The 71344-nt window shown below is 36.9% G+C and overlaps 4 protein-coding genes, 1 long non-coding RNA gene and 1 pseudogene across 14 annotated transcripts; 3 read left to right on the forward strand and 3 right to left on the reverse strand.

Moving 5' to 3' along the window:
* Positions 1-8551: 8551 nt before the first annotated feature.
* LOC103438627 (SUPPRESSOR OF ABI3-5-like) lies at positions 8552-18510 on the forward strand. 3 transcript variants are annotated; one of them, XM_008377157.4, is made up of 16 exons: positions 8552-8716; positions 9410-9529; positions 9742-9782; positions 10014-10791; positions 10882-10953; positions 11039-11131; positions 11214-11293; positions 12237-12390; positions 12829-12916; positions 12997-13088; positions 13204-13272; positions 13729-13893; positions 15529-15721; positions 16294-17253; positions 17614-17798; positions 18118-18510. In XM_008377157.4, exons 2-16 carry the CDS (start codon positions 9482-9484, stop codon positions 18295-18297), a joined length of 3198 nt encoding a protein of 1065 aa, XP_008375379.2. In that variant the 5' UTR covers positions 8552-8716; positions 9410-9481; the 3' UTR covers positions 18298-18510. The 3 variants fall into 3 exon arrangements, with proteins under 3 accessions (XP_008375379.2, XP_008375380.2, XP_008375382.2); XM_008377158.4 differs by having other exon boundaries at positions 8553-8716; positions 12240-12390; XM_008377160.4 differs by having other exon boundaries at positions 8570-8716; positions 10020-10791.
* Positions 18511-24697: 6187 nt separating this feature from the next.
* Positions 24698-30123, forward strand: LOC103420522 (uncharacterized). 7 transcript variants are annotated; one of them, XM_017328132.3, is made up of 12 exons: positions 24698-24835; positions 25302-25361; positions 25718-25770; positions 25882-25934; positions 26556-26834; positions 26942-27038; positions 27141-27265; positions 27635-27716; positions 27830-27962; positions 28089-28246; positions 28937-29028; positions 29122-29501. In XM_017328132.3, exons 5-12 carry the CDS (start codon positions 26681-26683, stop codon positions 29196-29198), a joined length of 918 nt encoding a protein of 305 aa, XP_017183621.2. In that variant the 5' UTR covers positions 24698-24835; positions 25302-25361; positions 25718-25770; positions 25882-25934; positions 26556-26680; the 3' UTR covers positions 29199-29501. The 7 variants fall into 7 exon arrangements, 6 of the variants coding, with proteins under 6 accessions (XP_017183621.2, XP_028961316.1, XP_028961315.1 ...); XR_003774753.2 differs by lacking the exons at positions 28937-29028; positions 29122-29501 and adding an exon at positions 29728-30123 and having other exon boundaries at positions 28089-28418; XM_029105483.2 differs by lacking the exons at positions 28937-29028; positions 29122-29501 and adding an exon at positions 29728-30123.
* A 4576-nt stretch (positions 30124-34699) lies between these two features.
* Positions 34700-40036, forward strand: LOC108173674 (probable serine/threonine-protein kinase PBL21). The gene is made up of 8 exons (XM_070824481.1): positions 34700-35385; positions 35562-35659; positions 36177-36388; positions 36556-37266; positions 37389-37537; positions 37759-37983; positions 38167-38316; positions 39409-40036. Exons 1-8 carry the CDS (start codon positions 35356-35358, stop codon positions 39664-39666), a joined length of 1833 nt encoding a protein of 610 aa, XP_070680582.1. The 5' UTR covers positions 34700-35355; the 3' UTR covers positions 39667-40036.
* Positions 35491-39703, reverse strand: LOC139197315 (uncharacterized). Its single transcript, XR_011582598.1, has 2 exons — positions 36144-39703; positions 35491-35740 (listed from the first exon to the last, which is right to left on the reverse strand). It is a non-coding gene; the product is annotated as an uncharacterized lncRNA (long non-coding RNA).
* A 1082-nt stretch (positions 40037-41118) lies between the features above and the next one.
* On the reverse strand, positions 41119-45939 carry LOC103438628 (transcription factor GAMYB-like). 2 transcript variants are annotated; one of them, XM_008377162.4, is made up of 5 exons: positions 45670-45939; positions 45235-45439; positions 44115-44537; positions 41936-42947; positions 41119-41753 (listed from the first exon to the last, which is right to left on the reverse strand). In XM_008377162.4, exons 3-5 carry the CDS (start codon positions 44472-44474, stop codon positions 41470-41472), a joined length of 1656 nt encoding a protein of 551 aa, XP_008375384.2. In that variant the 5' UTR covers positions 44475-44537; positions 45235-45439; positions 45670-45939; the 3' UTR covers positions 41119-41469. The 2 variants fall into 2 exon arrangements, with proteins under 2 accessions (XP_008375384.2, XP_070680583.1); XM_070824482.1 differs by having other exon boundaries at positions 45235-45383; positions 45602-45933.
* Positions 45940-65250: 19311 nt separating this feature from the next.
* On the reverse strand, positions 65251-66075 carry LOC103438736 (protein CDI-like; annotated as a pseudogene).
* Between the last annotated feature and the right edge of the window lie 5269 nt (positions 66076-71344).

Here is a 71344-nt window from a genome sequence, read left to right on the forward strand (position 1 = left end):
TTGTTTGTGTTGGTACCATATATTGGGCCTCGTCTTTGGGCCTCATGTTGGTACCATATATTGGGCCTCGTCTTTGGGCCTCATCCCTAAGCCCATGATTTATGTAAGAAGGGAGGGAACCCTTACTTTATAAAAGGGGAGCCTCACCTTCACTAAGGGGGAGAGCCTTACATCCAGAGAAACAGAGTCTCATCCCTCACAACATTAGAGGGCAATACCCTCTCAGTAAATAGAGAGCAAAATGGCAAGGGCTACATCCACAGAGAGCTCCCTTGCCGATCCATTGTAATTCATACATTCATACAGTGAAATGGAATCAACATCAGTGTTGACGTAGCCCAAACATTAGGGTGAACCATGATACATCTTTGTGTTCTTGAGCGTTTGTGTGATTCACGGTCGGATTTACGTTGGTCCAAGATCCTCCGGATTTTGTGCATCAACATTTGGCGCCGTGTGTGGGAATCGATACGAAAAGCTATGTCGGTCCTCTTTCATTTTTTCATCTCACCACCGTGAATCTACAAAAACCCAAGAAACCAAAACTCAAACCCTTCCAACCCTTCTCTCTCACGCATAAACACTCTAAGAGTCACGATGAGTAAAAAACTCACAGTGCTGCTGGTTCTGCCATGTAACATCACATCCACATGAAAATTGTAACCTTATCCAACCCACCAATCGCCATCACCCGCCTCAAACCGACCTAAAATACATCACACAATCTCACCCAGTCCTTAATTTAGTTCCTACACAGTTCCAAAACTAACCCAAAATGCCATGCTTCAACATCACACAGTCCAAAAACTCATGCCACTGGTACACATTTGCCCCAGCCGGCCTTCGGTCTGCAATCACCGACCTCAAAGACGGCGACACCACCATGTACTGCTGGGTCCTGCGATCGCCAAACCCTTCCAAGCCCAACCTCCTCCTCATCCACGGCTTCGGCGTCAACGCAATGTTGTAGCTCGTTGACCTCCTCCGCCATGTCACCCTTCACTATAATGTCTACGTGCTGGATCTCGTCTTTTTCGGAGACTCCTACACGACCAGGCCCGACCGGTCCGAGTGGTTCCAGGCCGAGTGTGCGATGCAGGCGCACTTGGTGAGGAGGCTGAACCTGGTGGGGCTGAGCTACGGCGGGTTTGCGGGCTACAGCTTAGCTGCCATGTACAATGAGACGGTGGAGAGGGTTGTGATATGCGGCGCTGCCGTGTGCCTAGAGGAGAAAGACCTCTAGGAATGTGCATTTCGGATCTCAGATTTGGATGAGGCGGCCGGGATTTTAACGCCGCAGATGCCTGAGAAGCTGAAAGAGTTGGTCAGATGATTGAGGCTAAGAGCCAGGCCTAGTCGGATACCTGACGGCCTTCGACGACGACGGTGGCAGAGCAGTCAGCGTCAGTTCCTACTCCATATCACAGATGAGAAGAGCCTCAATGGGCAGAGGCGCCGAGCTGGAAGATGACTGAGCGGGCGCCGGTCCGGGAGAAACTAGTGTTTGAGCCATTGCGTCTCTGCGCTCTGGGGTTTAAAGTGAGGTTTTCAGAGAGAGGGAGGGAGAAGCGTCGTTGTTTCGAAGGAATGACAGATCAGTACTTGCTCGAATAGATTTTCACCACCGTGCCGGGCGTCTTGTTTCTTTACAGAGCGCTGGCGAAGAGGAGTGACGAAAAAGGGAGAGGTTTGGAAAGGACACAAGTAATGATTTCGAAGATGTTGTCCACAGTTCCACTGCTATAACAATGATGGACGAACAGAGAAGATAAGAATTTTATTATCGCAACCTGCAACTGTCGACCATCAACTTCTGAAAAAATGATGAAACTTTCATCATGAAGGGACAAATACAACCCACTATCCCAGAACAGCCCCACGCAGGAAAATATAATATATATATATATATATATATATATAAAGGGCTAAGCAGAGCTTGGCATCTGAGGATGGCTTTTGTCGACAACCCGTATGCGAAAGATAAGAACTTTATTTTTTTTTATTTAATATGTTATTGATATATGTTATGATGAAAGTAACCTTTATTATTTAAACGTTATGATAAAACCTTCATCATAAAGGGACAAATACAACCCACTATCCAGAACAGCCACACGAAGGAAAATATATATATATATATTATTCATCACCTAGTGACATATATTTAACCCAAGTAAATGTGCAATATTTATTCGGCCTAGAATATTGTGACTGCCTTTAAACTATGTCACTTATACAACATGTGATTTACCACACGACTGAATAAATTATTTACTTATAGAAGGCACATAGTACAATATTTTGCATTGACAAACTTTGTCAATTTGATTTATTCATTATACGGTCATACTTATGCGGTCATTTATTGTCAGGAATTATTGAGCAACTAGATCCATTGATCAACATTGTTGCTGATTAAAGAAGTCTACCAACTTATAGACTGATGAGCCACGTGCTCATGGTGACAAAGATTCAGTCCGAACGGTGATCTCTTGTCTGACCGAACACCCACTTGCTCAAACATTCGCTTATTGGGACACCTATGTGCCTGGACCCAACTCGATGACCCTACAGATAGCCCCGACTCGATGACCCTATGTATGGCCCCGACTCAAAGACCCGACTTGCGGACCCGATCCGTAAATCTGACACATAGATCCAATATGCAAATCCGACAAGCGGACCCGAATCATGTCGAGAATCAACTCATATTGAGTGCATGTCGACATAAAGTAGATATTTGCAATGAGGAACACCACGAACCAAGCTGCCTCGCAGCGAGCATAGCCTCTAGCCGAGCAGCCTCGCAACGAGCATCGCCTCCAACCGAGCAGTCTCGTAACGTGTGATACCTCTAGCCGAGTATTGTTTTATGTTGAGCATTGCCTTGTGTTGAGTACCAGTTCTGGACGACATCTAGTCACTTCAGCCTATACATGAATTGGATTTGAAGTCTCCAGCCAAAAGACTCTCTTGACTGAATACTTGGGGGACTTATGTTGGTACCATATATTGGGCCTCGTATTTGGGCATCCTGTTGGTACCATATATTGGGCCTCGTCTTTGGGCCTTATCCCTAAGCCCATGATTTATGTAAGAAGGGAGGGAACCCTTACTCTATAAAATGGGAGCCTCACCTTCACTAAGGGGGATAGTCTTACATCCAAAGAAACAGAGTCTCATCCCTCATAACATTAGATGGCAATACCCTCTCAGCCAAACAGAGAGCAAAATGGCAAGGGCTGCATCCACAGAGAGCTCCCTTGCCGATCTATTGTAATCTATACATTCATACAGTGAAATGAAATCAACATCAGTGTGGACGTAGCCCAAACATTGGGGTGAACCACAATACATCTTTGTGTTCTTGAGAGTTTGTGTGATTCACGGCCGGATTTACGTTGGTCCAAGATCTTCCGGATTTTGTGCATCAACAGTTTGAATCATCGCCTGATTTCCGCACATTAGGACTTTTAAAAGGTTAGATCTTCCTTACTTTGAACTTTTATACCAAATTATCATACACTCTATTGATCATATGTTTTGTTGGTTGACAGTGATATAAGGCTTGAAGTTGAGGTTATATCTGAGAAAAATGTTGTACAATTGTATTTGTAGGTCTTCGATGACTTAACCATTGAAAACATCAAGTCAGCATTGATCTTTTATAAGCTAGAAGTTGATGAAAATCAACTAAGGAATTGGATTGGTTATGTAACATTTATACACTTCTTTTAGTTCATGTGTCTCTGTTATTTTGGTTGTTACTGTGGCTTTTGTTTTGTGTTTCTTTTCCTGCCTGTGAGTCTGCATGGGTTCGGTACATTCATACACTTATTTGGCATATACACTTGTTATTAATTTTACTTTACGAGGGTAGGAGATTTACATAAACATGGACACCCCTTAACAAAACTGGCAAGGACAATTATGCTCAATGTGTGAAGTGCATGGAAGATTCATGTGTCCATAGACTGCTTGGTAAGGCAGATGATATACCCGATCCACAATGCTTCCTTTTACCAATTCTCGATTTGAATTGAAATATTTTGATGTGAAAAACAGTTTAACGAACCCAATTTACATTGTGAAGGTTAATGAAGAAGTCTTAAGGGGTTTGGTAGCTTCATGAACCCGAATGCTCTTTCGTATATATGATTACAGAGAGCTGATAAATAATTAATAATTTCAAATTCAAACTTTTCATATAACTAATGTACTAGTAAAGTGCATCAAAGATGTCCCTTTCCCTCTATTAACTTTCGTCTAGTGAATTACTCCACATCAGCTATATTAATTAATTTTATTAATAGAACACAACAAGGGTAAACCCAGTCCAGGTTTATATTTTTTTTTCATGAAAGTCCATCTCAGCCCAACATATATATATATATTTTTTCCATTTCAATTGCCTGGTCTGGACTAAACCCAAAAAATAGGTCGAGCTAACCCAGCCTGACCCATTGTTGACCCTTAATTGTACCTACTTCTTCATCATAAGTCATGTGATCCTCTAACTAGTGTTTTTTAATTTTAATGGTTGAATTGTTGTATCTTTGGTTTGCAAAACTGACAAATTTTTTTGTGAAATTTAAGCAACAGCACATTTCCTATGCACTATACAAAGCAAACAAAATTTAAGTAGTCAAATTTATTTGAACAACTTTTTTCTGTTGGATAACACATGGGCGAAAATTTCAAAAGAAGAATTTGATACTTATAGTGTTATTAAAGAGGCAGCTAATATACATGTGTCCCAAAGTGACGTCCATTTTTTGGTAATGGGTATACTCGAGAGATCAGTTTGAAATTCGACCACTCATTATACGCGGGTCATGGACTCCTTTTTAATCATTTATTTAGCCCGAGGTGGAATTACCATCATTAAACATTCATTGTTGGTCTAGCGATCCCTCATAGGTGTAGGTTCAAAAAACTGGAAAAAAAAAAAAAAAAAAAAAAAAACAGAATTGAACACCGAACCGAAACCGAAAAAACCAACCGAACTAAAAAACCGAACCAAATTGAAAAAACTGAACTGAACCAAATTCTTTTGGTTCGGTTTCGATTTTAGTGGTCTAGAAACAGAACCGAACAGAACTAAACCGAATTAATTAAATTAAAAGTTTTTTATATTTTATTTATTTAATTATTTGTTTTGGGTATTAATTAATTAATTAATTAAATTAATAGTTGTGAACATGAACAAGATTTGAAATCAAAGTGCCAATTCTCTTTTACTTTTTGAAAATTTTCAAACTCTTAAGTAACAATGAAAACATATATATAGTGTTACGACATATTTGCTAAACTCATCAGTAGCTGGTCTTGAAAGGCTTGTAGATCTTGAGATCACTAATCACACCACCAACTGATCCAGCAACAGCTGCTATGGTCATTATAAGGGCCCATAGCTAAAAAAACCTATTTTCTTACGATTACGAGGTTCATCCGCATATGAAATCCAATCCTGGAAATACAGCATCCCACTTTTTTTTTAACTACCTAGGGCTTCGATACATTTTGAAATAGAGAAATTTCTACTGGAGCAGGTGCTATCCGAGAACAATTAGCCAATTTGGATTTGCAAATTATTATAGATTATTCGTTGGTAGAATGGAAAGAATTAGGGGAAGAGGGGCCCACGGGTAATGAATGGGTAGATCGAAAAGTTGGAAGAATAAAGGATTGCACCACTCAAGATTTGGAGGCAAAGCCATCTTGTGCTTCACTTTGGTATCCTCTTTTGAGCAATATACATCTCCATAGGGAAGTAAACTGTGAGCGGCCAAAATCCCAAAGCCCCTAAAAGTCCAACAACATCATTGAAAATGGCAGGATCATGGAGATCACAGTGGTGACAATCACAAAAGATGTTCTCCAAACCAATCTGAAGAGGTTGAGATTGTAAGAACCAAAAATCAGGAGTCGGAATTTGATGTCTTTGGTGATGAACTAGCTATGCAAGTACTAATATCCAGATTTAAAAAAAAAATTCATGGAAAAAACCGAACCGAAAAAATCGAATCGAAGAAAAATCGAACCGAACAGTAACTTCGGTTTGGTTTCCGGTTTAGGCCAAAAACCAAACCGAACCGAACCCACCCCTAATCCCTCATAGCCGCCGTCGAGAGTGCAGCCTAGATATTGATTAACACATGGAAAACATATCGTGTAATTTTGTTACAAATTAGACAATCAAATTATAAATTTAAAAAATTTATGGAGAAAAAATAGTAAGAGTCCACTATTTTTTAGAATAATGAATTGTTTTTGTAAGGTGCAAATTGATTAAAGCACATGTCCCTCTGCACCAAATAGAGACGTGAGTTAATGTAAACAAAAATTGATGTGTGAAGCTTCTTAACTTACAACATGTATAATTGTATAGTCTCATACAAGTTTTGTTTTCCTAATATATTTCTAATCACTTACAAAATAAATATTTTTTCGTTAACTTAAAACATAGGGGTTAACACGGATGGTCCATGGCTTAAGATATGATACTTGAAAACACAGCTGAACCTGAGAAACACCAAGCCGCTACGATGCTCTTTGGTGCCAACCACTCGGTTTTTTTACCGTTGTAGGTTCAAAGGCTACCAAGATGCGTTATGTGTGTATGCCTAACTATCTTTATAATAAATGTGTTTTTTTTTTTGTTACAACTAATAATAATGAATAATTCAAATACAAACCTTTTCATATCACTAGCTATTAGTACTTGTTAGAACGTAAACTGCATCAAATATTAAAGTGCATCAAAGATGTCCCTTTCCCTTTATTAACTTCCCCATAGTGAATTACACCACATCAGCTATATTAATTAGTTTTATTAATGGAACACAATAAGGGTAAGCCCAATCCATGTTTATATTTTCTTCATGAAAGCCCATTCCAAGCTAGCCTATTCTTTTTTCCATTTTAATTGCCTTGTCCGGTCCAAGCACAAAAAATGGGTTGGGCTAGCCCAACCTGGCCCATTGTCGACCCCTAATTGCACACATTGAATTGGACACATTACTTCATCAGAAGTCATATGATACTTTAAGTAGTGTTTCTTGAGTTTAATGGTTGAATTGTGGTCTCTTTGATTTGCAAAAATAATGATCTTTTTATTTTTATTTTTAACATGTCATGTGAAATTTAAGCAATGTGACATTTCCTATACATCCTATACACTGTACAAAGCATGAAGTCTAGTTCATTTGAACAACTCTTTCTAGAGTTTGGTACTTATGGTGTTATTATGATTTTGATTAACACATGGAAAATAGATCTTATACTTTTGTTACAAATTAGACAATCAAACTATGAATTTTGAAAACTTATGGAGAAAAACAGTACGAGTCTCTTGTTTTTTAGGATAATAAATTGTTTTTGTAAGATGAAAGTTGATAAAAACACATGTCATTCTGCACCCATTAGAGACATGAGTTAATATAAACAAAAATTGACGTGTGACATTTCTTAACTTGCAACATGTATAGTCCCATATAAGTATTTTTTTCTAATATATGTCTAATCGCTTACAAAATAATACTTTTTTTCCACTTAAAACACATGGGTTAACATGGTCAGTTCCTTGGCTTAAGACATGATATTTGAAAACACAGCCGGACCTGAGAAATACCAAGCCGCTGCGGTGCGCTTTGGCGCCAATCACTCGATTTTTTTAATGTTGTAGCTTCAAAGGCTACCAAACTACCAAGCTACTGGTACGTTTATATTATCATAATTTTAGTTTGTAAAATGCTAACGGTAAGTTATGTGTAACCGTAAAACCTATCGGTATATTTCAAGCCACTAAGGGTACATTACAAATCGGCATGTGTACATTTCAATTTAGTAAGTATACACTTTAAATCAGTATGAATACATTTTAATTTAGCATAAGTATGTTTCAATTTGAGAATAAATTGTGTTGGTACATGTCAATATTTATTTTTAAAGAAAGATGGTGCAAACAATTTTTTGTATAAAACAAAGTCACAAATAATTTAGATATATTGAAATTTCTTAAATACTTTGAATATATAATTGAATCCTTAAATTGAGGAAGGGATGATATTCCATAAAATCAACAATAAATTAATTAATATTATTCAGTGCATTTTGACATAAAAATGAATTTAAAATGAATTTGAAAAACAGTTAAATTAATAATATACCTGGAATATAGGGTTTAATCAAAAGTGAAAGTAGTTTAATCGAAATTTAAAAAGTAGCTAATGTTTAATATAAAAAGGTCTAAAATAAGACATTTGATTCTAATTTATATTATTTCATATTATATTTTGCACGGGGTAAAACATAATAATGTTTTGATTTTTGGTGTTGTGATTAATAACTGGGTACATAGCTATAGAGTGCGTGGATGAATACACATGGTCTGTTGGGCCTCCGATTTTTAGATTTGGGCTTAATCGAAATATAAATGGTTGAAAGAAATCCAATATATATATTTGGGCCTAAAGGGTGTTTTTCATTCAAATAGCCCAATCCATGTGCGTGCGTGGCACAAGAGTCGCGGTAGCGAAAAGTTTAATAGTGCACGAGTAAATTCTTTTGGTCGACACGAGCAACAACCGGAAGGCAGGAGAGGAGACTAAAGAGAGAGAGAAAGAGAGATACAGAGAGAGCAGGAGAGAGAGAGAGAGAGAGAGAGAGAGCGAAAGGTGGCCTGTGATCTGAAGCAGCTTAAGGATCTGCAGGGGTAAGCCTTTTTCTTTTCTTCTTCTTCTTCTTCTTCTTCTTCCTTTTGGATTTTTATGGTGCCTGCTGGGAAATCCTAAATGATGGAATTCCCAATTTTGTGAAACTCCTTTTTATATAAAATTCAAAACGAAAATTCGAACTTGTGCTAACCCATGTTCTCAACTTTCAATCCAGTTTCCTTGGAATTGAAATCCAACCCATTGATTTTGTGCCCTGATGCTTATTATTTCTCCGTATGTGTGATTGACTATGGGAGATTTAGGATTATGTGACTATTTTCTTTAATTCCGTATTAAAAATTTCGGGTATGATTTTGTTCAGGTCTGCATTGTGTTATTTTGAAGTGATTTTTGAGGGTTTAGTGGGTTCAATTAGAATTTGGATTAGTTTTAGGTAATTTGTATTTTCAATTATGATTTTTATGAAGCCTGTTTAAAGGGGTAAGTCGTGCTTCGGTCAACGTTTTGATTGCTCAAGATTTGGTTGAATGGTATTTTGTATGTACATAAGCTGATGGTGTTTTCTGTCGAGGGTGTTGTGTGTTGAGAGAAGTTGGGACTTTATGGAGAGGATTTTGGTTATTCCGGTTGTGACTTGTGAAAGGGAGGCCAACAAGGTCAAAGTCATGGGAATTGTAGGTTATTGGTTCATCATGGGTATAACTGTGTGTCTGTTTGTGCATTATATACAGGAAAGATATTCAAATTCTGCACGATATCTGCATCAAGAGCTTTCTCGGGTTTCACTTGCATGCAAGAAAGAAATGGATCCCGGTCGCTATGGTCATCAGCAAGGATGGGATAATAACAGCGTAATTGTGGTTTCCTCCTTAATAAATCACCTATATGGGATGAATGATGATAAATACAAGAATTTATTAGGGCCCAATCTGAATGTCCATTTTTTTGGGAGAAAAATGAGAGAAAGTCGTGGGGCAATGTGGATATGGACTGACTGGATTTGCCTAACCTCATGTCATCATTGATCTCTTGCTGACATTACCTTATTCTCTTGAATCCACAGGCTCTGGAGGGGTATGGTGCAGTCCACGAGCCAAACTTTCGGTGAGTGCTACTAAATGTTGCTGTTCATCATCACTTTGGTGGCTACTTAAGTTTGTTTCTGTTGCGGATTGAGACTTACTTTAGTGTTTTACTTTAAACTTCATGATGATTGTGGAACTATATCTATCATTGGCACTGTTGGCATATATTCTTTAATTTTGTCATATATCTTTTGTATTGTATTACATTTTGTCTTTTCCTTTCATCCCATTATATTTTCTTTTTTGGTAGGGTCAGTGGTTCATATGATGAGAGGAGATTTATAGATGAAAGATACTCAAGGGACAATGTCTATCCAAGAAATGCTTTTCACCGTGATGTTCTGGATAGGGATAACTATCCACCGCCACCTCCTCATGCTGTTGGTGTCTGGCCACACTCAAGAAGAAGTTATGAGGAGGATATTCCAATCGAGAGGGAACCTAGGCGACATGAGAAACAATACATGGATTCGTATCACGAGATGGATAACTTTCTTGATCATGAGATCGATACATTTCAGGATTTTGATAAATTTCGGGATAGCTATCGTAGTGTTGACAACTATCGTGATCCTAGGTTTGACAAGATTGCTCGGTTTGGTGGACGTGATCGTGATGATTATGCATATGATGATTTTGACTCCAGGCCTCGTGCAACCCATCAGAACAGGGAGGATAGTCGTGGAAGGGATTATGACTATGGTCGATATAGTTATGATTCTGATTACGACAGAAGTAGTAGGAGAGATGGCAATTGGAGGCGTCGGGGATCTCGTGAATCTCGTGACCGTGAGCGTGACAAGAAATGTATGAGTAGGGAGAGAGAACAGAGTCCACATAGAAGGCATGAGCGTTCCCGTTCTCGGTCAATTTCTCGTGGGCATGATGATCGCCCTAGATCAAGGTCCCCTAGAGGTCGAAGCCATGGGCGAAGTCATCGAGAGGACAGCTATGATGATGAACAGTATGAGAGTACTGATAAGCGAAGGGACCGTGATGAGAAACGCCATAGAGAACATTATTCTGTGGTATATTTTTATGTCCATCTTTTGTGTTCTATCTGATTTCCTTTGGGTTTACATGCCTGATTATTTCATAAGTATGATATTCTTTTGTAGGCCCCATCTGCAACTATTGTAGTGAAGGGTCTTTCCCAGAAGACGAATGAGGAAGATTTATACCAGATACTTGTAATATTCATTTTGTTGTTTGTGAATGCTATTCTTTTACTTTTATCTCCTTTTTTTTTTTGATAAGCAATTTGATATCTACCAGGCTGAATGGGGACCTCTTCGACATGTCCGTGTGATCAAAGAACGTAATTCTGGCACTTCTCGTGGTTTTGCATTTATTGATTTTCCTTCTGTGGTATGTATCATTCTTTATCTTTAAATATTTTACATTTGATTTAAAAGAATAATTCACAATAGAGTTTATGTTTGTTAAATAGGGAGCAGCTTGCACTATGATGGACAAGATTGGGGATGAAGGGCTTGTGGTCGATGACAGGAAGCTGTTTTTTGAGTATAGGTGTTTTTTCTCCCATGCTCCTGATTCATATCTTGCTGATATACTTTTTTGTAATAAGTATTATAGTAATGGTGGACAGTGCTGTGTTAATATCTTTACCTTCTGAACATTGAGGAAGTAACATGGAGCAGAAAATGGTCAGATCTGGATAAATTTTAATATAACCTTCAACAAACAAAACCCACATTTTAGCCAGTGCCGTGTTAATATCTCTACCTCCTGCCAATGTTTTGTATATAGTATATCCTTATGTATACTTTGTGTTAATATCTTCTCCCTGTTCCTTAAGTTCTCTTTCTTCCTCAAGTAGGAATCCACCAGAAAATGCGTAACAATTTTAAACAGCCACATCTCTTGATATACTCACCAACCAGCTACTTGAAATTCATGTTGCAGTTATAGCAGTTTATGAAATGCTACATGTCTTATTCTTTACGTGACACATACTGTAATGAAGGGTGTCTTCTTTTGTTCTTGTTCTTTTTTGGCTGTTTGGGTTCTAAATGAAAGATGCATTTTTTATGTTCCTCTGCAGTTCATTTCGGATGAAAATGAAAATATAATTTAACAGAGGACAGGATAGAGACAATAAGAAAATAGAATTTGAATCCAAAAGAGCTTCAATAAATAGGGTAGGGATCACCAGAGCAGTAGTTGAGGAAAAAGCAGTGAGAGGAGGTATTTATAGTAGTAAGATGGAAATATAGTAAAGGTGAAGAGGATTGCTTAATTAATGTAGAGGAAAACGGACATCTCATACGATGTGCAGATACTTAATGTGTAAAAAAATGAAGGGTTTATTCTTTGTGTCAGATGTATCCTAAGCTGTCAGATGATAGAAAAACATCTAAAGGATGAAATTGTGTCTTTTTATTTGTGTCCTAGGAACCCATTTATTTTACTGGAAGTATACTTATTTGGACTTTCAATTGTGTTGTTGCAGTAGTAAGCCAACTGGGGGTGCAGGTGGATCTTTTGGTCAGGATAATGCCGTTAAATTAGGCCATAATAGCCATAAAAGCATCACAGTGCCATCTGATTGGATGTGCATAAGTTGTGAATATGTTAATTTTGCACGGCGCACTTCCTGTTTTCAGGTATGCCTTTTTTGTTATTAGAACACATGCATTCCCATGGTTATGATATGTTTTGATCGAATTCTTAAACCTTTCGAACTCTTCATTGTGTTATAAATAAATTTATAATGGCACTCTGACAATGATTGTGGTAATGCTAAATGCGTACCATCAAGCAATTTACCTGGTGTTGGAGTTAGATTTTCAGTTATTCTAGGCTTGAGTACAGTGCTTTGAGAATGAAATCTTATTGTGTCCAAGAAAATATAAAATTACAGTATAGTGGAAACTTTTTTTTATTATCTTTTTTTCTGTTTATTATTTCAGAAAAGAAAATTTTCAACATGCAGAAACGTGTAGCGTATGACTTTTCTTATGTTAATTTAATAATAGTTCATGTAAGTTTTTTCTCAAAAAGAAGTTCATGTTAGTATATGTCATTTTTGCCCTCTGTTGCAGTGCAATAAGGCACGAACTGAGGATGCTCCTGCAGCAGATATTTCTTTTTCCAATCAAACGACTTCAGCTAAGAAGGGTTCTGAAGCTGGTTGGTCTACTTTGTTGCTTTTGGTTGGCCGTAGCTGAGTATTATTTGTTATGACCTTCACTGAGTATATATGTAATTAGGTCCTACTCATGTCTTGGTTGTTCGTGGACTGGATGAAAATGCTGATGAGGAAATGCTGCGCTATGAGTTTTCCAAACATGCTGCAATTAAGGTGCAAATGCTGAACAAATCAGTGGATGCTGTAGATACTCATTTACTTTCATCTTAAAGTTAAAAGACAGAATCTATTTTCTATGTTGGAAGGTTTATTGACGTAATATTTGCAGGATCTTCGTCTTGTTAGAGACAAATTTACTCATGTTTCAAGAGGATTTGCTTTTGTACATTTCCATTCGGTATGTCCCTTTTGTCTTTGGCTATTGAGTTGGTTAATTAATTATTGTAATTGGATTGTCTTCCTCCATTCTTTTGGTATCTATTTATCAATCATGGTTTAATGTTATGGTACTAGAATTCAGAGACACTGAAGTTAACTGATGTGGGGACGGGGAATTGATGCCAGCAATTAAAAGTACAGAACTTAGAAATATTACAAAAAATGCTACCAACTTATATTTACAGAACTTGTACAAAATTTACTTTCCAAATGCACATGTCAGAACTTATGAATTTAATTCTTCAGAACTTTTATATAGTCATTATATGCTAAACTTTTATAGTTGTAGGTTTATTGTATTACTACTAGTAAATAAGCTCCATAATATGATGTTTTATAACTTTTATTATACATAGATATGAACATAGTTCTAGTCAAAATTATTTTGGTTTAAACTACAACGTATGATTTTTAGGTAGGAGATGCTACAAAAGCTCTTGAAGCAACAAACGGAACAACACTTGAGAGGAATGGGCAAATTTTGAGAGTAGCATATGCAAAGAGCGTTCTTGGTCCAGGATCTTCACAGTCAAGCAGCCTGGCAGCTGCTGCAATTGAGGCAGCCACATTTGCTCAACAGGTGATTTGAGATTTAAAGTATCAAGCTTGCACTGGTATTGTTTGTGATTAAACTTCCTTATAGGCAACATGAGCTACTGCATTCTTTGACTCTTTTACTACTATGGGTCAGTTTAGGAGTGCTTTAGATAGTGCCAAAAGCGGTTCATAAACTAAATGCAAGTTTTATAGTTTGGTATAACCATAGACAAAATTACTTGCCGGAGAAGGACCTTGTAGTTGCTTTTCATGTAGCTCTTTCAAGTGAATATGTAGAAGCGCTTCTTTTAATGAAAACTAATAAAAGCGCTTCTGAGCTTAAGCACCTCTCAAGAATGCCGCCTATCAAGTTTGGTTGTGTCACCTTTACCCATTAGGTTAATCCTTTATTCACTATCTTAAAATTTCAAAAGCGTCCTGGATTAGGCTGTTGAAACTTGAAGTATGATGGTGTCATCGCAACGATAGGATAACAACCCCAACCCTAGTTGTAACTACAACCTTGACTCTCGATACTAATTGTTGATTTTAATCCTCCTTAGTTTATCTTGTTTATTGATATTTTATAGGCTCCGGCGTTGTACAAACTTATAAGATGATGCTATGCGAATATATGAACAGTAAACACACCACACACAAACACGAAGAATTTAGCGAGGTTTGGCGAACTTTGCCTACTCCTCGTGGGATCTCTCTTGAGAAATCACCTCCATCATGGAGAATAAAACTTGGTTACAAGAACTTATTGAAAACCCTTATGCTAAACACCAAAATCTTGCTTTAGATCTCTCTCACTCTTGGCTCTCTACCCTTGTATTCTCTCTGCTGTTCGTGAGAATAAACAGTCTCCAACAAGCCTATTTATAGTACATAGGCCGATGGTTACATGCCTTACAAGTATAGGATTCCTAAATCTTTTTAGAAAACGGAAAACTAACTTTTTCCTAATCCTAAACTGATTGGGATTACAAAGAAAAACCCATTTCCCAATTCTTATGGGAAATAACCTGTACACATTCCTTTTCTCCTTTCCCAACACCAATTGGAAAACCTAAACCTGTTAGGCCTTGGTATTTTGGCGATCCAAATTGCAACTTGACGACCATAGGCAACAGTGTTAACACCCAACCCATTTGATAACTTGATTCGGGAAAACAACGACCATAGTCTAAATTACCATTGAGATTTTGGTACTGTATCATACTTGCCAGTTGCAGCCTGAATTTCATTGTTTTAGTTTTGATCTTTGAGCCACCAACGAACACACCACCTCTATCACCTACTGGGAATACATTTTATTTTCTGAATTTTAGGTGTGTTTGGAACCTTTTGGGTTATGAACTTATGATTAACCTTAAATTTCTCTCATTTGTTTAAAGATAGTTCATAGTTTTAAGCTGGGAGCATGCAAAACCTGAAGGGTTGTTTTACAAAATCTTAAAAAAGGAAAACCTAAGATAAGAAAGGATCCTTAAGTAAGTCAAGTGAGCATGAATTGTGTAAAGAGAAAGTAACTCAAATTGCTGATAATCACCCTTAGTCATTGAATATGTCCATGGCGCTGATAGTATGCTGTTTGCTTTCTTATGTATGTGTTACTGTAACTGTATATTTTATTAAACCTTATGCAAGTTTTTGGTTTTTGTTTTTGTTTTAGTACGACGCTGTTGGATGGGCTCCAAAGGAATATAATCCAGATGATAAACAATCCGCTACTGGGAACGAGCAAAATGGTGGGGAGATGGCAGTACAACAAGATGGTTTGGTTCCACAATCTGGTTTTGTGTGGGATGAGGCATCTGGTTATTACTATGATGCTGCTTCTGGGTTCTACTATGACCCAAATACAGGTTATTTTTATTTGTGTTTCATTTTGCCTCATACAGTTCATGTTGTCAAACTCGTTGCAAACTAATAGTTCTGTACTTGGTTTTTTATTTTTATTTTTTATTTTTATTTGTGCATTTGAGTTAATGAAGTGAATTTTTTATTTTATTATTTGTTTGCTTTTGAAAGCAAATGGCTCTGACTAATTTATTTCACATCTTGGAAATGCTGTTTGAACTTGTAAAACTAAGGACTCTTTTTCTCAATTGAGTACATTTCTGTCTAAATTAAATATGAATGATTGTTAGGATTCCATGGGTGGTTTCTGTCAAAGATTCCTGACTTAAATATGAATGTTTGTTGTATTCCCTGTTTTTGATCTGGAGTAGTTGGCTGGTTCTTTGAGGTAGTGGATAATTTTGTTTTAGATCATAAGGTTCTGTTGACTAATATACTAAGTTAATGTCAATTGTCTGGACTAGTTTTTCTGCCTAAGTTGTCCCCTTCCCCTTACCCCTCTTTCACACACACAGACAAAGATTGCGCCTGTCTTGATTCGTGGTTTGTTGTATCTTATGTACATTTTTCAACGCAGGCCTTTACTACGATGGCAACAATGGCATTTGGTATACATATGACCAACAAACTCAGCAGTACATCCCTTGTACTGATCAAAATGATAACAAAACATCTGCTGATCAATCTGAGCTTTCCAAGGCATCGGATGGTTCAAGTAACAGAAAAGCAGTAATTTCTGCACCAGCTACAACGTCAACATCTGAGAAGGCTGCGTCGTTACCAGATGCAGTCCAGGCTGCTGCAGCAGCAGCAATAGCTGCAGAGAAAAAGGAAAAGGAAAAGGCAAAAGAGATCAAACTGGCTTCAAAGAGCAGTATTTTGGCAAACAAGAAAAAAATGAGTAATGTGTTGACAATGTGGAAGCAAAGGAATCATGAAGGGCAAGCAACCCGTGTAGCTCTGGATGACAACCAGCCAAGTGGTTCGGCTGATGATAGACCAGTTTCCTCTGTGCAGTCTGCAAAGAGCAAGTTTAAAACTGATGTGACAAAGGAGACTACTACATCCAATTCAGGGGTTACTGCAACTGTTTCTGCTGCAGAGACTGTTGGTTTGGAGTGCCCAGTTATGCCAAGGCCTGTGAGTAACAGTATAGGAGGGACGGTGATGGGAGTCATAAGGGGATCTGGAAGAGGTGTGCTGAAATCAGATGCCTCGTTTTCAGGATCAAGTGTTGGAGTTTCCACACCTTCAACTTCTGCTCCAGGCATGGCAGGTTCATCTGCATCAACAAATGCAGTTACCCCCACAGCTTTGACACCCTTTAGAACAGATGCATCTGCATTGGGTTCTTATACGCCACCTGTTGCTGCTGGGAGTGGAAAGAGGAGATTTTCTGAAATGCCACTAACTCCTGCTTCTGCTCCTAAAGAACCTCATACTGCATACAGGGATCGTGCTGCCGAGAGAAGGAACCTGTATGGTTCGTCAGCGTCTTTTGGTGATAATGCATCTGACCTTAGTTTTGCGGAGTCAAGTAAGCTTTATTAAGAAATTGTTTTTGATTGGTTTGCCCCTCTATTTCTATACTACATGGTCAATACATGAATGCACATCAGTCCAAAGTTTTCTCGAATATGGTTTTCGATTGGAATGGCCCTTCTTTCTGTCGTACAAGCTCAATTGAATCTAGTATTAGTTTCAAATTTCATTTATTAGAACCATCACTCTTGCAACCTTTTTCATACTGGTCTGCATAATTGATGTGAAGATGTCAGTTCAATTTTGATATTCGATACCCCAATAGGATTATCCAAGTTGGATGAGTCATTTTGTACTTTCACAATTGTGAATTGACTTGTAAAAATCTTGTGTGATTACTATTGTTACTGTCAAGATCGAGATTCTGCATCAAGAAAGGGTTCTTATGATTCAATGCCTTTTCCCCCTGGTGTTGGTGGAGGACGTGGGGTTGGAGATGCCAACAATGACAGTTATGAGGTGATTACGGCTGAAAAAGCAATTGATGAGAGCAATGTGGGCAACAAGATGCTTCGCAACATGGGCTGGCATGAAGGCTCGGTAGCATATCCTTCTTTTGCACTTCATAATTTGTTCTGAACTTTTTATTAATTACTCGGTTGAACCAGATAGCAACCCCAAAAAAATACCCCTTATTGAACTCGAATTACATGATTCAGGCAGAGCTCTATTTTCTGTATAGGTCAAAAGTGAATTTGGTAGTGCTATTCTTATAAATACAGCAGCTTATGGTGCCAATAATCTGACGCCCATACATTACCTGTCGTATGGCCCTGGCTAGACGGTGCATGTGTGCAAGGTTTCTAACTAAATATTTTGGGTATTGTTTGTTCTTCTTTTGCTGTTGATCGGATCACAGGGGTTAGGAAGAGATGGAAGCGGAATGGTAGAGCCAGTCCAGGCTCAGTCCGTGGAACGGAGAGCAGGACTTGGGAGTCAGCAGAAGAAGTTAGATCCAACCCTCGAGGTGCAGGCTGGAGATAGTTACAGAACTCTCATTCACAAGAAGGCACTGGCCAGGTTCCGGGAGATGTCTTAAGGCACTGTTAATCGTTATTTTGATTGTCTTTTTAGGGTTTAGGAAGTAGATATAGTCGATATTTGTCTCCTTAAGGAAGATTATTCGAACAAAGCGATGGAAACAGTCGTAGAGCAAGTGGTCGTCGTAGTTATGTGTTATTGTGCATGCTTCGCTCTTTGTAAAAACTTGCTTTCTAGCACTCATTAAAATGTTCAGTTTTAAAGTGGTCTACCCAGATTTGCGTCCATGGTGGGGATTTCATGGGTTTAGAGGAGTTAACGAGCTAAGGAGGTCGAGGTGTTCTCGTGTAGTACATGTTCTAATGGTGGAGGGATACTTTGTGTATTTTGGGTAAGTTCGGCCGATGATTTTAGTTAATACATGAATTTAAAAGTACGTAAGAAGAAGCAAAGGAAGTGCAAATGGAACGACTCATTGCGCTTTCTAACTTGATGCAAAATATTTTCAACTCGAAAATGAGAAGGAAAAAAAAAGTAACAAGGATTCTAAAACCAATAACTATGCTAAATTGGAATATTAGATTTGATTCATTTGACTAATAAAACATGCAAGGTTTTTATCGAGATCCATGTTAGCACCATATTCTTACCTTTGTATGTTTTTAATTTTTCATCTCAAAAAAAAAAAAAAAAAAAACATAAACGGCAGCTCGAAGTATAAATATGCAGAAGTGTAAAACTGAAATGCAATGGAGTGTCTGGTCTTGGTTGAAAATTACATTGATCTCTTGTTAATTAGGATAAATATGATTGATTTACTCCTGTTGATGTAACTTTTGATTGACCCAAAACCAAAGCTCCCAATTGAAAAATGAAAAATCCTTATCTATCCCTTGAAATTATCGAAATCATTCGTATTACAACTTCGATCTTTTTTGTAAAAAATTAATAAAATATGAGATTATTTAGTCATAGAAATGTATAAAAATAGATGGTCGGAACATTTCATATTATATATAAAACACATTATAAAGATTATCTCTATGAAAAAATTGTTTAGTCAATCAACTGTAGCAAATATATAAACGATTCAGCAAAGGGCATAGCGGTTCTAAAAGAAGCTACTGAGTTGGCTTCTTGATTGAGTTGGCTTCTACCGGGTCATCCCACCATGAGTGAAGTCTCTCTCTTTCTTTTCTTGCAATGCGGTGATCCTAGCTATGGCTAGGGTTGGTGGTAGCCCCTTGCTCCTCTTGTTTTCCTTTTCTTTCCTTTTGTCCCTGCTGGGTTTTTACTTTACTGCTGCCTCTAGTTTCCCTTCCTCAACTCCCCTTTCTTCCTTTCCTTTCCCCACCACCTACTTCGTTTTCATCACTCCACACCCTACCCTCTCCACTTGGCTCACTCCTCCAGTGCTCTCATCCTCTAGATCAGCTTCCACTAATCCACATCGTGAACGCAAATCTTCGCGATTCCCGTTTAGGAGGGACATGTGTAGAGCTTCAGATTTTTTTTATGCTCGGGTGTTCTCACCACCTTCTTGCCTCGACTTAGCCTTGTTGCCTCTGTTGCTCGTGGGTTGTTTCCTGCAAGCTTCCTTCGATTTGTGGTGCTGATCTTTGATGTGCTCTTTGGCGGTTGTTGAAGCCTTCTTTTTAGCCATTTTGAGGGCTCGATTTGGCTTGCTTTTTGGCAATTGGTTCGAGTATGGAGGTCATTCGGATAGCAGCAGAGGCAAAGGAAGTTGTGGCAGAGGATGTAAGTTGTTCGGTTTTTTTTCTGTTGGGCTTGGTTTTGTTGTACTTTGGTCCATACTTTTGTTGTTGTGTTTGTGTTGTATGTGAAAAAAAAAAAGATCCATGACATTAGTAATATTAGAATGTGACACTTGTACATAAACAATTTTATGATTTTCATATGAACGATGAGTTTTAAGTTAAATTTAACTAAAAAAACTTACAAAAGTTATTCTCTACTCCAATCATACTTTCTAGTTAGAAAATCCTCACTATGTGCCCAGCCCAGATAGGAATAGGGACCAAGGTGGTCTCAAGACCATCTGAGTATGGAAAATATATATGTGAAGGTATTTCGAGAACCATTCGAATGTTTGGTACGAGTCTCTTTTGTGCAACTACATGTTTGATGTAATGTATGCTAGGCATATCTTGATATGTTAAGTCGACAACACTTGACAAGTTCTCTATATATCACTCATCAGATTGCTTCGGCAAATGCTGATATCTATTGACATATGCACAATAAGCCCACAAAGTGAATAAACTGATTTTTTTCTTTTGCGCGCTTCACATTCTATTCCTATTAAAAAAAAAAACTTGTATTTAACACTGGACCTCCAAAAGTTCAAATCCTAGATCCGCCACTGTATGTGCCTTTTTTTTTTTTTTGAGAAAGATTTGACGAGATTAGTTTTTCTCTAATGATCGCGTGCGTAAGTGCCCTCAAAGGGGTGAAGACCATTACACCCAAAAACCCCCCGCCCGTCCATTAGAATGAAGTTTTTTTAGGCAATGTTAAAACAATAATCTTTAATATTAAGAACCGCCAAGCGTCCAGTTGTGTAAAGACTAATCCATTGCACTGACGTGACTTTGTTATGTCACTCTTGACCTATTGTAAAGGATAAGACGCATGATTATCAATGTCGATCATCAAAATATTGAAAAGACCTACTAAAAAAAAAACATTTTCATTATATAGGGAATGACTTTTTAGACAACAAATTAGTAAAGTTGGTCGTGCAATCACAAAACATGATTTACAATTAAATTGGGTTACTCCATTAAATACATCTATAACGTTATGTTTAGAAGTACAGATCTTCTCTGGACTTAAAAAAATTGAGCATAAGAATCAAATGATCCGGATCGTTGAAATTTGATTCAACGGCTACAATTATTATAACTTTTAGAGGAATTTTTTATTTGTAGCCGTTGGATCAAATTTCAATGATCCAAATCATTTAATCTTTAGGTTCAATTTTTTTAAATCCGAAAAAGATATATACTCTATGTTTAGTTCGTCTTATGCGAAAACATTGTAGGCATGATGGTTCGATCACCAAAGACAGCTTAAAGAACACAATGTCAAACTCGTGTTCAATAAAGATTGCTGAATAAATAGAATTAAATAACTAAACGGTTTCGATTTTTTCAATCCAACATCGAAATTATCTAAAATTAATTAAATGATTAAACAATTTTAAATTTAGTTAATCATATACAAGTCTAAGGATGACGAAAAATCAGATGATTTTGCTTTTGGTACCATGCAGATTCTTGAATAAAAAATGTTTTAGCAGAAGGACAATCCTTTCATTTTCCAGTTCATCTTTTGGCAGTAATTGACACGAATGGTCGGCACGATTTTTGCTTCGTTTATAGTGCCAAGGAAATGGACCTTTTATCTAAATTAAGGCATTGGAGAGATAATCTTAGTTGAATTCTCTTTGTGAGGATTCTGATGATCTTCAAATTACATTCGTTAATCGTATATCATGTGATAAAAATTATTATAATTTTTTTATTTAAAATTAAATATAAAAAGTACCTGATGAAAATTAAACACAATGATTCACGGATGTGATAGGACGAGATCCTCACAAAGAGGATCCGGCCAGAATCCTCTCTCAAGGCATTGTATGTGGAAATTCGTCGGCTACAAATATTCGAAGTCTTGTCCAAGAAAATTGTCTTTCCAAAAGTTTAAGAATTAATATTATGATTGTGATTGTACTTTTGATTTGTAGAGATACTTATTTGTATGTTTGGAATACACAATTGGATATAAATGTCTTTGTGGAATCTGGGTCCTCATTGTGAGGATCTCGGTAATTTGTAAATCGTGTCCGTTCTTTGTACATCGTACGGTCATAAATTATTTTAATTTTTTTTATTCAAAATTGAACACAAGCAGTACTTGACAAAAACTAACCGCACGATGTAAGATGAACAGACACACAAATCTTTGTGATCCTCACAAAGAGAATCCGAAGAGGATCCTGTTGGTGCATTTGTACTATGAGTAATATTATAAGATTATAATTTCAAGATATAATTTCTTTATGGTATCAGCCAGTTAAGGTTGCAAAAACCGGAAAGAGATCATCTTCGAATCTCTCCCTCCAAAGCCCAAAGATCAAGTAATATGAGCCTTTAAAATTTGATCAAACGGCTAAAAATAGAGAAGTGAGTAAAAACTTTGAAAAACTATAATAATTTTTACCCGTTGGATCAAAATTTTCAAGGTCCGAATCACTTGATCCTTGTGTTTTGGAGGCAGAGATCCGAAGAGGATCTCTTTCCGCAAAAACCCTAATGTGCTGCACCCTCTCCCTTGACCCAAAGTTCTTTTGGCATCTCCTTCTCCCATGCTTCCTCTTCCGCCCCCTCTCTTCCTTCCTGACCTAATGTGGTTCACTTCTTCAAGCTTACGGAGACCAATTTTCTCAACTGGATGTGTCAGATGCGTTCCTTCTCAATTGGTCATGATCTTAATTTTCTCTTATGTTGATGGCTTCTCCTCTGCTCCTAACACTGATCTTCCTACTGTTGATGTTTCTGCCAAGCCTAATCCTGAATATGTTTCGTGGTATAAAACTAATTAACTGGTGTGCAGCTATCTTGTTTCTATTCTCTCTCCGATTTTGTTCTCTCGTTCTCAAGTCTACGTGGCTTACGCTGCTAATTTACGTTTCCGCTTCCTTGATTTGCAAAAAGAGACTCGCTCCATTCATGACTATCTTCAAGAAGCCAAGAGTATTGCAGATAATTTGACTTCTACCAACCAAAAGGTCTCTGATATCACCAATAGTTCTTGAATTTGATCCAACGCATCATTTTAGTCATGTAATTTGAAAATTGGTCGATTTCGTCTCTGAAATTGAACACATCAATCTTCTCCATGCCATCTACTGTCGTTAAATTTTCTGCTAGTTTGTTAACGTGACACAATATGAGGACCACCCAACTACTCATATATTGCCACATGGTTTAAACAAACAAAAATAATTTTTAACCAATTTTAAAATTTCAAATACCATGAATATTAAGAAGGAAAGTAACAAAAAGAAAAAGAACAAAAAAAAAAAAAAAAAAAACAACCCTCAGCCCCCTCTCCCCTTGTCCCCTTCTCCACTGATTAGGTAATTTGTCTTGGGTATTGTTTTTGGTCTCAATGCCACAAAATGGAGAAAAAGAGAATAGACGTCCCACTATTGGAGGCTGTCAACTTAAGAGTGTGTTTAGATTTGTGTGTAGATTTGACTTCTTAACTAAATGATTGTACACCGAATGGGATGCTGGTTTGGTTATGTTCATTTTTATGCCTCGAGAAAACGATGAAATCAACATTACAAGTGTTTACAATGGAGATTCGAGGCTGATGAGCTGATCTACATAACTGGAAAGTAAATAAATTTGAAAATGTAACTAAAACAGTAAACACTAGCAACATTCAGGCAATACAAGGCAAAATAATGCTAGAGGGGTCCCGTGATATCACTAATGTATGATTGAACTAAAAATAAAACATTGTCTCATAGAGGCCTAGGTTGGTTGGAATGGTTGTCAACCGAATCATACTATACGTGATTGCAGAGCTATAAAAAATTTAGATAGCAAGGATTGTAATATGGGTTTGCTTTGAAGAAAGCATGGGTTTATAGCTGAACAGCTAAAATTATACCTATACTAAAACCCAAACTCGGGTGCACTGTTTTTCACTGTTCGTGAACAGTAAAATGGCTGAAATGCCCTCGGTTTCTTCTTTGTTCTGCTTACTGTTCACAATTTGATACAGTGGAAAGTCTATTTTGTCCTTCACGGCCTCTTATTAGCTTTGGTAGTTGTTGGACAAAAAAATAAGATTAAAAAATGTCAGTGGTTCCCATCTGTCCCCCTCTCTCTCATCCCTCACGTCTCTCTCTCTCTCCTCATTTTCATTCTTTTCCGCCTGCATTTCTTTCTTTCTCAATTATTATCTATATACTAAAACCCGGTGGAAAACACTGTTCACGAGCAGTGTAATGTCTTAAATGCCCCTTTGTTTCTTCTTTGTTTTCCATTGTCTTATCTGCTTGGTACAGTTAACTGACTGAAATGCCCCTCATGTTAGTCTTTGCAGTGTGATTCTTTCCATTTTGTAGTGATTCATCGGGTCTGCCGTTTTTATCCACCTGTCCATCATCTGTGGTTCCTTCTCCATGCCGTTTCAGTGATATTTTTACCTAGCCCACGTGGTGATGTTAGTCTTTGCAGTGTGCTTCTTTCCATTTTGTACAGTGATTCATCGGGTCTGCCGTTTTTATCCACCTGTCCATCATCTGTGGTTCCTTCTCCATGCCGTGTCAGTGATTTTTTTACCTAGCCCACGTGTCGGTCATCGTGAGGTTTGGTTTTTAGTTTATACCCACTTTGCTTTTTGTTCAGTTTCCCATACCAAATTATGCATTTCTATCGTTTTGCAAGCTGTGCGTTTTCCTCTTCCTCTTTCCATTCTCGCCTTCGGTCGTCCCTTTCAAATCTCGGTCTGTGTCCTTTTCAGCTCTTCGTTTCTTCACTCAACACCGTATCAGTGTAAGGGTTTTCAACTTTTGATTTTTCTTTTGTTTGAAACTGGAAAGTTTGATTTTGATAGATTCGAAAGAATACAAAAGTTAAATCTTTATTTGGGTGAATTTTTAAACCCAGTTTCTCTTATGGATTTTCATGGGTGGTTAAATTGAATATGGAGGTTTTTATGTGGTCTCAGATGGAAACAATTATAGAAGGGATGCAAGATATAAACGGCGTCGAATGTTTTCTATTAATTTTTTTCTTTTTTTTTGAAATCAATTTGGGGTTTTGTTTGGTTTTGTTAATTACGGGCTGTTGAACCCAGCAATTTGTCTACACAATATGTTGTTTTTTTTTTGGTTTAAAATTGAAGAGTCTTTGCCTTCCATCTGTTTTCTCTTTCTGGAATTTCCTTTCTCAGCGTTTTTCAAGCTTATGGTATATAATTTGTTTGTTTTTTTTTTTTGGTTCATGATTGGTTTTGCAGGTTTTGTTTGTACAGAGAAGACGGTAACTTGGCTGGTGCACTGTCTGTTTTCAGTCGAGGGTGAGGTTTACTTTGTTACGTAGTTAATCTTAAAGTTGTCATCAGTTGTTTGGTCCATTTGTGATCGAAAAATTTGGGAGCATCTTTATCTGTTCATTTGTCATGTTTAAATTGGATTAAATTTTATGTTGTCCAAATTATAAGTTATGTTTTATTCTCATATATCAATTTGGTTGGCTCTTATGTTTATGATGGTTCTGATTCTGATATAGCAGTTCGATTAAATTTTAGGTTCTCCAAATTATAAGCTGCGTTTTATTTTGATATACCAATGTGGTTGCCTCTTATGTTTATATCAATTTGGTTGCCTCTTATGTTTATGATGGTTCTGATATAGCAATTTGATTAAATTTTAGGTGGCTGAGAAGTGTTGCACTGCTCCAGATTCCTTTTGTTTAAAACCTCTCAGGTCTTACAAGTTCTTATTGGTTATTTTTCCCTTCTTTTTTAGCGTGCGTTTTTAACTTTTAATTTTTTTTGTTGGGTTGTGTCATTTGATTTAGTTCTTTTTTATTTTCAGAAAGCGATGATTGTCGTCCCGCGCTCTAGCAACTATAAAGAACACAGCTTTAGGTACACTTACTCTCTGATGAAAATCTCAAGTTTAAGTCTTAATTGATTTTTGAGTGAAGTGTTTTATGGTTTTTGTTGATTTGGCTGGTATGTTTTCATTTGTTTGATTAAAATTTAATTTGGGTTATTAGGTATTTCTTGATTTGAATGATTTCTAAATGTTGTTTCTCCCCCAGTTTATGATATGGATAACTGTAGTTGGATAATAGTATGAGCTCAGTTATATTCTTTGAACCAATGACGGCTATTCAATTTTTTTTTTCTGTGTCTTTTTGAACTTTCATAAGTCATTGAATTTTTCTTAATCAATATTTTGTTTAAGTCTTTACTCCTGCATAGTTATCAAATTTTGATTTAAGTTAGCTTATCTTTCCTTATTTATCTACATTACTTGCACAAGATAGTATTGTTATATAACTGATGTCTGAGAAATTAATATTTTTACTTATTTAATCATTTCTTTTAAGACTTAGCGATGAATAATCTCTCCATGTTAACAATTTAATATATGCATACTGATGAATAATATCTATTTTTTTCCGTTTATTAATCTCCTTTTTAACTTTGTTCGTTTTTTTCCCCCTTTTTTTTTTGGATTCACTTTATATGCATAACCAATAGTAAAGAAACATGCGGTTCAAGGCTCCACATCGGACATTGACTACGAGACTACAGCTTAAAAATTGAACCTGGTGGTAGCTATGAAATCACAAATTTTCGGACCACTAGAATGAAGGGCCAGTACAATGTGGTGCCGCATGAGACTCAGCTTATATTCAGTGGTAAAACAAATTTCAAAAAGCTCTCAAAATGTGTTTCCACCTATTCCTCGACACCGGTTTTTCCTACAGGATTACAACATTCTTTATCCCCACTTGAACAAAGTTGACATTCTTACAGGTAATAATATTATATATGTATCTATATATAGAGATTAAAAACACTAAAGTTTATTTTTGCCAAATTATTTTTCACAACATGCTTATATTTACCTTTTAAATTGGAAGATGTCATTAGTCATCTCACTGCAATACAACATTTAGAGCCAAAACAGATTAATCAAAGGGTAGCATACAAGTGTGATATACACATTCAAAATGTCAGGTTATTCCTTTTTTCTTATCACTCTCATTATAGATTATCTTCATAATTTGCTTTATATTGAAAAACATGTATATATTTGTTTCTGATTTAATATATCTACAGAAGGGAACAACTCACTGTTACACTATGGGGAGACGTCGCTGAAGAATTTTGTTCTTCATCTGTCCAAGCACTGCCTCTCCCAATAGTTGTCATTTTTACAAGCTTAAAAGTGAAGCTTTATCTAGGTACTTAACTTAATTAGAAGCAATCTTTCGTATCTTTATTTATTATTATTTTTTAACACAGCTTTGTGTAAATTGTTCAAATCTTTTCTGATGACATAATTTTATCATATTCACTTCGTGTGACTTATCATATATCTTTGTTTTATACTTGATTAATTAATTTTTAAATATCTTAATAAATTGATTGTCAATCACTGTTATTAATTAACTTTCTCTTTTATTTTCAGCTTTTTAAAACTTTGTCCATTTAAATTAAAGTCATGGTGCAGTAAGTGATTGTATCATATCATTCTGATACTTGGCCTGTGTCAGTAAAACCATTTATCAATATTTTCTTTCAACTTTCTTATCATTATTTTCAATGCACAGATAAAATTGTGACGAACAGTACAGATTGCTCACTTCTCCTTTTTGATCCAAACATCCCAGAAGTTAATGCATACAAGTCGGTGTAAGTATTTCTATAGCTTTTAACACAATTAAACTCTTTTCACTGTTGTAAAAGCAAAAGAAATATTAGTTTCATAAAATTATTCAAACAGTTTTACATTTTCAATCATACAGGTTTGCAAATTGTAACGAGCCTGTGAAAATATTGGCCCCCTTCTCCAGACAAGTAAATGAGGCTGAAATTTTACGTACAACCAAGATGTTCACAATTGATGAAGTCGCTTTTCTAGATCTTGATTTACACAAGGTATAAAATCTAATTACATGTTTTTAACTCATCTTAAAAACATATGATTGCACTTTTACATTTTTAATAAACATTGTCTACATAATTAGTATTCCTTATACAAAACTATTACAAACTGTTTTGCAGAATGATACGTTTTTCTGTAAAGCGTGTGTCAAGTATTTTGACACACGTTATCAATGGTGGTATAGTGCGTATGCCAACTGTGTAAAACAAATGCATAAAGACTTGACAACTGGACAGCTGATCTGCCAAAAGCATCCAAACCAAATTCCAACTCCTTGGTAATGTTTAACATGCATTCCTCAAACTTTGTCTTAAATATTTGTTATCCTTATCTTTTATTCTTTCTTTATATAATCTAACATTTACCAAATCTGTTTTTTCACATTTTTCACATTTTTTCTCATATTTGTATGCACATGGTTTGAATACATTTATCAAGAATGAAATCAGGTCAGATATCCTCACCCTCCTTGATTAGTTTTCTCGCTGTTTTTCTGCAGCTGTTATCCAAAACTTTGTTAGAGTGATACTTAGCTTAAATTTTGTGATGTTAAACAAAAAAATTCCAACCTTTCCTGCTTTCACGTTATTTAAACAACTTTCAAATACTATGTGGTCAACAATTAAATCATTGTTCAAAACATACTCATTGCAGCACATATTTACCCTTTTTGTACAAAATTGGTATAGCTTTTGCACTTTTGACCATGTTATCTTCATTACTTAGTGACTACAGTCTGCTTCTTTTTGTTTACACTTGAGTATATGTGAAGACCATAACCAATATGGCTATCATAAATCCAAACTATTAATTAACTTAATAACCATGAATTTCGTTGTAGATTTAAGTTTAAAAACAAACATTGATTTTTGTGGTTTTATCAATGCTTTCTTCTGTTTTATATTTATTTGTATAAGTTGAATTCAAGATTATTTTCCCTCAAGCAGTTTTGTTTTTTTTAATCTAGGTATAAAGTCAATTTGGTTCTTGAGGATCACACTAATGAAATCAATGCTCTCATAATTGGAAAATCTGGTGAAAAGCTTTTTGGTGTGCCATGTAAAGATTTAGTACTGAATCAAAGATTAGTTGGCCAACAACAGTTACCAAACAAGTTATTTAAATATAGTTTGTTTTATTTTCTGCAACTAGGTTGTTTTGACAGTGGAGAACCAAAACTTCATCTGGTGCCCTCAAAAATATACAGTATGGTTCATCAGCATATGTAAAAAACTCTTCCGGATGTTTTATGGCATGCAAATAACTCTTTTTACTCAAAACTTATCAATATTTTTGCATGTTCGTACACCAGCACTTATTAATATTTTGTATATCATTGCTGGTTCTGGTTAAAAACAACTACAACTACCAGACTGTTAGATGAATGTAATATTTTTTGCATGTACATGGACCAGCATTTTGTAATTTTTTGTATCCAAGTGCTGGTTTCAGTAGAATGATAGCTATAACTACTAAACTATGACAAATGGATGTAATATTTACCAATGAAGTTGTGCATATTTAACTGTTTATCTCTATAGTGTTTCTAATGTTTCTGTTATCAATGGTATTAATATTCTGTTACACTGTTTTTAAACCCGCGGCAACGCGCGGGCATTATACCTAGTATTTGCTAAAGACTAATTTGTTTGTGATGAAAAGCAATTGGGTTGATTGAAAAATCACTTGCGTTTGTATAACCATAGAGATTGAATGTGACAAAGGTCTTTTGCTTGAAGCCTTTAGCTTTATTGATAGGTAGTTGGAGAGGAGCATCCTCGATCATATCTCTGAGTTGGAGCAAGAGTACATTGGTCTTTTGACGCTGACAATAAGTGCAATTTTTGGTTGGTGACACATTCCTTGTCATTTAAGGAAGCGAGATATTCTTGGGTTTGGTCGTTCACATGGCAAACTCGCTCTGGGAAGGGTCGAGTCTGAGTTCCAGTGGTGAGGTCTAAGGGGAAGAGGTCATCCTGAGCCCTGGGGAGTTAGCTTGAGTTCGATTTTGAAATTGGTGGGCCGGTATGGCATGCCTTTGTGTAAATAAAAATAGATTGGCCCTATAGCATACCTTGTTTTTATTTATAGCCCAAACAACAGCGCTCAGCTCTCAATGAATAATATATACATGTGACAAGATTTTTTTATAGAGTTCCGAAGAATTAGATACTCAAACTTTTAAATAGGTAATTTTTTTTTATAGAAAAACACAAAAATCGAGATCTAATAGTTGGAGTATAGAGAGAAATGCTAAGGAGATTATCTCAAAGTGAGACTCTTCATAGACTCTTCGTCATCTCACGTTTTTGACACAATATTTTATAATGTAAGCATAAGAATTGTGCAAAAAACATGAGGTGACGGAGAGTTCATAGAAATTCCCACATTTGAGAGAATCTCCTTAACATTTCTCAGAATATAGAATACTCTAGAGCACGAATTTTTTACATGTGAGATCTGAACTAGAAACAAGCCCATATGACTCAATGTCGATTCTATACTTTGGTTAACTAACATTGGTTCCAATATGGTCCCATCTTCCAGCCACTACATGAGTGCAATATATGAAGTTTTATCATTCTGATAGAATGTGCTATTAAACACATTTAGGGGTTTTTTGATTAACCGCATTAAGACTGGATATGACTATCATTAATCTGATATCTCAGTTTGGATCGAACATGTAGTTAATACTGTTAATTAACAGTTGATTAAGTTGAGATTATACGTTCTCTATGTGTGCTTATTTTAAACCATTTAAAATGATGAGCCTAAATGGAACCAACTCAAGCCAATTCTTATAATTTGTTCAAGTCAAAACAGTCCTTGTATAAAATGTGAATATCTTATTTACTGAGAATATTATACCTTCTTTTTTTTTTTTTTTGTCGAACTTGAGAATATTATACAAGAAGCATAGAAAGACAATATTTCCGAGTGTACCATGTGTCATAAATCGTACGCATAACAAGTGCCTCATCAAAACCAAATGAGTCACCAAGGATGTCACGCGTCGACAAAAAGTAGTTAAAGAATTATCTTTATTAATTCTTTAAATAATTTTAATTCAAATCAAACAAATAAATTGATTTAAATTTAAAACAAATTAATTGATAGAGTCAAGTCACGAACCTAGCCACAAATCAAGTCTTGGTTCTTTCGTCAATTAATTAAGTCCACAATCAAGGCCAAATCAAGCCCCAATCAAAACTTGGAGAGCCTATAAATACGACGCTCTAAGACAACGAAAGTGGCTCATAAATTCATTCTCTCACCCAGACGTTCAAGCTCTCAAGCCCCAAACATTCCCAAATGCTCAAAAGACTCAGAGAGCTCTCTGCATTCTTTGTCACAATTGTAAAGAATCTCAAGCACCACTACACGTGACAGTTCTTCAAACGCCACAAGCCAAAACCTTGCAACATCCGTTCATTTGAGATTAAGTCACTACGAGCCTCGTATCAACAACCCCTACACACACACACCCTTTGCATCCCTAATATCGGACTTGATGATCAAATTTGTAGTCAGAGATTGTAACCCTAAACATTCATCAATACAAATATTATTTTGTACACATGTTCCTGTTTGATTTGTCACAAGAATCTCGCACTTACAGTTGTAAACTATTCTAACTTACAAGAGGGGCCTCGAAGTCAAGCATAAAAGGCAGGTGCACTACCTCTGACACAATATGAGGTGTTTTTGCTGTATTGTTTATATAATGATATATTTACACTAACTGTTGGAAAATAAATTAATATCGAACTCGTCATTTATAAGATTCTAATTGGTGTTTTAATGTTTTAAAAAGTGATCAAACCACAACATTTAAAAAAACTCGCCTCAGGACGTGCCTAGGCGGCATTGGAGGCGGGGCTTCACTAGTTTCGCCTCTGTTTTATGGGAGTGGGCGAAATACTCGCCTAGACTCGTCGGGGCATGCCTGAGGCATCAACTAGGCGTCATTTTTGCATTTTTATGTTGCAGAAATCTGGATTTCTTTTAGTTGCAAGGCTGTTTTTGAGTTGCAGACCAAGAAACTAGCGAAGAAGATGAAGACGACGGCTAGGATTTTTTAGGCTGAGTATTTTTTTTTAATTTTTAATTTTTGTCCTTAATGCTTTAACTGCCCCACTTTGTTAATATTTATTCCCCACTATCTTCACTTATTGACATTTATTACCTGCCATCTCCTTACTCTTCACTTTTTGATTTTAATACGTATTTCCTCATATACAAGATACATATTAGATAACTGTTTTTTATTTTAGGGTAAAAGACTGTTTACTACCCTCATGTTTTGTGGTTTTCAACATTTAGTACATCAAGTTTTTTTTGTCTCAGATTCATACCTAAAGTGTAAATTTTGGGACAGTATTATACATCCGTTAGTCAAACTGTTAAGTTTTCTGTTAACTGTGATGTGGCGCACTGACTGGGCGTCACGTGTCATCCACTTTTTTTTTTCTTTCTTTCTTTTCTTTTCTTCTTCTTCTTCTTCTTCTTCTTCCTCCGACTGCAACTTTTTTTTTTCTTTCTTCTTCTTTCTCCTTCTTCCTTCCCCTTCTTCCTTCTTCTTCCTTCTCCTTCTTCTTCTTCTTCCTCCGAAATCTGGGGAAGTTTTTTTTTTTTTCTTCTTCTTCCTCCTTCTTCCTTCCCCTTCTTCCTCCTCCTTCCTTCCTCCTTCTTCTTCTTCTTCTTCCTCAAAAAAAAAAAATTCATCTTCCCCCAGATTCGGAGGAAGAAGAAGAAGAACAAAGAAGGGGAAGGAAGAAGGAGGAAGGAAGAAGGAGAAGAAGGAGGAAGAAAAAAAAAAAAAACTGAATGAAGAAGGAGGAAAGAGAAGGAAGAAGAAGAAGAAGAAGAAGAAAAAAAAAAAAAAAGCTTCCCCAGATTCGGAGGAAGAAGAAGGAGAATGAGAAGGAAGAAGAAGGAAGAAGGGGAAGAAAGGGAAGGAAGAAGGAGAAGGAGGATGAAAAAAAAAAAAGCAAGTTGCAGTCGGAGGAAGAAGAAGAAGGAAGAAGAAAAGAAAAGAAAAAAAAAAACGTGGATGACACGTGGCGCCCAGTCGGTGCATCACGTCACAGTTAACGGAAAACTTAACAATTTGACTAACGGATGTATGAGACTGTCCCAAAATTTACACTTTAGGTATGAATCTGAGACGAAAAAAACTTGATGTACTAAATGTTGAAAACCACGAAACATGAGGGTAGTAAACAGTCTTTTACCCTTTATTTTATTTATTATTTTCCTAAATATGCTTATGATTGGCCGGTAGAAAAAACATCTTTTTTTATATTTATTATTTTCCTAAATATGCTTATGATTGGCCGGTAGAAAAAACATCTTTTATTATATTTTTAATGTTATATTATTCTTTTTTTTAAGTCTTTTCCTTATATTTTCCTAAATATGCTCGTAGAAAAAACATCTTTTATTATATTTTTAATGTTATATTATTCTTTTTTTTAAGTCTTTTCCTTATATTTTCCTAAATATGCTTATGATTGGCCGGTAGAAAAAACATCTTTTATTATATTTTTTAATGTTATATTATTCTTTTTTTAAGTCTTTATATTTATCCTTATATCTCTTTTTCTCCTTAATATATATATATATATATATATATATATATAGGCATTTACTTAAGTAGATGCTTGAATATTGATTAATTTGATTGCTTGATTAAACTTGGTCATGTGAGTTATACTTGTTTATAATTTGTGCACTTTTGACTGACAATGAATATTTATTTTACAAAGTATTATAATATATACATATATATAATATATAGTATAAAAATTAAGTCTCATGAGAGTTCGTCTCACGCCTTAAGGTTTTCGCCTAGACAGGATTATCCATCAAACGCCTCGCTCGCGTTCTCCTTTTCAAACATTGCAAAACCATAACAAAAGTAATAATGGGCTGTGACAAAACAGTCAACTACCCCCTAACAAATGTCGAGTACAGTGTGCAGTCTTACGTTCTTGGTGATAAAACCCACCCAGGTTGCTGTTAAGATCAAACAGAAGAAAATCCTAATAAAAAATTTGACTATTTTGACAAACTAGTGCTAGATATTAGTAAACAATCACCCATTTTAATCTATCTCCTAAAACACTTTAAATATCCTGCAAAAACAGCTAAAAATAAGCAGCTGTTTTAAGTATTTTATTACCAAATAAACAGAGTTTAAATTTATATAAACAAATGAGTTACCTACAGGAACAAACTTCATAGACTTCCTAGTTATTATCAATGATTCCCAACTGTTCTGGTTTGAGGACAGCAATTAAATTACTGTTCATGCATCATAATCAAGCTTAGCATTGGTATTAACAACGTAGTAAACAAATGCTAATTAAATACTCTCCCTAGTCTCCACAACTTGAAGAACAAACACCCCCTGCAGGTCCCATCTTCGGATATCCGAATATGCTCGAACTAACTCTCCGAGGCCGCTGATTGGATTCACCACTACTATATTTTCTTCTCGAATTCATTTCCGACGTTCTGGTTCTATTGAATCATCAGCAAAATGTCACTGATAAAAGAATCCTCTTTCATCATATTCTCTCAGTAAATTACTCTCATTTTCCTAGCAACTGCTATGTTACAGTTGCAACATTTAATCATCAAGCAAACATATTTGTGTTAGTTTCTTTCCCGCTATAAATATATTTACACACACACACACACACACACACACATATATATACATATTACACATAATGTACATAGGAGAAGTCTACATGCAACATGAAACTAAGCATTAATTTGGGAACCAGTTCAGCATACGTATATTACTTTCACTTTGTCAATCTTCTCTTCTGTACTGCATCGTTGTTTTGAAAATTTAGGAGAACTACTTCGAGTTTCAGAAAAAAATTTATGGCAGCGGAAGTTCAGAAAGTAGTGGTGATCCAGGATGCATCCAAAGACATTGTTAGTTCGAGCTCAATCAAACGGGTCCTGCAAAGCTTATCCCTTAAGCCTGGGGATGAACTTATACTTCTTTCGGTTCTTCACCAGGTTAATAATCCTAGTACGTTTGCTGGGAGACTGTGTAAGAATTTTTTCTTTTGTTTTCCTAATAGAACGAAGAAAATAAAGTCCGAAAGTATGACAAAAAAAATCACCAATTAATATGATGAAAAAAAAAAGTTAGTTCTACTCTATGATTCTATCACACAGAACAGGTTTTGCTAACTTTTTTATTTCCCCCAATACCCCATTTTCCCACCTTCTCTGTCCTCTTTCTCAGTGGGATACAGAACCAAGATAGACTCGAGTTCATTTATTGGAACCAACCAGAAAGTCATAGAAGAAGAGCTTGTGAGGAAAACTGAGGAGTATCGTAGCAAAGAGGAGATCACTATGATTTCTACGATGTGTAAAAAAGTGAAGGTCAGATAAGACTTCCGGCCACTATTTCTTACAACGTGGAGATCACCTGCTGTTTGTTAAAGATTTATCGATCACCTATACTATCTATCAGACCAATATTGCATCTTTCCACTCGGAAATTTTTTTCAACCTCATTTTTTAATCAAATGGATCACTGTTTGGATGACATTTCTCAGGTTGAGTTCAACACGAAGGTGGTTGCTGGTCCCTCTCAGAAGATGGTTGCTGCAGAGGCCGCGATAAGATTGGGAGCAACATGGGTGATTCTCGATAGGTCAGTCATTAATAGACTTGGAGAATTTGAAATTGTTCTGCTTCATGCCATACTCATCCAACCTTGTTTCACAAGTGCACCCTTCATTTTGCATAATAAATAAAAACAGACAATAAATTGTTAATAAGCTAAGTATCCGAAATATCAAAAGCTTATATATCGAATTGAATTGATGAATTCGTGTTGTCAAATAGTCAATCATTCGACGAATGATTGAAGCTTTGTTAATAGTTATGGTTTCAAATTCAAGAGAACATAGTTATGGTGCAGTCTGAAATCTGAATTTTGAAGCCATAATATTGTTAATTAAATTGTGTATTTTCAAGCTAAATGGTGTGAAAAATCATTATACTACCGATGAAGCTTCGTACTTCCTGCTTAAAACTATTAAATTTCCGAAACATGTTAAGTTAAATTATATTTGTAATTGAAACAAACTGCGATTTGGAAACAATAAAATGTAAGAGGACATAGAGACACCAACCTTTGAAAGCTTGTTTCTGATCTGATGATGCAGGCAGATGAAGAAAGACAAGCAATTCTTCATGGAGAAGTTGCCATGTGGCATATCGAGGATGAAACGTAACAATTCTGTTGAACAATTGCGAGGGCCAAAAGAAATTGGGGGGATCATCAACAAACCAGTCACCAAAAAACGCAGTAAAAGCTCCCATGTAAGATATGATGAAATGATACCAGGAAGCCCAGAGGAAGAACCTTCTCCTAAAAGTAAGAAATCTAATCACAGCTCGTATGATCTGGGACTCGGAGTTCCAAGTTCATGGATTAAATTTACAATCAAAAGGGATTTTTCACTATATTATCACACATAACTCCACATTTCTTATGGTCGGTACCAAATGCAAGAACTTGACTAAGAGTACATTTTGTTTCAGAATCTCCAAGTCCTCGTACGAGCAGTTTTGGAAAAGAACAAGATGGTCGTGGACACTCAAGGTCTAGCTATAGAAAATCTACATCCTCAAGTGATCTGCAGCTAGCAAGTAGAGTGTCAAGTTCAACTCTGGGGAATACTGACCTATTTAATCCTGGCTTTGCCTGTAATTATGGGGAGGAAGAAAGCACGACCAATGCCGAAAGAGGGAAAGCAGGAGAGCAGTCCTCATTTCCAATTCCAGAGATTCAAGCAAGGGATCAAAAGGAAACACATAATGGTGGGAGTCCCAATGAACAGAAACAGCGTAGCTACAAGGACGATTGGATAGGAGAATGTCGAACAGATGAAGAATTCAAAAATTCAGTATGCACAGATTGCAAGAATAAACGGCCAATGATTGGATGGAAGAGAGACTTTACGTATGCAGATCTCGTAGCTGCTACGGATGGATTTTCCGACAAGAACTACTTGTCTGAAGGCGGATTTGGTTCCGTCTACAGAGGAGAACTTAATGGGCTGAAGATTGCTGTTAAGCAACATAAGAATGCAAGCTGCCAAGGAGAAAAAGAATTTGAGTCTGAAGTTCATGTACTCAGCAAGGCAAGACATGAGAATTTGGTAATGCTGTTAGGATCATGCTCAGAAGGAAGCAAGAGGCTGCTTGTTTACGAATATGTTTGCAATGGTTCATTGGATAAACATCTGTCGAGTAAGTTGTGAACAAGCCTAGAAGAACCCGTAATTTGGAAAAATCAAGTGTTTTCCTTAATATTTCAGGATCGAGAGGTCCAACCCTAAACGCTGCATAACATTTTTTCTAAATTCATGCAGAACACAGAAAAAGACCTCTCAGTTGGGATAAGAAGATAAAAATTGCTACTGGAGCTGCAAAAGGCCTACTATACCTGCATCAAAACAACATCATCCATAGAGATGTGAGACCAAACAACATCCTCGTGACACACGATTATGAATCACTGGTAAGTTTACTAAACCCAATATGTCTGCTATTAATATCAGCTTTATGATCCTATAACATCACTGTTATTATGTGACTCGAATCCAATAAATGAAACATCAAGCGTTCTTCTTGCCGCAATTACTAGACTGGATAACCAATTTTCCAATACTCTTAAGTTAAACCTCATGGTTTAACCATAGTACCACATTCATGCTTCATCTAACATGTTCTATGCATCAGCTAGGAGATTTTGGTCTTGCGAGAACTCAACACGAAGACTCAGATCGATCATCAGATACAACGAGAGTTGTCGGAACTCTGGGATATTTGGCCCCAGAATATGCGGAAAATGGGAAAGTGTCAACTAAGACAGATGTTTATGCTTTCGGGGTCATTCTATTACAGCTTATCACAGGACTGAGGCCTACTGACAAGAAGCTTGAAGGAAAAAGTCTTGTGGGATGGGTAAGAGCTTCCATACCATAAATAATTCTAAAAATATATTCCCCACTGTTCATGAATTGTTGCACCAGGAAACATTAATTACTAATGACAAACTGATTACTAAGAAAAGGAGCAGCCTTCTAGTATGTCACTTCACATTCCATTCATTATTTTGAACTAACAAGTCTATAACTTTCTTGCCAGGCAAGACCACTGCTAAAAGAAAGGAACTACCCAGATTTAATCGATCCGAGGAATGTGGATTGCCATGATGTTCACCAGCTCTATTGGATGGTTCGGGTAGCCGAAAAATGTCTCAGCAGGGATCCACACAAGAGATTACCTATGGATAGTGTAAGTCCACCTGATACTAGACTCTGATATTCTATATGTCTGCATAATCTAGTCCTTCAACACAACAACTGCAACATAAAGCTTCAAACTTGGACACACGTTGGATGCATATAGATGAATATGGAACAAGAATGAAGATAAGTATCAAATAATAGATACCAACTGCAACATGACGCATAAAAAATAAGTGAGACCAAATATGAAAAAAAGAGAGGTAATGTTAGACATGCAAAACTGTTTACATTGATGATTGCATGTCTTCCCACATACAATGCAGGACCCACCCCAATTAAAAGGTGGTAAGAGTATAGTTAATTTGTGTATCTAAGTAACATTTTATACAAGAAAATACTAACCCATCAATTGATATTCAAACTCTGGAGCATTTCTCTTTGTGACTATGATCTCGTTTGGTATCCAGGATTGAATTTGAATGAATATATCACGAAAGTAAGGTATGTGTAGAAATAGTATTCCTTAAACAAGGGGATGACTTAACCCACGTGTGGTAGGAATTTAAAATATAATTATGAATGAGTTGACCTATAATGCAAGGAAACATAAATTAAGGAGAAGAATCTAGAGATGATGATTCTTCTCTAACAATACATTTCAAGGAAGAAGTGAAGCAGATGATGCTTTATCACAGTAACGAAAAACAATAATGCCTATGCACCTTGGACGGGTTAGACCCCCCTCCCCCTAACATTTAATAATTTAACACACAAACACTATTGATTGTCGAAAAAGAAAAAGAAGTGAAAAATTATGTCCAACTAAAAAGTATAAGATGGATTACTTGTGAATAAAACTATAGCAGTACTATCCATCCCAAAATGGTAGGATTAGAAGAGATGACTTCCTTCATGTCTAATCCTCTTCTAATCTCGTCCAAATGAAAAAAAATAATAATTCACTTCTACATTCAATATGCTTTGAAATTTGACACCGAACAGACCAGTAGTACTCTAATTTGCTCATCAATCATATCAATTCTGCGCATTATTTATGTAACTTTTAAAGTTAATAAGAAGCTACGTGGAGCAAACGTAATCTGATGGTTTTTGGTTTGTGTTTCTGATACAATGGCAGGTGGTGAATGCTTTGACTTACTTGAACGATGCCAACCCAGTTTGTAGCATTGGAGACTTTTCACCAGCACAATCTGAGTCAGCGGGAAGCATTCCGGGATCTTCTGAATCGCATGCTACTGATTATATTAGCATAGAAATTACTCCCACCATAGACTACATGCAACATCCCACCTCTACTATTTCTTCAGAAACAGAAGGGTCTAGCTCTTTCACTGTCTCTGTGAATTCCCCCTCGGGTACTAGTTCTGAGTACTGAAGACGAGAGATACAATGTCAGAATAATAAGAATGGTGAGTACTTCTTTACGGGGGATGATTTCCACACACGTCTTTTCTCGTTGTGCGCACTTCTATCTCATAATTATCTTTTATATAATTGAGAGATTTCTGCGTGCACGTGGAGAAAACGAGTGTGCGGAAACGTCCCACGCACATCTTTTTGAACTTTTTATTTTATAACAAGAGTGGTGGAGTACTTTTAAGGATGAGATTACCAATCTTCAGATGATGAAAGTTAATCGAGCATTTTGGGTTGTACTAGGACCTCTCCACTGCAAAGGCTGGAACGTTCTAATTTTGTATGATTATTTTAAGTTTGACATTTGATATGCATATTTATTTTGCCATGACATTTGATCTTTTTAATTCAAACCGTATATAACTTTTTATCCAAAATAATCTCTGAAATTGGTCTAACTATTTACCTTGATCTCTGAGATTTGAAATTGGTAGAAGTAGTCTTGAGTTTGTCTACCATTTATCATTTTGGTCATTCCATGAAAAACTCTGTTAAATAAGACCAAAATAATAAAAATACACTCAATTTAGTAAACAATTGGCCAAAATGATATGACAAAAAATTGAGTGTTTTTGTCATGTTATCCTTATTTAACGGAGTTTTTTCATAGAATGACTAAAATAATTGATGATTGATATATTCAAGGACCATTTCTATCGATTTTAAATATCAGGGGACAGAGTGAAGAGTTACACTAATCTCATGGACTATTTTGACTAAAAACCATTTTCTTTTGATAGGGTTACGGTCATAGAAACAAAATGGAGAATTAATTTTGGGGAGTGATTACACCTCTATCCTCTTTTTACACATCTTTATTTTATTTTTATCATCAAACTAGGTTTCGTCCACACGATATTTTTTTTTTTGAACAAATGATCTTATTTACATTAAGGGTGAGGGGGTGGGCTTAGCCTCACAATGGGCTAATAATAATGTAGTTTAAATTCATTTTTTGCGAGAATCGAACCTAAGACCTCTCAAGTAAAGGGAAATACCACTCACTTTTTACTTTTTGTATTAGAGATAAGATGACATTATATGAAGGAATGAGCGATGAAGAAGGGTTATGGGAGGGGAGAAAATAAGGATAAATGATGAAAGCAAAATTTTGAAAATGAAACCAACCTAAATTTTTTATTTTTTTTGAGGGAGAAACCAACCAACCTAAATTAGTTTTTGGGTTTTTATTTGTCGTTGTACATTTTTTGTACCTCTCTCCCACCATCTTTCATCGACTATTTTTCAAACCTCCTTTCCCCTTATAGTTTTAACTTGCTTCACATCAAAGCTCTCGACCCTCCCCCCAGTACAACTAACAATTTACCCCAATAAATTTATCGTTTCAAATTTATCAATGAGGGGGAAAACGAAAAAGAGCAAGGGAAGAAGGGAAAGCGTAGACAGAATATACCAATTCAAACGCAAATAAATTAAAACAACTAAGCAGGTTCCATCGTATGAGAACGGTTCCATGTTCGAAAATGCATAGTTATTCTGCAATCATAGCGAAAGCCTGCAAGCAAATTGTACCTCATATGGTTCTGTTTAGGCATACATGCTTTGCATTGCAAGGTTTGAAAAGAAACCGAATGAAAACCACAAACAAAAACATAACCACGACTCATGAAAAGCACATCCCGCAAGTCTCAATTGCAAGTGACCTTTTCTCAGACGGGGACTCACTTCCCCCACGGTTAACAAGTCATCAGCATGAATTCGGTGACAAGTTTCAGGTTCATACAATTGACAGAGCGGTTTCTTAAGGATGCTGAGCCGACATTTCACAGAAGGGAAGCATGGTGTTCCATGGACATGAACTAAAACCCAACCCTTGATTTGAAGTAGGACTACCAGAAGCCAGGTGCTTGCATTCCGCCGCTAAATCATCACCCAGCAGTGATGCAATACTTTCATGCATGCTGTTACCAAACCATTCTGAAGCAAGTATAGCATCAGGACGAGTATAATCCAACTGAAGTGCGGTTTCTCTTTCTGTATCTGGGGTCCAAGCTTGGTCTACCAGTTCTGATTCCACATTGCACCCTGGCAGAATAGTCAAACAACATAAGTCATAAGAACAGGCAGGACAGGACATATTCTGCACATAGATATGGACTTATCCAACTGCTAATACAAAAAATGTTGCTATAGGAATATCAAGAATCAATTTACAATGTTACTGTCAACCTCGTTCGTCTCCGGGTCTCATAGATTAAGATACTCACCGGTAAAGGTCTCAGCAGGCGGCGGTTCATCTAATGAACTTCCACTGGCACTGATAGGCGTACACTCATTGAACAGCGAAGTAGCAGAATGACCCAGTGGAGAAATCGGATCTCGATATTCTTCCCATTCTGTCTCGCAAATGTTCAAATTGGAACTTTCAGCCACATCGCCAGGAGTAACACTGGATGAATTTGAACTCTTCTCAGATGAATGATTATTCGCACTACTGAGAGTCTTTGCCTCATGGAGTAAAGCATCTAGCAGGCCGCTATTACGTGGTGAAGTGCAATCAGACTCAAACGTACCAACCAGTGGGGGCGATTGGATAAAAGCATCAACTGATTCAAGTAAGGGGGGCGGAGGAGAAGTGCTCCAGCTACCTAAATCAGTTTCTGGATATTGGAGTGAAGGGAGCTCCGGCTTCACAGCCCCGGTTGTGGGCTTAGAAGCAGAAGAATTGCCATTTGAAAGGGAATGGCTACCCTGAATTACACCAAAAGACAGTGGAATGGTAGGATCAGGATCATGAGGAAAAGGAAACCCGACTGTTCGAGCAATTTTATCACAAGTATCATTTTGGAATTGATCAAACTGGGGGAAACCATTTTTGAAACTGCCACCAGAAGTAGAGAATAAAGCTGTTGATTCTCGAAGACGCTTTTGGCGATGCATTGTTGGTGACATAAAACCACAATATGGAGAAGAACCAAGGCCTTTCATCAGCATTCCACCAGGAGAAATATCAGGAAGTTCAGGAACATAAGGTAAGACACAGTTGTTTCCTTTTAAACTGTCAAATACAACATCAGGTATCTCAAAACTGTTAGCTTGCATAGAATCATTATGTGCTCCATCCGCACCATTAATTCCACCACTGGACTGGCCTTGTTGACTCTCCTGCAATGCTTGCAAACACACCTCAGGAGGATAAAGTGGTAAGCCAGCCCTCTGGCGCCGTTTAATTCTGGTATTCCAGTAGTTTTTTATCTCATTATCCGTACGTCCAGGCAACTAAGGAGTGCAGAAAAGACAGTTAATCATATCCAATAAACAAAGGAAAACACTTTGAGACGAATACTACGAAAATTACGATTCTAATCAAGCTGACAATAAATGATAATTTATTTTATTTTCAATTTGAAACTAATAAGAGAAAAAACCATTGAAGGAACCCAATATAAAAATAAAAAAAATAGTAAAAAGTAGTACCAGTCTGTGAAGAACATTTAGGTGAGATATGTTAATATGGTGCATCTGCTACAACATGCATTTTGTGCAACAATGAACTTTATCTTGTTATAATAATCTCCTAACATACACACTTTAATGATCTCCATTTTTTATCTAAAAAACAATACCATATGTTATGAAATTATATTTGACCCTCTTAGGGATGCAAAATATCTTAGGATTAATATGGGTCTTCATCTAGCCAAAGTATTGTGCAAGATTGTACATTTCTGTTACTGCATTCAGTCAAGATTTTAGTTTCCATAAAATTTGCAAAACATAGACTATAAAATCTAGGAAGGATATTTAACATATGTATCACCCTAAAAACTTTTCTCTGATCTCTCAAATGCTCAACACACAATAAATCTGATATCACATCCAAGTTCTCATTCACATCCATCTAAGAAGTTGTGGAGGAACAAAAGCTACAAGATTTCAATACGGTTTTAACCAATTGAGAATCAATGTTACTTAGAAGCTGTATCAAACTAGGGTACTGTTACTGTTATCTTTTATGATTTTACTATCTTTTAAATTAAGGGAAGACTTTGGATCACCGTGTAGCGTTATCTTTTAGGATTTTATTAATTTGATCTTAATAGATAAATCATAATAGGCACAAGTTCTTTAATTGTGGTAGTGCAAAATATGTGCAGCAGTCAATGAGTTTTAATTTTGTGTTCTAGAAGCTGAACATATATAATGACAACATTGGCACGTAATTAGGAAGTCTGAAGGAAAGAATAAAGAATAATTGGAGAAACTATCAATGTTTGTTCCATGCAAAAGAAGCATCCTACCACACAAAACCAAAAGTTGCAGCTAAAGCTTTGAAAGAAAATCCCAAAAGAATGAACCATATAAAATTGAAGTTTGAGGCAATACAAGGAAATAGAGCTTGGTATGAACCATATAGAAACAGACAAAAATAAACCATGTACTTACGTGTGCTGCCATGCGTGCCCATTTGTTCCCCATCTTGGCATGGAGTTCAACAATCAGACGTTCTTCATCAGGGGTAAATGCCCCTTTCTTCAGGTTCGGCCTTAGGTGATTTGCCCATCGCAGTCTGCAGCTTTTGCCACAACGGAACAGGCCTGAGTGCTTCTGAACAGCATTCCAGTTTCCTTCCCCATGCCTATTAACATACTCCACCAAAATTGTGTCTTCAGCCGAGGTCCATGGCCCTTTCTTTAGAACAATTCCACCATTTCCACTCCCTCCATTACTCTCATCCATCAACGGAGAATCAATCTGATCCTTGTACAGCATTCCATCTTCACTCTCATTTGTTGTCCGACTCATCTCTTGATTTGTGATCAAAACTCCTACCAAGAGCCAAGACCATGCAAAGAGTAGGCTGACAACCTGGAATAAGTAGAGAGACAAATACAATATTAAACACAACCGCAGCGCCAATTGTTATACATGCACTCCAGCTTCGTGCACAAAGTATTTATTTATGGAACAAAACAAAGAAAAAAAAACAAATAGCCAATGGTTTAAACGAAAATTTGATCCATGTCATAAATACAAACGACCCCCGAAACTCAACAGCACACAAATATAAAATAAATAAATAAACTTTAATCCATAAACAGAAAGAAAACAATAAGGAAAATCATAAAAGCAGTTCCTGATAGGCAATATGGGACAAAGGAGTAAAGATGGGCATAACATATACATGTAGCATTATTTCAACACTACTTATGAGTAATTAACACCAAGATGCAAATTAATGATATGTTCTAAAATGCAGATCTTCAAAACCCACAAAAGGATAAGCAGTGAGTTATATTCAAAGGTCGAATTAAATCCTTTTTACCCCATTCAGAAGCAAAAAAAATAAAAAACAAGGAAAGTGGAGACAAACCCATATCCAAATCATAATGACTTTGTTGATTAGAACCACCCATATCCAAATCATAATGACTTTGTTGATTAGAACCAAGACTATATATGGCAACCACATTTATTATCATATGGATGGTAAATACTGAAACCCTCAGCTGAATTAATTGGAATTTATACACAAACCCAATCACGCCGAAAACTCGTCGCATACCTGAATTAGAGGGAAGGTAGAGCCAGATGCAAATTTATCCAACAATTGAAGCTGCGAAATCAACCAAAATCCAAAGACAAGTCCTTTTGCGCGCAATTGAAATCCCCGGAATCGGAAACGGAAATTGAAAAAGAAATCGAAATCGGGAACTCAAAAGTAGTGACGAAATGAGCTAAGAGCTGAGAAAATCGTGCCAACGGAGCACCTGAAATCGACGAAAAAGGTCAGAATTCAGACGAAATAAGCTCAGAAAGTGAGAAATTGAAGAAATGGAAGGCTAATTTGCGCTGGAATCGCAATTCCAAGAGCTCCGGCGTCTACCCAAATGCGAATTGCATGGAATCGAATTGTGGGTTTGTAAATTTACAGATCCGGAAAACGGAAACCCTAGGTGAAGAAAACGAAAGCAGAGATTGAGACGAGTGGGATTCTAACCGCAGTTTTTGAAAGAGGAGAGAGAGGATTCGAGCGTAGAGAGAGCAACACATCTGCGAACTGAGACGGAGATCCGAACACAGACATTTACACACACCCACACCCAATACACAGAAGAGAGAGAGAGAGAGAGGGATGAAGAGAGAGGAATGAAAGCGGAGTAATGTGAAATTGCGTATATAAAATTGGGGATTTGAGAAGCGAAATGGCAGGAGCAGAGCGATGTTAGGCTGGCTCTGGACTCCCTACCACCTCACTCTCTCTCTCTCACCCTTTTTCTTTTCCTTTACTTTTTCTATTTTTCTTCCTCAAATTTTATTTTATTTTAAATAAAATAATAATTAAAATATGTTTTTTGGGTAACGAATAATAATAAGGAAAACTAATGAAAATGGTTTGAAAACTTTGAGTTTTAATGATAAGGACAAAATAAAGGGTAAAGTGAATAGTATCAGAATTGACTTTTTAGTGTAAAAATGTGGTTTTTAGTTAAAGTGAACAGTACCGGGAACTTTTCGTTAAAGTTCCCATAATAATATCTATGTTTAATTAATTCCTCTCTCTTTTTGGTCGAGGCTAGAGCATTGACTAATTAAGATGACAAGAGTGATGCTATTTTCAATCACTATCTTATCCCTCGATCCATTTTTTTATTTTTTATTTTTGGTCATGGGATAAAATTTTATTAAAGTATAATGAAATCGTTCACACCTCAGTAAGAATATTAAACAAAAACTCAAGACTCAAAACATCTCAACGGAAAACATCCCCACACAAGGTAAATATGAAGCAACAACATGAGCAGCGGAATTTCCACTTCGTTTGGAGAAATTTTTAATTGTGACGGAAACACAAGTGATACACCATATGTTTTAATAGAAGTAGTGGGAGATTATATTTTTTAAGTTATTAACTTTTTAGCACATATATTCCACCATTTGTATAATGACACGTGGTGTACCACCTCGTGTACCGATCATACTGAAAAATCTCTCCTCTATTTGACACACATAAACTTCACCTCTCCTAATTGGGATACCAAACATCTAATACCAAAAATGAAACACTCTAAACTAGCATCCGTAGAATATTCCTATTGAGCATTCGAATTAGCGATTGAGCATCGGATACGATCGATCTCCACCCTTGCACAGCCACCTTCTGTACAAACGAAAAACGCTGCATGAACTGCCGCGGCTTCCTATATATCAGCACAATTAAAGAAGATATCTAATAATTGATAAGACATTAAAAGATACATAACAATAATATGTTTAGCATGAAAAGGAAACAAGAGTCCCAGACTAACATTGGGTTGTGAAAGAGGTACAATATGCAAAGGAAGAGAATGGACGAAAAACTGGAACGAGAAAGTGCGGATGCCCTTTCCAATTATAGGGTAAGAAGCTTGCAACTTAAGATTATTAGATATTGATGGTAGTTTTGTCAAATGAAATAAAATTTTAAACAATTTGTTTTATTAACTTCTCGAATTCATTAATTTGTCATCTCTTCCGGCCGGATCTCCTTCTCCAAAGCCCAAGGATCAAGTGATTTGGAGCTTTGAAATTTGATCTAACGGCTAAAAACAAAGAAGTTAGTATAAACTTTTAAAAGTTATAATAATTCTTTGTTGTTGGATCAAATTTCAAAGACCCGGATTACTTAATCCTTGACTTTAGAGGGAGAGATCCTAAGAGGATCTCTTTCCATCTCACCCCATTCTGTTAAATTTTCTATCCAAGCTAAGTTGGGTGCCTCGCACATGGCTTATGTTCAGAGTTCTTTTAGGCATTTCAACACCTTAATGGCCTTACAATAAATTGCCTTAAAAAAAATCTTAAAAAGCACAGAAAGGGCTAATCTAGAATACGATAATCTGAGGATTTTTCGTTCCAAAAAGAGGAAAGACGGACACTCTCTTCTCTATGTGTCAAATTGAACTTTAAGCAATTTTTTCTCACTATCTAGTGCCAATGCCATTGATTTGGACCATGATCAGACAATGGACTACATTTTTTATATAGTAGCAATAAAATGAAAGAAATTGCCATAATTGAACATTTTTTTATGGACATGATTGGTCACGTTAAATTCTCAAAGCTTGCAATTTATCACAACTCCATGTTAGTGAGTTTAGTGTAATTATTAGTAGTTCACCATAAGCTATTCAAACGAAGATGACATGTTTTTTAAATAGCCAAAATTTAAGAATTTGTACTAAAAAGAAGCAAAAGCCTTATAAAAAAGAGGTCAAAAGTCGTAAATAACTTTGGACATAAGTCATGTGCAAGTTGGATGCAAAATTTAACGAAGTTATAATGAGATTACAGATCAATGATTTCGAAAAATTGATATGACAAATCGTTTAAAATTTTAATTCATATGACGACAATTGAAAAATAAAATGTATAACTTCGTAAGACATTTCAAAATATTTCCCTTTTGAAAACTTTGAAACCTAATTTCATCCATTTGTGTCAGCAATTATGTGCATGGAACCAAAAAGCCAAAGAAAAAGAAGGAAACATAACCTAGCATGCATGAATAATTGCTACCCTTGGATTTTTCCAACTGTTTTAATAACTCAGAAAAATAGATGGATGAGATCAACTAGTTCTTTGTATCATGGTATGCGTCCACACGTAGGACGAGAATGTCTCAGGATTTCCCAAACTGAAGCCATATATAAAGTTTGACTTGTAAGGAATATTGATTTTAAACTTGATATAAATCTAATTTTATTAGCCAGCCAATGTTAGAAATAGTTCATTTTATTAAAAAACCCAATCCCTTGAGTTTAAGATTATTTTATTATTAATAATTATCTATTCAATGAAAATTTTAAATCTTTTCATAGTTATCTCTTTAATAATTATTTTCTTATTTTAGTTTCACCCCTTTTGTTATTTCTTTTTCTTCTTCATGCTCTAAACCCAATTTATATATTTTATTTTTTAATTTTTATAATCAACCTATATCACAGATTAATTATATTATTTACCTATATGACATATCTTTTTATAACTAATATGTGTCAAAGATTAATGTGTCTTGCTCGTAAGTAGATTATGATTTTTCACCTTTTAGTTAGGTTTCATATCTTGCATATAGGTATTATTACCCATTCATGTATATTTGTTCCTTGAGGTAGGTCGTATGTTCATATTAGTGTATTAGCTTTTTGTGAGAAGATAAGTAGATTGAAAACAAACCAATTTTGAAGTATTCAAAATTCAAAAAATGCATGAAATTAGAAGATTTTAATTATCTTTAATATTTTAAAAAATATTAAAAATATAAAAAAAAACTGAGAAAAAGATAAAACTGAGCTTAACCTGATAGCTGCCTTAATTTTTCGAACAAAAATGTTACTCTTACAACTAGTTGTATCATCTCTCTAATAGAGATGAGACTCACATGCATTGACGAGCTCTATCTCTGTTAGAGAGATGATATAAATAATGTCACAAGACTCATAACTAGGTGATAGGTATAACATTACTCTTTTTCGAATCCAGATGTTAATGCCCTCATTAATTTAATCCAACACGTCTCAACTTTTGTTTTTGTTTTTTTTTGTTTTTGCTTTCTGAAAGTGGATTGTGTGAGTCTCTACTCAAGCCCAAGTTGCAAGCAAATGATGCCATATTTGGCAGAATGCATACCTTTCTCATCCATTCCTCTCCTTAATAAAAGATTTTTAGATGAGAAAGCCATATTTCATTCATGATCTATGGCGTATGCATGAATTTAATTATATTTGGCTTTCCACTCAATCTCTACTGTGTTTTTAGTAGTATGTAATGTTTGTGTATCACAACCGGATATATGCTATCTTCAAATATATCTTTTTTCGAGAGTATGTTTGATCTAGGCTATAACCACTAGCCTCTAGATGGGGTCAGACCCTCGGAAGCCACGTCAGCAACTTCGACGGAAAATTTGACAAACTTGACAGCAGGGGTAATGTAAGAGTTCATGGTCTAAAATATCCATAATATTTCGATATTTCTATTGAAATTTTCGTGTTTTTGGACTACCGATATTTCCGATATTATCGATATTTTAGACCTTCCTAAGTCACTCATATATCTTACCATGCAATGTATAAAGTGTAAAATATTGTACTAATTCATTATATATAAATGATTATGGTGTGTTTAAACTTCTTTCATTAATTACTACATATTTTCTATACTCACAATGCTTGCCAGCTCGCTATATAATCAACTTAAATCAGTTATATCTATCATGCAATGCATTTCCTTCCAATTTTTTGTGATAAACTAATAGATAATTGACTAAATAAACATCTTGCAAAGTTTCAATAAAAATTTCCAAGTTTTTTTTACAATTTCCGTGGTTTTTATTCAATTTTTATCGATATCGATAATATCTCGATATTTCCATCGAAATTTCCGTGTTTTTAGACTACCGATATTTCCGATATCATTGATATTTAATACCTTATGTAGGGCAAAAATTTAATTTAATGGGTAAATTGGGACCAAAATGAATTTTATCAGATAAAGTGAGATTTCGAAGATACAATACAATTACTAAGGCCTTAAAAGCAAACCCCAAGTAAATACAATATAGGAACAATAAATCGTTTGATATGCATACGGGACGGGACGAAACGGAATTGGACGGGACAAAACGGAGAGGGAGCAAAGATGCCCTCGGATGGAAACAAGGAGGAAGAAGAAGGAGACGAAGAGGTTATAATTTTGTGTTCCACATATGTGGAACGAGTCGTTCTAAGAGAATGAGGCGGAACAAAAATTCACCAAAAATTCATCCACTGGAACAATGCGTTCCACCCGTTTTAGGCGCACCAAACGTGGGATGAAACTTCTCGTCCCACTTACCTAAAGGGGAATTACTTGTGCACAATTTTTTCTTTCTGCACTCTTCCGTTTATTTATGTGCTGCTTCTTTTAATTTATTCAAATTAATGATAAGAATTAAATGAGGGTGTGTGGAATGAGAAAAAAAAGCGGGTGAAAATCATTTCTGATCAATAGTATTAGTACTAGAAATTGGTGCCCGCACGTTGCTGCGGGATTGAAATATGTATGAAAAATTATGTTGAAAGATATAAGAGAACTATTTACATTGAAAATGTTAGATGAATTGTCATGTACAAAAAAATTTGATCCACACAGTCCACATGGGTAGTTCATGTTGCCTTGGATTGATAGTATTACATGCTCAAAAGATCATAGAACTTTGTCCTACCTACATGCCAAAAAGATTAGATTGACACATTCTACCTGGGTAGTTTTTGTGGCTTTGGATCGATAGTAATATTTACATACAAAAGATTACGAAACATTATCTTATTTACATGCAAAAAGGATGACAAACTATTTGTTCTATTTACATTAAAAAAGATCATAAAAGTTGTTGACTGGAAGATGGTTTCCGTTGTGAATGCAGGTTTATTGGCTTCATTGAAACTGTGAATCAAGAGACTGAATTTATATTGTATATGAGATCCATGACATCAGATTTATAATGTAAAGAGAATAAGTGTATTATTTACACATGACAATAGCGTAAAGCCAATAAATTGATTTAAGTTTCGAAGCAGCATAATGAGCATTGTTATCTTTAAAATCAACTTGCCGAGAGGTAAGCCATTAAAATCAAGTGTGTTGAGGAATTCAGCAGGATACATTATATTAAGATTCTCAAAATTTCCAGAAAATGGGCATAAAGAATCTGAACTTAATTTGACCAGATAACAAATTTATTGCATAATTATTTATCTCCGTTACAATAATATTTTTTTGATGTAACTATAGCTCGCTCTCTCGTAAATATTCAACATTGGCAAAATGGTTTCCAAAATTTGGAGATGAATAAGATGAGTTTGTAAATGAATGAGTACGCCATACTGGTTCTTAGAGAGATGCCAGACTCAAATGTAATATCAATGAGAATAAAGGAACTAAAGGAATACCTACTAAGTTCTATATGCAGGCAAGCTTAACCATATCTAAGCTACTTGGCCATAATTTGTAGTGCCCCACAGGAGACCAAGTGGCATACTCTTTAATTGTGAAATCATGACCTTTAGTATGATTATTTCAGCAACAGCACCTCCATATGTGCCACGATATATATAAACCATACTGCAAAAGTTATTTCAAACACACTACTGTGTATATCTGCACAACTAATAGAGCCATTAAAAGATAAAAGCAACTATCTTATTGGATGCTGATTACAAAACCTTGGCATATGTGGCTTTGATTAAAAGGTTAAGTACTTACCAAATGATTCCAGTTGCAAAAATGCATGGAATATCTACAATGTTCCCGATAAATTCAGAATTTTATTCTCTCTCTTCCTCCGTTTTCCCTGCACCCCAAGAATAGAAAAGCGATTTAGTGCCTCGTCATACCCACTAACCTAGCATGCCAAGTACATTTTAGACCATAGAACATAGAAGCAGTAGTCATATAGCATGAAATATAGATATTTTCGGACTAATATCTAAGTTCTTTTTTTTTTTAATCAAATACAATTTCTTATTCGAATTGCAATATTCCACATGTATCTGACAATCTATAAGTCACATTAGAATGATAGCTATCATGCAAACCATTGATAACACATATTTATAGAATTAGTTAGATGTGTGCATTTCAGTGAATGGTATCATATTTGATCTTAGGTGCAAAATTATATTCTACTGGAAGAAGTATACAGTTTGCAATTTTGTTAAAATAAATAAAATAGTTTAATATTGGAACAATGCCTTTAAACCGTGAACATTTAATGTGGAAAAATTGGAAGTTGAAATCAGTGGAAAACGACATAGGATAGAGGACAAAATTCAAACAATGTTGCGATCAAAGTTGGAACTCCGTTTAGAGTTCAACAAACAGATCATTTGAAAATGCACTCACAGATCAACTTCAAAGAAAATATAGTGTCAAATGATTGTGCTAGGAATATAAAAAAGCAAATTTTATAAGGAAAGTGAAAATTTACATGCAGACCAGCAACAGCAAAATCAAACGGAATACGTCGTGAGTTAGTGCAAAAGTGAGAGAGAGGGAGAGAGATGAAAGATGAGTGATTAGTTAAAGCTATAATTTTTTAAGCATGTTCTACAAATTGAATTCGTTAGCTATCACATCAACATGCTTGGAATGAGTAGTATGCATAAACGTGGTTAAAAAACAAACAGATGCAATATCACCAAAATTATCTCCCTGTTATTTTGTATTGTGATAAGATTTATGCTAAACAATGTTTTCACCAAAATTTAATGATAAAAAGACCACAGTGACATGAGAGAAAGAGTTGACTTCTACCCTCAAAATCATAAAATTAGAAAGAGAAAAAACAGGATTTTGATAACATTGTATCTTAAGAAACCCCCAAATTTCGAGGGATAACTGCTTAATGAAATGATCATAGTAAAACTTTCAGTTTATTGGTTCTTCTGCTTTATGTTACAACCATTTGACAATATAGTTGCAATGCAATATGCATCCAAGACCAACCCATCACATTCGAAAAATTGTAAAATCGAAATGTGTGTTGTAAGACAAAAAAATGAGAGAAGAAGAATAACTACTTTTTATTCAACGTCTTTCTTCATTATGATGGCTTTATCATACAATACCATCCTAATTTCTACTCTTATCTTTCTAAAGTTCATTATCCAGAGAAGTCCATCTAAGCTATTCCAACTGATTCCTTCCAATCTCTTGATTTTATGATCTCACTGGAAATCATATAAAGACAACTCCTATTTTTGTAAGCTATTTCTACAAGTATTTTACTATTAAGAAACAACTGTAAACACATAAAAACACAAAACAAAAAAACCTAGACACCGTGTCAGTGTGTGTGGGCGTGCATGTTTCTCCCGTACCTTTTATCAAACAGGTGGCGTGCGGTGCTACTATGCAGGATTGAAGATTGAGTACCTGAAAATCATAGGACTCAAAAGTCATCTTTAACAAGAAAGAAGAATAAAATATGATATGAATACTCAGGGATAGGCGATCAAAGTGAGTCCAGTGAACCGCCTAAAATTGGGCCGAGAACCCACCAAGAAACCCAAATTAAAAACAGAAAAAGACCCAACTTTAATCTCAAGTAATGTATATGTTGGATTAGGGGTGGGCAAACGGGTAGAGGAATAGCTGGTCGGGGCAGGTATCTAGGTTCGGGCGGGTACGGGCTGGGTCCAAATATTATAGAGAACAAACGGGACGGGCCGGGTAGGGCCGTTGTCATTTACGGGGCGGACCGGTTCCATATACTTAGAAAAACAGGGCCCTGGACTGGCCCGTTTCTAATTTTAATGAACGGGTGAGATTAAATGATAACCTTTCATTCAATCTCAACCGTCACTTTGAACCCTAGTCATCCTCTGTGTTCCAGAATCAGTCCACTCCCTCTCCATCGACTCCAAGTTTCAACTCTCAAACTTCATCGTCTTCTCGACGACATCGCTCGACGACCCATCCAGCCTCACCGCTGTCGCGACCAACAACGGCACCACCTATTCAACCATCCTCCTTGATGACATCCTAGAGAACCCAGGTCCTAGAACCACGGCTCGATTATCTCATCTTCGACAACACCACCGCTGTTGCGACTACCATCACCGCCATCGAGGACGCTGCTACCAGCCATCATCCCTCTAAAATGTAGGTAATTTTGAATTAGGGTTTTGTTATTAATTTGAATTTCGGGTGTAGGGATTTTAGGGCTTTTAAATTAGAATTTGTTGTTAATTCTGCAGTAGATTGATGATTGATCTGTTTGCTTCTGAAAACCCAGAGGGTCGAGAATGTCTGTGGTTTTCGAACTAGGTTACTAGAGTTAATTAACTTAATTTTTCAGTAGATTGATGACTGATCTGTTTGCTTCTGAGAACCCAGAGGCCCGAGAATGTCTCGATCCGTTTGATTCCTGCGCTTAGTTTGCATGCGGTTTAACTCTTTCTTGCACTATTAGTCGCTTCTCATGCATGTTAGGCGAGCCCCGGAAATAACTATACATGTCGTTTATGCTTCCCAGTGAACATTGCATGAGAGTATCTGTGCCATCTCGTGCATTTCTTTTTCTCTAAAGTTTGATTTAAGATCAACTTTTGTAACAGCTAACTACACATGTTGTGTGTGTGTGTGTGTGTGTGTGCGCTAGTAGCCTGGTAGTGATGTGTTTGTGGATATGTATCTTATGTTTGTATGTTGTGGTCTTCTACGTGCAAATTTTGGTGTAATGACAGAACTGATCGACAAATAGAAACACAACTTGCTGGAACAAAATTTGTCTGTATTGTCTGATTGGGAACTAGTTAGTTTAATTTTGTGTTTGGTGTGCGCATGTGTGTTGTATATGACTAACATGTTCTCTTGGAAATGTATATTTATATGTTTATTTTTGTTTCAGGTTCGAGCTACTCTTGGGCATACATTAGGTTATTGAGTTTGGTTTCTCTCTGGCCTCCTCTCCAGCTATGGAGCTAACCTCCTTTACAAGTTCAGCAAATTTTAGTTTTTAATTTTTTTTAATTTTTTTATTAACAAAAAAAAAAAAGGACCCGTGGATCCGACCTAAACCAGCCCATTTCAACCGGGTCAGGTTAGGTCCGGTTCTTATCTTAGAATATGTTGTCCCCGACTCATCTCTTTTAAACCAGGGTTCGGTCCGGTCCCTTCAAAATTGGGTCCGGCCCGGCCCGTGCCCACCCCTATGTTGGATTCTTCCATATTTATGAAAACAGAAAGAATGATATGAAACAAACTTTCTTGCTTGTAGTTTTGAAGATGTCTGGGGTTAATTCATGTTCTTGTGCAAAGGAAATAATCAGTCAAATTCAACCAAAATGAGGTTAAGAACTTAAGATTATTGTCAATAGCTAATACAACATACACTAAGAAGGTTCTTGACAATGAAGAAATAATCCCAAAAATCATACTCAACCTGCATTGCAGAAATGAAAACTGTTGTGGAGCCAAAAACAATCACAAGGCGACATGTGGATTTTTGGGTTAAAGGGACAAAATTACCCTCGAGGTATACCGGGATTCCTATGCGCGAGCAGTGGGCAATCAATCCTCAACCAAGTCAAAAGTGTCCAAAATAGGTAATAATTCAAAACCTATCTCATCCATCCTCATCAAATATTCTCCACAAGGTAACCCCTAAAATATTCCTTTTAAATTATGTTAATTAGCTAATTAATAGATTTATTACCTAATTAATCTATTAATGGCTAATTAAACTACCAATTAACTACAAAATGCACTCAAAAACACCACAAAAGGCCGGCCACCTTCTCTCCAAAGGGGACTGACCATGCCCTATATATATTACCCCATTTTCTCTAAAAACCTAAGTTCAACACTCTTGCAAAATTCTCCAAATTCTCCAAACACTTTTCTCTCAAAATTCTAACTTTGGCATCAGAGGTTCTTCGGCCAAACCCCCCCCCCAATTCATCGTGGGCGCGTGAGGCTCTTGGCCTTGACCCAAAGTGTTATTTGCTTTGTAGGTGCAATCTTGTCCAAGAACAAGGAGGAAGAAATTTGCATCCACAATTTGGTGCTTTCATTGAGAGTTGAGTCCCACACTTGTAGAAGACTCTCGCGTCCAATGTTTTTTATTTTCTTGTCCATTTGTAGATTTTTCATATGTTCTTATTATTAGAATTTTTTATTTGCAAAAATTCTTTGATAAAATGTAAAAAAGAAGTACAATGGCTAGAAATTTAGAAATTTCAACATTCAAGAGATGGAACCATGACGATCCACGAGGCTAAATGTGACAATAGGTGGAGTGGCACCATCACCACGAGTTTCCACCACGGGAACCACTGTGGTGGCTACCATGGTAGCCACTCGCGGTGAGGTCCATGGTGTCACCACCATGGCTCGAGCTGTGCCATCCAAGACGGCTCACGGCACTAACCATGTCACTCCACGCCAAACGCGATCCCAATGCGTTGCCAAGCCTTGCACTCGCGAACATCATACACTGAGTAGCCCACTCTCGTGGCCCCGCCTGTTCTCGTTGCCCAGCCTGCTCCTGCCCAGCAGCCCACTCTCGTAGCCTAGCCTGTTCTTGCAGCATTCCAAGCAGCCCAAATCGACCCCAAGATTATCTCAACCATCCTGACTAACCATCGAGCTGAGGGCATTTTCACCACGTTTCTCCGTGGATTTGACATTTCCCAATTCAAATCTCGTGCCCAAAGCCTACCACACTTCCACTGCTCAATGAGGCATATTTTTTCCAAGCTTTTCCAATCCAAATGGCAAACAAATCTTGTCTCGACAAGTCATAGAGTTGACGAGCGCCCTTACACAACAAACAACCTTGGTGAATCAACTCTTGCAACGTACCGAGATCCAACGTGCCCCAGACGAGGTGTCCCTAAGTAGGACAAGGGCAGACGAACCTCTCCAATAGCGTCCCAGCAAGCAGCCACTTGACCAGTCATGAACCGAGTGTTCTAACATAGTACACTTTCGACTGGGCCCCCTAGATAGCGTATACTCCCGTCTTAGCGTATGAAGGAACGTGCATTCTCAGTTAGGCCCACATACACTCACGGTTGGGGCCACACTTTGATAATCAACATGAGCAACCTTCCAGGCGAAATGTTCATTCGCGGTAAGGCCCGCAAAGAGCATCATCCACCTTACATCAGAGTAGGCTGCTTAGTGGACGGAGAGAAGCAGTCACTCAATCCTGCTCAAGTTCAACCAAGAGCCTACGAGTTACCTGCTTACTTGCTAGGAACATACCACACCCATCACAACAGCGACATAGACTAGCCGAACACATGGAAAAGCAGCCTAGACCAGCAGGTCACGACCAGGGGTAGTCGAGAGCTCCGTCACCCCAACAAAGGCAAATTCAGGAAGAAGAGAAAAGCTCATGACCGAGCGATTGCATGATTTCCTGAGTAACGAAGCTATTGACAAAGCGTTCTGATGAGACATGACCAACATAAGCGAGTCATCTTTCAATGACAAGATCGAGCAGACGAGACTACCCTACATAGATTGCTGGATACAAAGACTACTTCCATTTTGACAAATACAGCAGCTCAGTCTAATGGTGCGTCAGGGGCAGACGAATATCAGAAGGACATACCGGCCTAACTACCAAGAACCAGGGGTAGGCCTTGTTCTCAACACTTCAGACGATTCAATACTGAAACACCACATCATCAATAGTTGAGCATCACGAACCTAGTGGTCCAATTCCTCATGCTGCGCATAACCTGGCCCAAGCCTTACTTTCACAGCCGTGCCTACTTACTCCATGACTTCTGGCAGCCATTGACCTATCACCATGGCTAATAAATGTGCCAATCTTATACCACGGCTCCCAGCCATGCCCATTTTGCCATGTTACTTGTGCCAACTAAGCCTCAAAAGGGCACATGACAAAACACCCAATGATGACACAATAATTCTAGAAGCAGCTCACTGCGCTTACATCCTTACGCGGGGTCCACAAGCAATTCGAAGTCTCAAGCAGATCGCCAAACATAACCTCGCAAGCTAAGGATTATTTCGATTGTCCCAGCAATCTAGTTTTCCTTAGCTGCACTCACGATAATGACTTCTATGCTCTCCAGTGCGAGAGGATAAACTAATTGCTCTTCAGTCCAAGAGGGTAAACCAATTTCCCGACACCCATATAAGTTTACTCTCCAGTGCGAGAAGATAAACTAATTGCTCTCCAGTGCGAGAGGGTAAACTAATTGCTCTCTAGTGCGAGAGAGTAAACTAATTGTTCTCCAAACTAATTCCCCGACACCCATCTGGGTAAGCTCTTTAGTGCGATAAGGCCACATTAAAAGATCGAATGCTTGAAGATCAACTAGGCAGCAAATGGTCAGGGGGCAGCAACCACTTTTGCACATAACAGTTCGCTCATCCGACATTTCATTTTCAGCAGCTCCGATCTTGGTAGCTCGATTCTTGACTACTCCATCTACGGCAGCTGAGAAATCAAACTCAAGCAGTGACACGCCCCGATCCCGATATTCCTTGAATACCAGGATAGGCACGTGCTAGCCGACACCCGAGGGTGGCGAAAGCCATTGATTGAGTGCAAATGCTGAAAACAAGGGATATATAAGACTTATAAATATAAAAGAATAAAGAATATGCATTTAAGGAACGTGTTCAGAGCACGCAACTAACTAGAATACTAAAAGAAATAATATAAAATGGAGTGAATAAAAAAAAATGGGTCCTATACCGAAAGGACTCGAAGATGCTGATGCGGAAGTGCCTTGACGCCGAGATTATATGCCTTGAATCTAAATCCTGAAGGGGGCGCAAAACAAACATGAGTGGACCAAGTTGATATATATATATATATATATATATATAATAAAACAGTTATCAACGTACTAACCCCCATGTTTTATGTAAACATATATATATATATATATCATGCTAAACATAGGTTTTTCGAAACCTAGCATGCTGTGTAATGTCTCAAATCATAACTTGTATATATAATAATCACTAGGGAATGTCCGAGAACCCCCAGGCCCCATGCTGGCTCCTTGTTTCTGAGCAGACAGTCAAAGGAAAATACACTTCAGGCCTCATGCCGGCTCCCCGTCCCTGTGCTAATAGCCAGAGGAAACACACTCCAGGCCCTATGCCAACACCAAACTGTTGCTCGGGACTGATCGGAATCTATCCCTACGTCCCGTAACGGAAAATGACCACTAGGTAAGTACAAAACCACTGAACATATATATATTGAAAAGCAACTTCATAGTATAAAGTCATCCATCATCTATACTATAAAGAGATGTTCTAAACATGTTCTAAATATCATATCGTCATCCATAAGATATTCTATAAGAACACGGGTTATAGGAAAAATAGTAATAATTCAAACTAGCCTCAATAAGCATGTTATCTCATAAAGCGTTCCATATAACATAATTGTTAAATCATGCTTTTCATGTATGCATTTCTACTATCAAAACATGCATTTTTAGAAGGGGTTCACTCACAGTACTTAGCCACCAAAGAGCCACGCAACTAGAGAAGACGGAAACACCACAAATAATTGCCTCTAAGCACACAAAGAGTCCAATTAGTAAAACTATATAATAGCAATTGAATTTGGGAAAACAGACATTGGAAACAGATTCAGAACATCGAATTACCCTAACAAGGGTCCCAGATAAATTTCGTAAAAGTTAATAGAATATTCCTAGAATATTCCCTGAGGGAATATTCCACATAAAGGGTTTGGGTCGGCTTTTATGGGTTGGGGTTTCACAGGCCTTTTTGCACGGCCCAAATAGGCCTTAGCTCACTGGGTCTTTGGGCTTGAAAGCCTGGCCCGAATTCAAACTATGGGTCGCCGGACCCAAAGGAAGAAGAAGGTCAGATTTCGGTTGGAATTTTAGACAAACTTTAAACGTTCATAACTTTGTCAATACTCAACCAAATCAAGTGAAACAAAAACAAAAGTTGTAGTTCTCGACCAGACGAAGACAATGGTACCTTGTACGACATCTAACTCACCGTGGCTTGACCGGAAAATGCCTCGAAATCCACGGAGGTCGCTCGAAACTGGGTAAGATTTAAATGGATATAACTTCTTCAATACTCAACGAAATCAGGTGAAACAAAAAGGAAAGTTGTAGTACTCAATGAAACGAAGAGATTGATACCTTGCATGCCTACCAACTCATCGTGGTTTGGTCGAAAAATGCCTCGAAAGAGGCTGTGTTTGCTAGAAAATTTGGAAAAGCTTTCCCGAGCTATTTTCTACGATTTGAACGTATACATCACTTAACACAAGCTTCGATATAACCCTAAAATACAACCTAAGGGTTTCTAGAAGCTTACCAACATTGGAACAATACGAAACTCGACAGAGAAGATGATGAACAGTATCAGCCAAAAGGAAGAAAAGGGTTTGGGGTGTTCTTTCTTCAATTTTTTTAGAACACAAGGGTGATGGTGATGATGTTTTATTGTGGTAGTGATGTTTTATGATGAGGGTGTATTGGTGTGTGTGTGTGTGTGTGTGTGTGTGTGTTCATGGTGCCCTCAGGGCTGAGACAGAGAGAGGTAAGAAAGAGGTTAGGGAGAATGAGAGAAAAGAAAGAGAGAGATAGAGTTTACACGGGAAAAGGGGAGAAAGAGAGGAGAGAGACTGGGAGACAAAGCTCATAGGGTGGGCCCCATATGGCTCACCAATTAAGATAAAAAAAACAAATTTTAATTGGGGGTGGGGTGTAACAAGCAGCCCGGACATGGCAACCTAAACTGTTGCCCATGCCACACCACTTCCTTAGCCCATGCCTAGCCAATCCTTGGGTTCAATCAAGTCGAGCAGCACAAGTAATGGCCCCTGCACACTATCTCCTTAGTTCATGCCAAACTGACTCCTGGCCCCTACCAGTCGACAACTGCTTCGTGGCAGCACCTCCTAAGAAGAAGACAAGGAGAATTAAGTTTTTCTTACATCGGTGTGGTGCGAAGAAGACAAAGAAATCAATGGAAGACGGTTTTTTGCACATGCAAGCAAAGAAGAGTGCTAGGGGAGGGGGAACAAATATCCTCTATCTTTCTCTCTTTCTTGTAGGGATAAATAATTGCCCTCCGAAGTTGATTTAATCCCCTACTTAAGGTAGGCTTAAATAGGCTTTGTAGGCGATTTATTTCCCTTTTTTAGAAGAATCTAATTCCAAGTCCAAGAGAGAATCTGCATCAAAGTTGAAGGTCTCTACACCTGCTGCCCTTCCCTATAAGTAGCCCAGCAGGTGTGGGGGCATTTGTGAAGCCAAAAATAATCACAAGGCGACACATGGATTTTTGGGTTAAGGGGACAAAATTACCCTCGAGGCATACCGGGATTCCTATGCGCGAGCAGTGGGCAATCAATCCTCAACCAAGTCAAAAGTGCCCAAAATAGGTAATAATTCAAAACCTATCTCATCCATCCTCATCAAATCCTCTCCACAAGGTAACCCCCAAAATATTCCTTTTAAATTATGTTAATTAGCTAATTAATAGATTTATTACCTAATTAATCTAGTAATGGCTAATTAAACTACCAATTAACTACAAAATAGACTCAAAAACACCATAAAGGTCTGACCACCTTCTCTCCAAAGGCTATCGGCCATGCCCTATATATATTACCCCATTTTCTCTAAAAACCTAAGTTCAACACTCTTGCAAAATTCTTGAAATTCTCCAAACACTTTTCTCTCAAAATTCTAACTTTGACATCAAAGATTCTTCTGCCAAAGCCCCCCCCTCATTCATCGTGGGCGCGTGAGGCTCTTGGCCTTGACCTAAAATGTTATTTGTTTTATAGGTGCAATCTTGTCCAAGAACAAGGAGGAAGAAATTTGCATCCACAACTGTAGCTTATGTACATTCTCAATGTCCTCAGCAAGTCCTCTTTCCAATGGCTCTGCAATCTACAAAAGGTTTTTAGGAGATTATAATTTAAAAACTAAATCACATAAAATTTCTGAAATTAGGTTGCTTCTTACCATAGTTATTTTATTCTTATTGGGTGTTTCAGCAAAACATTTCATTGACAAAGACTACACCACTGTTTCACAAAATGAAACAACATGATCAACCTACAAACAAAAGCAAATCCATCAAGAAAAGAAGAAAATAAAATTTTACATTCTTAAAGGGTGGAAAAATTACTTTAAAAAGAAAAAACATGAAGAGAGGATGAGGATTGGGAGCAAACAATCACCTTGACTTCTACTTCCAAATAAAGCTCTCTCAGGTCCTTCATTATTGAATCTTAGTAGAGTCATCCTATCCCTAATATCATGTGCTCCTCAGACTCCTTAACTGTAGTGATTGCAAGAGGATAACTCTTGCTTATCTTTCTTAGTCCTTCCACCATCTTTGGCAGCACACATGGATTTAGTAGCTCGGATGCTGTTTTCACAACTGGCAGAGTATTGAATTGAAGAGGACGGAAGATGTACACATCCTCGTCATAATATTCATTACAAAGGGTATAAAGCATCCCTTTTTTTTCGGCCTTTTCAATAACGTATAAAGCCATAGTCCCCTAGCCATCGAATAAAGCCAGAACGTCGTCACTAACTACCGTTCTAACCATATCCATTCCTCACTAATCTCTGGCGTTTTAATAAAATAAAAAAAATATTCACCCACAGTAAAAACCGAAATAGTAAATTAATCCCAAAAACTAATCATCATCATCCATATGTATTCCTGACAAATGTTTAGCCCTTTAATTAAAACTCCAAAATAAAAAATTGCTCACCCACAGTAAAAAACCCAAACATGCAAAGCAAACCACAAAAATTAATCATCACTGTTCCTTTTTTTTTTAATTTTTTATATATATATAAATTTTCAAGGAAAAAGCGAAGCACAAACAAAAAAAAAAAAAAAACACGAAAGAGATAAATTATATACCTGACCCATAAAAAGCTTGGAAGGTCACGATATGAAACCCTAAAACTCGGAGAAGAATGCTTCCTGCAACCAAAATACAAAATCAGAGATAACAACTAGACGTAGAGCCAGAAAAAACAGAGAAAGCACTGGGCCAAAAAGCCGAAGAGTCCAACTATACAACAATTAATTATAACATTTTCTTCCTAACCAAACAAAAAAAAAAACAATGCATGAATTAATATACGTAAACGAGGTGCGATTCGTTCGCGCAAATGGGGAAAAAAGGGCAAACTCATTCGAGAAGAGAATCGAAACCAAAAGGCAAACGGGAAAATGAGAAACGGAACGACAATGAGAAGAAACGAAGAGGAAAAGAAAACGAAGATGCTGGAAAACATCTTCCTTAAAAAACACAACATGCACGTGCACCACACATGACCAAGGGCAAAATGGCCACTTCACTGCACAATCCCACTAAAACAAAAAAAACCATGAATAAATGAGGGACAAAACCGAGTGGGCACTGTTAATGAATAGTAGATTATTATATCTTTTTCGAGGAATGGGCCTTACTACCACCATGCAACTGTTTACAATTGCAATGGCATCTCCATTTTCCTCTGTCTCTCTCTCAAATGGAAGGGGATGACTAACACGTGGCATAATGTAAATCAAAAGCAACCAAAATATGCTTCCAGTGCTATCTCTCACATAAGAGCAGTTCCATCATGGGTTATTGCCCGATGGACTGGCTTTCAGACAGGGTAAAAGAGCCCAAGTGGGGAGGTCCAACGTGTGCTGGCGATGGAGCCCGAACGGGCCCTAGGGAGAGACCCGGCAAGAGTTGCCAGCCCGAGAGCCATAAGGCCACGTGATGTAAGGCTGACGTCAGCCACAATTTAAAACATGGGTCACCGGAACCCTCGAGGGAGAACACCAAAATATTTGGCAGAGAGAGGTTACCGATCACGGTGGTGGTGCAGGGTAGGAACTTGTAGGTCTGCTCGAAGGTGGAGTCCTCCGCCGATGAGGCATTCTTAATAGTGAGGTAGGGCGTGAAGGTGTGAGACTGGTGATGGTGGTGGATGACTCTATCGGAGATCAGATCAGGTGACGTTGATTGGTTGATGTCGGAAAGGAGCAAGTGGCCTCCGTGGGTCTGGCTATAGAGGACCAGGAAGATGAGGAAGAAGGACACGTTAGCAGGTTTAAACATGGTGGGAAGCGGGTGGGTTCGGTACTGCTCTTTCTTTGCTTTGAGGAATAAGAAGAAAGACTTGCTGGTCTTTCGATCCAAATCAGGTGCAAAATCTGCAGCTTTCTCTTTTGAGGAAGAAAACAGGGAGAAATGGGGGAGAAAAAGAGAGCGAGGAGGGAGACGATCAGCTGGAGAAAAAAGGGAAGACAATGAGGGAGAGAGAAGTAAGAGAGTGGGAAGGAAGAAGAAAAAAAAATGGTAGAAGTTTCGGGAATAGATTTCTAAAAAGAAAAGATAAATTAATAATATAATATTAATTTATACAAATTAAATAATATAATATTAATTATAAAAAAAATACTAATATTTTATTGCCTACTGCCAAGGCTATTCAACGTAGGGGTGGAGATGCAAAAGGTAGTTACTATTCATTAAGGGTAGTTATCGTTCATTGGGTGGATTAAATAGTGAATAGCCCCCGGGGGAGCCTTTGCAACGGTGGAGTTATTCTAATGAACAGTACATTTCTGCTGAGCTTTAGTAGATATAAATATAATGTGCTTCTTATCTTATGCCACACCATTAAGGTTCAAATGTACAAGATACATATATTATTATGGGTTCTTTGTATTTGGTACAGTGAATAAAGTGTTGGATTTTTACCAATGCATTACGACTTTGAAATTCTTCATTCTCTAAATTATTGTAATAATTTGGAACTCTCTCCCCTTCCCCTAATAATAGTAAAAATATTATTAAAAAAATAAACATTATTTTAGTTTTTTTTATTTAGTACAAATATTACAGCATAACAAGCTAAATCTTATTCTTACACAATTACACCATATAATGCAATACCTAGCCAATAATCATTGCTAGAAATTCTCAAATCTCTAAATAAATTCATAAGACAGCAGGAACAAAAGCAAATGAACTTCAATGATGAATCCCAAACTTCAAATGCAGCACACCACCTACTAATTCTATCTGGTTTCTAATCTCGTTATTCATTTCTTGCACGTACTTCTCCATTTCGTTCAACCACAGGTCTGCAAACTCACAACCCTTCCAAGCCTCAAACCACGACCCTCCGCGAGTATAGTGTATCGCCTTTGGGAAAGTTTCGGGATCATTCTCAACAACCTGGTTGTGCCCCTCAAGAAAGTTCCAAGTAAATGGGATGGACTTGATTTCTTCATCCTCAAGCCACTGAAACCTATGAAGAAAAGCGTCTGTTTGCGCATTCACAACCTCGGGTGTCAATACTTTGTTTTTGGGATGTCTGCAGTTATACAACACCATGGAAGACCAATTTTTCCTTGGATACACAGTCTGCACTGCTCCATCTATTTTTGTCGTCTCCTTTGGTGTGTATTCATGTTGAACACACATTATAGCATATTTGTCATCAGTCAAGTCTCTCAGTTCCTTAATGTCAACAAGGTAAAGAAAATCACAATCCACAAACACTGCCCAACCTTCGTAATTCTCCAAATGTGGAGTAAAAAATGTGGTAAAAGAAAAATCGATGCTCTCTACCTGTTCCCTTTCGCGTCAGTAAAGGTCATTCTTTCTGAGGTTCAATTGTATAATTGGTATGATCACAACGGGGATCGAAGATCGCTATAGTATTGAGTGTTTACAAACCTCATACGCAATGTCTTCGCATGAATCGTAACCCATAAATATCTTGAAGGGGTTGTCCTTCTCTATGTCACAATTACAACTCGTTGGATGAACCTTCCCATCATTCAAACTCATCTTAGTTGATAAATATTGTACTGCAATTGTGGATTTTTAGTTTCAAAGTATTTCAAATTCATAGAGAGTTCTGAATGTATATGGCAGTATATGTAGGCAAGAAAAGAGAATGGTTACAAGAAACCATCTTTACATGGAACCCTAGTGACAGGTTAAACCTAGGATACAAGCTTTTCCTTAATTTAAGGTGATTTACATCAAATCTAAGACAAAGAAGTAATCAGGAAGTTAAGTGCCTTGAATCAAGGAAGAGGGAAAGCTTGAAAGCAAAAAAGTAACAAAACTGGCGGTGGTTGACTTTGTGTATCCATGATTACTTGGAGACTTGTGATACGAGGTGACTGCTAGGGTTTAAAGACTGGTTCCAGTTTAGAGACTAGTTCCAACACTTCCCCTCAAGCTGGATCGTGAAGTGTAGCCGAGCCAAGCTTGCTCAGAAGCCAGCGAAACTAATGAGAGGGTAGAGCCTTGGTGAACAAGTCAGCCAATTGATCATGGCTCCGAGTGAATTGAGTTTGAATGACTTGTGTCTGAACTTGAGCTCGAATGAAATGGCAATCCACCTCGATATGTTTTGTTCTCTCATGGAAAACAGGATTATCTGCAATGTGCATGGCGGTCTGGTTATCACACAAGAGAGACATAGGAGATGGATGTGGAAACCCTAAATCTAAAACAAGGCTTTTAAACCAAATTAATTCACACGCAGTAGCTTGTTTCTTACTCTTCCATGTCACAAGGTTTCCTCCAACAAAAGTGCAATAACCAGTGGTAGATTTTCTATCAATTGTACTACCTGCCTAGTCTGCATATGTGTAGGCACTGATTTCCGTGGACTGATTGTTTGACATAAGAATGCCTCTGTTTAGTGAACCTTTGAGATAACGCATAATGCATTTGACAATTTGAAGATATTGCATTGTAGGAGCATGCATAAATTGGTTGACCAAGCTAACAACATGAGTGATGTTTGGGCGTGTGATAGTGAGATAGATAAGCTTGCCTACTAATGCGAATTTACTTAACACACAAATTAAACCCTCTTGTATCAATTGTAGTAAAGAATGTAAGTAGGGATCGTTCTGGACCGGGAATTAGGAGGGCTTGCTAATAACCTTTAAACTGACTTAAAAACATATAAACAAAGTTAAAAACACTAAACTAGACTCAAAGAATTCAAAACAAACTCAAAGAACTCAAAACAAGCTAAAAACACTCAAATCTGCCTAAAAACACAAACTGGGCATATTTGGACTCTAAACACACTTTTGGATAAATTTTGGTTTCAACTTGGTTCGAAATACTTAAAAGTACAAACTAAATCAGTTTCTAACTAATATGACTCAACAAGGTAAATGGGGTTTTGGTTTTGATGAATTTGAAAACAAAACAAGTAAATTAAAGAACTAATGAAATCTGCACGAATTTGAGTAAATTGAATGGATGGAAGGCTAGCTAGGAAGTTCTTCTCCACACATGACACACTTGCAAACAAAACGATTTCCAGTTGCTTTTCAATAAACTACGAATTCTCAACGCCCCAGATTAACTATGAATTGCACTAATTAACCCTCAGATTTTCCTAATTTCATTGAATTGGATGATTGCATACAACAACCCAAAACATTCCCCACAGGTTCCCTACATGAATTGCATAATAGAGATACAAGCAAGAATCATTAAGTTCTATGAAAATCATAAGCATTAACGAGACACTTGTAACTATGAATTGCATGAAACTTATGCCAAGAATTTACTTAACACGGTTGTGACGAGCAACCTTCACTACTTGTGAATATAAGTTCATAACGATTAGGTGAAACTCTCTTATATCCTAGCATCAGATTTAGGCATGAAAATTAATCGTGCACTCTCAACCAACATACACAAATCAGTTTTAATTCAAATGGATAAGTAAATTGAAATCACAATTTATGAATCACAACTGAAAGTAATCAAATCATATTGCAAGCATGAACATGGTTTCGAATTCCCCCTACATAAGGGGGGTTTAGTTCCTCATACTCACAAAGCAAAGATAAACAAATTTAGGCATTGAAAACAAAAGAATGAAAACACCTAAAAACGCTTCAACAATCCAACTTGAATGACAAACACGTCCAAGGTCCTCCTTCTTCTCTTTGTTGCGGCACAATGTGTGGTTTGATGGATGCGTATGGATATATGGAAAGGAATGGCTGAATGTGTTTAGGTTGGATGGAGGTCACGGCAAGGAAAAGGAAATGAAGGTGCATGGAATTGTGTTTTTGTTGTGGGAATATGTAGAATGGTTAAGAAGAAAAGACTCTGCCTTGCGGCAGAATGTGTCTTCCTCCATTCTCCTTAAACTGTCTGTGTGAATGTGTCTTTGGATGGATCTCCCTCCTGGTATGGTGAAGGGTGGATGTATTTATAGGCTAGGGAGAGGACCACCATCTAATTAAGGTGGTAGTGGTGTATGTTGTGGTAATGAGTGGATGTAATGGGTGTAGTGGGTGAATGTTTGGTAATGAGTGGATGTAATGGGTGTAGTGGATGGATGTTTGGTAATGAATGGATGTAATGGGTGTAGTGGGTGAGTGTTTGGTAATGAGTGGATGTAATTGGTGTAGTGGATGAATGTTTGGTAATGAGTGGATGTAATAGGTGTAGTGGATGGATGTTTGTAGTTGTAGGTCAACACACTTGCACACACACATGCTAATTTCTAGCCTTTAAATCTTCAAAAACGTCCATCCTCATGTCTCCATGCTTGCACTATCCAATCTTGGCCAAAAAATGCTCCAAAATGCTCTAAATAGCACTTTGTTGCTAACTTTGTTATTTGAACCTACAAACACACGAAAATAGCTTAAAGTACTAAAATAACTAGAATTAAACTAAGTAAATGCCAAGAAACAAGCTAATTAAGTTGCATAAATATGCTCCTATCACCTACTAACCTTTGGTAGTAGCTTATATTGGTGAGAGGGTCTCCGGTCAAGTCGGGTTTCATTTTGCTGTCAATAGGTGTGAGGGCAGGCTTGCAATCAGTGAGATTAGCCTCAGTGAGTAAATCAACCACGTACTTTCGTTGACTAAGAAACAACCCTTTTTGAGAGGTGGCCATCTCAATTCCAAGAAAGTACTTTAATCTCCTAAGATCTTTGATAGCAAATGTGTGGTGTAAGGAATGTTTTAGGGCTTTAATTTCATTCTCGTTGCCACCAGTGATGATCAGATCATCGACATAAATAAGAATTACAAGCTTACCACTGCATCCATTTCAAATGAATAAGGAGGAATCATCATTGCTTTTGATGAATCCTGCCTTCTCTAAGACAGAACTTAGCTTGGCATACCATGCCTCGGGGATTGCTTTAATCCATAGATTGCCTTGTGTAACTTACAAACCATTCATTTGTCCACCTAAATATAACTTGGTGGAGGTTGCATGTAGACTTCTTCTTGAAGTTCTCCATGAAGAAAGGCATTTTTAACATCCATTTGGTACAAAGACCAACCACAATTGACTGTCATAGAGAGCAATACCTTAACGGTGTTCATCTTAGCTACTGGGTCAAAAGTTTCCCTGTAATCAACTCCAAATGTCTGAGTGAAGCCACGAGCTACAAGTCTGGCTTTGTGTCTCTCTATTGAACCATTTGCCTTGAGCTTTGTTTTGTAAACCCACCTACTTCTAACGACATTCTTTCCTAGAGGCAACTTGACAATGCTCCAGGTATTATTATCTTCCAATGCATTTAGCTCTTCAACCATAGCGAGTTTCCAATAGGGCAAGGAAGACGTTTCTTGAAATGTTCTTAGTTCAGCAATCTTAGAAACTTCAGTGAGAAAGGCACGGTGAGAAGATGAATACTTCGAGTACTGTGGTGCATCAGTGATAAGGTACCTTGAGGCATAAGTGACATAATCCAAGAGCCTTGTTGGAGGTTTTCTTGTACAAGAAGGATTTCTTCGTACTTCTTGGGTTGACTGTGATGGTTGTGCACTATCAACTTGATCTTCAGATCCATGCTCAATATCCCTGGGTGAAAGGACCTGTGAATTTGAAGAATTTGTGACTTGGTGTATTTCCTCATCACCTTGAGTGTTATGCACTGCTGAAACATCATCACCATGCTTTATGCACATAGGTAGTGGAAACAAATCCTGTAAAGACTCCCCCTCATAAGAAGTATGCCTTCTTGGTTGAAAGAAAGGGGTGTCTTCATCAAATAAGACATCCATGGAGACAATACATTTGTTGGCGCGAGGATTAAAGCATTTATAACCCTTATGTGTAGGTGACCACCCTACATACACACATTTTTCAGCCCTAGCATCCAATTTGTCATGGTGTTGATGTTGTATATGAACAAAAAATGAGCAACCAAACACTTTCAAGTGAGACAGATTGATAGATCTATTTTCTAGAGTTTCAAAGGGAGATTTAAACTCTAAGACCCAACTTGGGAGTCGGTTGATGAGGTATGTAGCTGTTAGAAATGCATAGGACCAAAACTTCTTGGGAACATTCATATGTAGCATCAATGCACGAGTTTTTTCAAGTAGATCTCAGTTCTTTCGCTCAGCAATCCCATTTTGTTGTTGGGTTCCCACACAACTGGTTGATGCACAATTCCTCGTGAACTCAAGTATTGAACCATGGTGTTGGATAAAAACTTGGTACCATTATCTGACCTTAATGTTTTTATAGTTGAATGGAATTGATTTAACACAAGTGCATGAAAGTCTTGAAAGATAGTTGGAACTTCACTTTTAGCCTTCATAAGATAAAGAAAAGTTGCACGAGTGTAATCATCAACGAAAATGACAAAATATTTGTAACCTTCCATTGATTCAATAGTAGGACCCCATACATAGGTGTGAACAAGTTCAAAATGTATACTAGACCTAGACATTGAGGTTCCAAAAGGTAACCTAGCAAACTTTGAGAAATGACAAGTATCATACTTAATCAATGGGTGACAAAACTTGGGAAATAGTTTTTACAAAACAACTTCGGATGGATGTGCTAGCCTTTGGTGCCAAAGTTGTTGATCTTTGGAAGAGCTTGGTTGAACTTGAAGGGCTGTTGATAAATGAGGCTTCGTGCAAAAATAATAAGGGTGAGAGCATCCTGAAAAATTACATTTGTGGGTGAGAATATGGCTAGGCAGTTTAGAGTGTTTGTGAGCTGTCCTACAAACATTAATTGAAATGGAAAAGATGGTACGTATAAGGTAGTAGACTCTATGGTATTTGAGACTAAACCTATTTTTCCCTT

This window comes from Malus domestica, chromosome 07, assembly GCF_042453785.1.
Source record: "Malus domestica chromosome 07, GDT2T_hap1".
NCBI lineage: Eukaryota > Viridiplantae > Streptophyta > Magnoliopsida > Rosales > Rosaceae > Malus > Malus domestica.

What these genes read in the sequence shown, in the direction of transcription:
- LOC103420522 (XM_029105480.2), top strand. Translation starts at nt 26,681, where the DNA reads ATGTGGTGCCGCATGAGACTCAGCTTATATTCAGTGGTAAAACAAATT. An exon ending in ATACACATTCAAAATGTCAG is followed by an intron (nt 27,039 to 27,140) that starts GTTATTCCTTTT and finishes ATATATCTACAG; the next exon opens with AAGGGAACAACTCACTGTTA. An exon ending in GTTAATGCATACAAGTCGGT is followed by an intron (nt 27,717 to 27,829) that starts GTAAGTATTTCT and finishes TCAATCATACAG; the next exon opens with GTTTGCAAATTGTAACGAGC.
- LOC103438628 (XM_070824482.1), bottom strand. Translation starts at nt 45,722, where the DNA reads ATGTGTTGCTCTCTCTACGCTCGAATCCTCTCTCTCCTCTTTCAAAAA. An exon ending in GGGCACGCATGGCAGCACAC is followed by an intron (nt 42,948 to 44,114) that starts GTAAGTACATGG and finishes TGCACTCCTTAG; the next exon opens with TTGCCTGGACGTACGGATAA. An exon ending in GCCTGCTGAGACCTTTACCG is followed by an intron (nt 41,754 to 41,935) that starts GTGAGTATCTTA and finishes CTATTCTGCCAG; the next exon opens with GGTGCAATGTGGAATCAGAA.
- LOC108173674 (XM_070824481.1), top strand. Translation starts at nt 35,356, where the DNA reads ATGATTTCTACGATGTGTAAAAAAGTGAAG. An exon ending in ACATGGGTGATTCTCGATAG is followed by an intron (nt 35,660 to 36,176) that starts GTCAGTCATTAA and finishes CTGATGATGCAG; the next exon opens with GCAGATGAAGAAAGACAAGC. An exon ending in CACACGATTATGAATCACTG is followed by an intron (nt 37,538 to 37,758) that starts GTAAGTTTACTA and finishes TCTATGCATCAG; the next exon opens with CTAGGAGATTTTGGTCTTGC.
- LOC103438627 (XM_008377157.4), top strand. Translation starts at nt 9,482, where the DNA reads ATGGATCCCGGTCGCTATGGTCATCAGCAAGGATGGGATAATAACAGC. An exon ending in AAGCTGTTTTTTGAGTATAG is followed by an intron (nt 11,294 to 12,236) that starts GTGTTTTTTCTC and finishes GTGTTGTTGCAG; the next exon opens with TAGTAAGCCAACTGGGGGTG. An exon ending in TGGGCTGGCATGAAGGCTCG is followed by an intron (nt 17,799 to 18,117) that starts GTAGCATATCCT and finishes ATCGGATCACAG; the next exon opens with GGGTTAGGAAGAGATGGAAG.